General features: G+C 36.8%; 2 protein-coding genes across 2 annotated transcripts; one reads left to right on the forward strand and one right to left on the reverse strand.

Annotated features, from left to right (window-relative positions):
- The first annotated feature begins 8,456 nt into the window (after positions 1 to 8,456).
- On the forward strand, positions 8,457 to 11,159 carry LOC131166111 (laccase-6). The gene is made up of 6 exons (XM_058124407.1): positions 8,457 to 8,573; positions 8,716 to 8,867; positions 9,209 to 9,453; positions 9,583 to 9,711; positions 9,883 to 10,833; positions 10,913 to 11,159. Exons 1-6 carry the CDS (start codon positions 8,457 to 8,459, stop codon positions 11,041 to 11,043), a joined length of 1,725 nt encoding a protein of 574 aa, XP_057980390.1. The 3' UTR covers positions 11,044 to 11,159.
- A 5,902-nt stretch (positions 11,160 to 17,061) lies between these two features.
- On the reverse strand, positions 17,062 to 37,915 carry LOC131166106 (pyridoxine/pyridoxamine 5'-phosphate oxidase 2). The gene is made up of 7 exons (XM_058124398.1): positions 37,691 to 37,915; positions 37,504 to 37,553; positions 37,363 to 37,420; positions 37,025 to 37,057; positions 36,787 to 36,882; positions 17,514 to 17,678; positions 17,062 to 17,429 (listed from the first exon to the last, which is right to left on the reverse strand). Exons 1-7 carry the CDS (start codon positions 37,778 to 37,780, stop codon positions 17,328 to 17,330), a joined length of 594 nt encoding a protein of 197 aa, XP_057980381.1. The 5' UTR covers positions 37,781 to 37,915; the 3' UTR covers positions 17,062 to 17,327.
- Between the last annotated feature and the right edge of the window lie 34,174 nt (positions 37,916 to 72,089).

The raw sequence follows: 72,089 nt of genomic DNA on the forward strand, positions 1-72,089 counted from the left end.
CCTGAAGATTCATGAAGGTGCACTTCTTCATATTTTTATACATCTTCTGCTCTCTTAAAACTTCAAACACTCTCCTTAAGTGGTCTAAATGCTCTTTCTTCGTTTAACTATAAATCAAAATGTCATCAAAGTAGACAACAAGGAAATGCCCAATGAAGGGTCTCAAATCTAGGTCATCACTCTCACGAAAGTGTGTGGTGCATTGGTAATACCAAATGGCATCACTAGCCATTCATACAAGGTGTCCTTAGTCTTAAAGGTTGTTTTCCATTCATCTCCAGACCTGATTCTAATTTGGTGTTATCCACTTTTAAGATCAATTTTCAAAAAGATTTTGGAACCTACCATTTGATCCAACATATAGTCTAACCTGGGTATAGGAAACCTATATTTGACGGTGATTTTGTTAATGGCTCTACTATCAATGCACACTCTCCTGAATAAATCCTTTACTTCTCAACTCTTCAACTTGCCTCTTTAATTCCTCATGTTATTTAGGATTCATCCTATAGTGAGGCAAGTTGGGCAAAAATGATCCTGGGACAAGATCTACAGCATATTGAATACCTCTCATTGGGGGTAATTCATTTGGAGGTTCAGAGATAATATCAGTAAACTCAGCAAGTATAGGTGACACTTCAGGTGGTGTCTCATGTTCTAGAGTAGAGGAGTCATTTTCCTTGGTCACCACTATGTAAACAAACTGTGTCTCCTTACTCTCTTGTTCAAATTGTTTCTTTGCTTAGAACATATAGAGAAGTTCCACTTTTCTCTTTTCTTTTTGAACTTTTCTTCTCCTTGTCATGTTTGTCCTTATTGGGCTCTAGAGGACTCAAGATAACATTCTTTCCATTGCACCTAAAAGTATAGGTGTTGGCTCTACCATTACATGCAACATCAACATCATACATCCAGTGTCTGCCTAAAAGAATGTGAGCAATATCCATGGGAAGGACATCACACCATATCTCATCTTCATAGTCCGCAATCTTAATAGATACTAGACACCTATGGCTTACGGGCATGGTTGCTGCATTCACCCAAGCAACTTTATATGGAAAGGTATGGGGGTTCAACTTTCAATCCCAATTTTTCTGAAGCTGTTTTAGAAATCACATTCATACAACTGCCACCGTCGATGATCATTTTACAACTCTTATTTCCACACTTAATATAAGTATGAAAAATAGAAGTTCGGCGCCAATCCTCTTATTCTCAAGGTGTCACCATGTTACATCGCATTACATTCACAGTAGCATTTTCTTCTTCTTTTATGGATAATTCATCCTCACTAGCTACTTCTTTAGGAATGTAAGGGTGTTCTTCACCTGATTCTTCTTCTTCTTCCCTTTCAATGGCTAGGTTCCTAGTGGGACATTGCTTGGAAAAATGGCCTCTTTTATGACACTTATAGCACATATCACTTCCAGACATTTGTTTGGAGGACCCATTTATAGGAGCCTTCCCTTTGTCCACAAGCTGTTGGGCAGTGGGATTGTTACCTCTTGAGGTAACTTGACCAGTGTTGGTAGGTCTAGTCCTCTCATAAGATGTGGATTTTCTTTGGTTGGTGTCATTGGTGGAAATTCCAAATTTTCTTCCCAATTGAGTTTTACTCATCTGCTCATAATCATGTGCCAAGTTCAATGCGTGCTCAAGGGAGTCAATATGGTGGGGAAACAACTCTTTTCTAAGTTCAGGTTTCAGGCCAATCCTAAACTTAGAGATCTATTGACTAGTGCTCTGTTCTACCCCACATCTAATGGATAGCTCATCAAAGTTGCTTATGTACTCAGTCACATTCAAATTTCCTTGTATAAGGCTATAGAGCTTATCCATGAGACGTTCCCTATAGGAAATGGGAACATACTTTTCTATCAATCTATCCTTCATCACGTTCCAATGTTCTATGGGTCTATGACCTAGGCGAGCTTCTTTTCTTTTGACATTTATCCAATGAAACTTAGCTTGCTTGGTTAGTCTCATTTTTGCAAACCTCACTCGATGTGGATCATGCGTCTTATACCAGTCAAAATAGGAATCCATTTCAGTAACCAATCTTGAAAAATCTTTGGATCCATTTGCCCATCAAAGGTAGGGGCTTCAACTTTGACTCACTTCATAACATCCCTATCTAGATCATGATTGTCCCTACGAAAAGGTCTCTTGGGTTGGTATTCCTCTTCATCATAATCCTCTTCATTCCAATGTGGAATATGAGGGTCATGACGCTGAAATCTCCTGGGAGCATGGGGTCTTGATGGAGGATGAATGGGAGGTCTCTCTAAGGGTGGTGTTCTTTCTCTTGGAGGATGGTTTGTTTCCTTAGAGTGGTGGGAAGCAAGTTCATGTTCAACCTCACGAGGTTGTTCAGGATTTTCTAGGGGTGGGTCAAAAGCTCAATTAGTTCCAACCTTTCTATCCTAGCTAGGGCATGAGTTAAGTCATGGGTTAAGACTTGAACTTGGGCTTGGAGTTCATCTAGAAGGATATCACGGTCTATGTCAGTTCTACGACTTGGATAACGGTTCCCAGCTCTAGTTGCTCTCAAAGCATAACAACACAAGGACAACCACTCACAGCTAAAGAAGAGACTTAAAGGGTTCATCCTAACTAAACCTAGGCTCTAATACCAAAATGATGTAGGACGGGGTGGGGTGGTTTAGTCCTACTTGTTTAAACCTTCCAATCAACACACACATGAGAAACACTTTGAAATGAGATTTTAATCAACCAAACATAAACAAATAGATCATGTTTTATCATGCGGTCCAAGGATTTTTACATGCAATGGAAATGCTCTTCAAACATTCAAAACAATAATTCTAAGCTACCATAATCATATTCCCATCATTAGCAAGCAAACATATGTATAACTAATGAGGAATTCAAGTTTTGGGGGTCCTCGGGTGACTGGGGAGGAGGGATCAGGTGACTGACTGAGATCAAGGTGAAATACCGAGAGCCAGGAGTCAGTCGACTAGGTCAAGGTAGGTCAGGCGACTGACTGAGAAATTTGGGAGATCCTGAGAGCAGTCAGGGAGTCAGGCAACTAGGCTCTGGTGTCCAGTCGACTGGACAACGAAGGGTCGGCTTAAAATGGGATTTTTGTGGGGATTTTGATGAGAATCAATAAGCACCATGGAAGGATCCATTATATGTTTCAGTTGGGCCTATCATCAGAGCGAGATCCAAGAAAATCAAAGAAATACTTTACAAGCTGATTCAAGATATTTGGGCTTATTCAAAAATGGGGCACTCCAAGCTTGGCCCAAACAAGGATGAAGGCTTAATAAATTTAATCCAAGTTTTGGATGAAGTTAATCTTGCTTAGTGGCTGTAATCTCCTTATTAATGGTGTGCTAGTCAATTAGGAGATTTGACTTTTGACCTTTTTGTCTTTACATTTAATTTGTAATTTGTAAGAAAACTTAGCTTGCATGGGATTTTAGTAAGTTGTGAGAGTCATTAAATGTGTCTAGTAAGTTGGTATATTTAATGTTCTTGTCTCCCATGTTTGTATGGGAATTGCTAAGTATTTAATGTTCTTGTCTCCCATGTTTGTGTGGGAATTGTTAAGTGTTTAATGTCATTGTCTCCCATACTAGCTATATATATCTCACCATTGTAAGATTGAAGAAGGGAATAAAAATGTGAGGCTTTGAGGCTTTGTTTCTTCTTGGTTCTTTTGAAGAACTTTTCGAACTTATCGGGATTTCCCGTGGCGTTCATCAATGACTTATCAAACGGTTTTCCACCACCGTTTGTGGCGTCTTCCTTATACCAAGGTTCGTGTTTCGCACCAAACAACGGGTTGAGGTCATATATACCAAAGTTCTTGTTTGTCGTAAACAACGGTCGAGGTCTACCATTCATATCTATCCAAAAATCTGAATTTTAGCTTTCTTGGGCAAGCATTCCAACATTGTTTGCTGCGTCTCAACGCGTGTCGTTTGAGGTTCACATCATTTGGTATCAGAGCTTAGGCTCTAAAATCAGGTTTACTATCTTTTATCTTATGTTTTGTTTCATTGTTCTTGTTTTGTGACGTGTAGCAAGTTGGGAAAAAAAAAAAAAAAAGATACGTCAGAAAAGAAAAAAAAAAAGAAGAAGAAGGAGACAGTCAAAAAGAAAAGAAAGCAAAAATATATATATATATATATTTTTTTCCTACTCCTTTGATTCGTTGTTTCTACAATATTTTCTTGTCTTATTGGTTTAATATTACATGGAATGGATTCGAGGTCGAATCCTTTTGAAGAGTGGGGGAATGATGAGAATCAATAAGCACCATGGAAGGATCCATTATATGTTTCAGTTGAGCCTATCATCAGAGCGAGATCCAAGAAAATCAAAGAAATACTTTACAAGCTGATTCAAGATATTTGGGCTTATTCAAAAATGGGGCACTCCAAGCTTGGCCCAAACAAGGATGAAGGCTTAATAAATTTAATCCATGTTTTGGATGAAGTTAATCTTGCTTAGTGGCTGTAATCTCCTTATTAATGGTGTGCTAGTCAATTAGGAGATTTGACTTTTGACCTTTTTGTCTTTACATTTAATTTGTAATTTGTAAGAAAACTTAGCTTGCATGGGATTTTAGTAAGTTGTGAGAGTCATTAAATGTGTCTAGTAAGTTGGTATATTTAATGTTCTTGTCTCCCATGTTTGTATGGGAATTGCTAAGTATTTAATGTTCTTGTCTCCCATGTTTGTGTGGGAATTGTTAAGTGTTTAATGTCATTGTCTCCCATACTAGCTATATATATCTCACCATTGTAAGATTGAAGAAGGGAATAAAAATGTGAGGCTTTGAGGCTTTGTTTCTTCTTGGTTCTTTTGAAGAACTTTTCGAACTTATCGGGATTTCCCGTGGCGTTCATCAATGACTTATCAAACGGTTTTCCACCACCGTTTGTGGCGTCTTCCTTATACCAAGGTTCGTGTTTCGCACTAAACAATGGGTTGAGGTCATATATACCAAAGTTCTTGTTTATCGTAAACAACGGGTCAAGGTCTACCATTCATATCTATCCAAAAAAAATCTGAATTTTAGCTTTCTTGGGCAAGCATTCCAATATTGGTTGTTGGGTCTCAACGCGTGTCGTTTGAGGTTCGCATCAGATTTGCAAAACTACGGCTTATATAATCTAAAACAAAGAAGGTAAACAAAGTTATGGATAATTTAGGATGAGTTTTACTATGTGGATCCTCTAAATAACTTACCAATGATCACAAATGTGAATCAAACCAAAAAATTTGTTAAGATCACGGTGAACCTAAGTAAAGGTTGATGCTTGTTGTTGTTTCAACGCGGATGATATGGATGGCTCCGAGACGGATAGTTGCAGTGGATGGAATGTGGTAGATAGATGTTGGATAGATTGTTAGTCTCACACCAATTGATCCCCAAGGAGAACGTTGTAGCCTCTCACCACTCAATCGCAAGGAACGGACCAAAGCTCTGATCTTTTAAAGGAAGAACCTTTAATCAATCAATAATAATCTAACTCCCCTTTTTCAGCGTTTACAATAGCAATATATATATATATATATATATATATATATATATATATATATATATATATATGGGAAAGTAAAAGCCTAAGCGATAAATGACCTAAACGTCCCCATATAGGCATGGGAAATAACTTACCTAATGTTCAAAATTAAAACTTATTAATCACTCAATTAAATACCTCTCACAACTCATAATGTAAGTAATTAAATGCAAATAAAGTCAAAAGGGGAGGCCCAAGCTATGGGGGCCTGGAGTAGCCGTGCGGGCTCAACAAATCCGAGTGGGACCCACAAGCGTTGGAGCTTAGATGTGCAACGATCACCATTCGAGCTTGTTTATTCTGAAGTCTTCAAGCATCTTCATAAAGTCTTCAATGCCTAACAAGTATAGTGGACATCCGAGGGTCGTCCACGTGTCAACATGTAAGCGAACGAGAGGGGGAGTGGTTGCCGATCCCCATCACCAGGTGAAGGCTGCCCTGGTAAGAGGTAAATCAATAAGATCCCATTTGGAAATAAAGGCAGAAAAGGAGTTCATAGACTGAGAGATATTAGTGCATCCTAATCTTTCATTTGGGAACCTAATTTCATTGAAGTCCCTACAAATGCACTAAGGGAGGCTCGAATTTTCCTTGATCTGAGATACTTCAGCCCAAAATTTTGATTTCTCCTCTCCATTGTGAGGTCCATAAACAGCTATGAGCAAGAAAGCACATTTTGAAAAACTATAGAAACAAAAAAAAAAAAAAAAAAATCCTCTAAAAAACCCATTGCTCTAAAAAATGTTGGAATTCCAAGTCACAAGAATGCCACTAGAGCCTCCTTTCGAGCTAAAGATTTGGTAGTCGAACACTTGTAACCTTAACGACTACCTTTTCAAATTTGTGCAAGCAATTTGACCGCTTGCAAGGGTCGATCGACTGCCTGCAGTGTAAATATGTTTTTTGTGTGTCAATTTTGGCACTTTTCTCATACAGGATGTATACATATTAAAGGTAAATGAAAACACTACAAAATTATATACATAATATTATGGAAAGATGGTGAAAATGAAAGAGGTGTGAGGAGAAGAAAGGTCATGGGTGGGGAGATCTAGAAAGTCATGGGGATACGAAATTTTGGAAAGAGGGTGTGGGAGACAAAAAGATGATTGAATATAAGGACAAACACAATTTAAGTGGAAACGCAAATGAGGGAAGAGACATTACTATATAAATATGTAAATAATAAAAATAGTTTAATAGTTAAATGCTTTAAGAAATGAAGCATTATCTAACGGTTAGCAACAGGATACATCAGTTGAACCCAACTCACATGTATTACCCAATATTCTTGATCTCCAAGATGGAAGCTTGAATTGTGTCTATATCAAATCATCAATGATTCAAAAATATTAGGATAAATTAATTTTTAAAAAATGCCAATTGAGAATTATACAGACGAATTCGAAGAGTCTTTTTTTTTTTGGGTAACATAGCATGTCCTGGCTTTCTCGGCACAACTAGTTGACACTCTAGCTGACACTCCTGTTGGCTTGGCACACTCTAGTGGCATCACAGGAAACTCAGCCTAGTCCCACACCCACGCAAGAAGAGTCCCACTCTCTGCACAGGTGGTAAATCAGGATTTTGCTCGCTGGGGCAGGAATCGAACCTGAGACTTAAACCAAGAAGTGGCCCATCCCAAGCCGCCCTTGACACCTGAGCCATTGTGTGGGGGCTTCAAAGAGTCTCTATTAATTGTATGGAAATGGGATATATCGAATAAGTTAAAAAAGAGGCTTGAACCACTAAAAAATGAGTTAAGAAAAGTATCTAATTGTTTAAAAATGGGGAAGTTAGAAAGTCAACATAGGATTCAAGCATCCAAAAATGTATATGGATTATGAAATTCGTCACAATGGACTACAAAAAAAAAATGTACTTTTAGAAGTAGTAAATACAATAATTAAAGAACTATATAGAAATAATGATAACTTATAAATTTTTTTCTCCAAACTAGGAAGTATTTTTGTTAAATGTAACATCTGTAGAAGTTTAATTTGTTTGTGTAATATAGTGCATGTGGTGTGTGTGTGTGTGTCTGTGTGTGTGTGTGTGTGTGTGTGAGAGAGAGAGAGAGAGAGAGAGAGAGAGAGAGAGAGAGAGAGAGAGAGTTCCATTTGTAGAGCCCCCAAAAAACACAAAGGTGAGGTTGGCAGGGAAGGCGTGCACCAACCTTGGTAATGATAGAGTGAAAGAGAGTGTCGAGTAAAAGGAGAACAAATTAACAAGCATCTCCCCGTCATTTACTTTTTAGGCCTCTCTGCCCTATTGAGTATATATCAGGTAAAACGTTGGGGCTGTCTTAATCTGATGCATCTTCTAATTAATTATTAATGAACTTTGAATAGGTTCGCAGTTTAATTAGCGTCGCATCCCTCGATCGATTCTCTCTTTCCCTGCCTCAATGGCCGCTGACTGGGTGTGCTGCGGTACTCAAAATCATATACATGGCATGGCATGGTGTACGTTGTAGAGCAGGTGCGCGTACATGCACATGCATTTTCCCAGTCAAAATGACATAATTTCACGGGGATCGAAAATGTTGAAGGATGCTCAAGATCCTAAAAGCAAAAACTTCTTTATGCACATCTTTCTTTTGAGAGATAGTAATGTGTGTAGGGAGACGTGTGGGTAAACCCTTCCCCACATTGGTCACTCTGAATCATGACCTCCCAACACCTTATTATAACGAATCCATGTTAGAGGAATCATGAAAGCTGACAAACATAATATATACTCCTTGGAAAAATACGCTTTCAATTCTTCTGCTTCCGGCCTACTCTCTTCTAAAATTAACAGCAACATGATTTCTTCACTCTTTAAAAAAGCCCCCACACCCCCTCCACCTTCTACTCCAACACCTCTGCGCCTCTCTCTCTCTCTCTCTCTCTCATGGCCAGTTTAGTCCCTTCGTTCATGTTCTGGCTGAGCTTATTATCTCATGCTCACACGCTGTATGTCACGGCCTCTTGGCCACCAGGGAGGCCAACCAGGTTTTATGATTTTAAGGTCTTTATCAATTATACTCCTTCTCTCTCTCTCTCTTTCTCTCTCTCTCTCTCTCTCTCTCTCAAATATGTGTTGTTTCTCCACATATATCAGTAGAGTAACTCTTTTTTTTTTCTAATTATATGGATATATGGTTGCCCAGGTGCAAAGCAAGAGAATCACTAAGTTGTGTAATACCAAGAACATTGTGACAATCAATGGCATGTTTCCAGGACCAGTCCTTTACGCCCAAGAAGATGATACAGTGATTGTCAAAGTTACTAATCAGACTCCATATAATGTCTCAATCCATTGGTAATTAATTAATCATATTAATACCGTCAACTTCTACACGTATGTTGTAGATTGAATTCAATTAATTATCAAGTTGATTAACGCGGCTCCATCATGGGTCTTATGATTAATTTTTATATTTAATTATATAGTGTTATTCTATGCTTAATATATATATATATATATTATTTATTAATTAATTTGTTACGAATTTATCATGACTAATAATATTTATTCCGGGCTAGTGGCCGCCACACGCGCGCAAAGAGAAGACAAGGGCACATGCCCTTCTACCCATCTTTATTTGTCAAGTAACCTGTGCATTTTCCAATTTGTCGACTCTATCAATCGACGCCTTGTAGGCATGGCGTCCGGCAGAGGCTGTCGTGCTGGTTCGACGGGCCGTCGTACATAACACAATGCCCCATTCAAGGAGGGCGGAGCTTCACCTATGAGTTCACACTGGTAGAGCAGAAGGGCACCCTTCTCTGGCATGCCCACCTTTCCTGGCTTAGGGGCACTGTTTATGGCGCCATTGTTGTACGCCCCAAGACCGGAGTTCCTTACCCATTTAACCCCCCACATGAAGAGCATATCATAATCCTAGGTAACTCATTTTTTTATATTCCGAACGAAATTGATTAATTATCTTATTTGAAATACTTAATGAAATAATTAATTTTTCATTGCAAGAACATTGATAATTAACAAGTTTATAATTAATAATAATTTTTAGGGGAATACTGGCTGAAGGACCCTGTACAAATGGAGCGAGATGTTTTAGCAAGCGGTGGTGGCCCTCCATTGGCCGATGCATTTACCATAAATGGTCACCCTGGCCCCAACTACAATTGCTCCAACGACGGCACGTGCATATTCACAAAGTTTCTCTAATTCTTTCTTTCTTCTTCACCTTTGTGTGTGTGGCCATTGACTAAATTCTTAATTAATTTTATTTTTTAAAAAAAATTAAGATCAATTAATTAATATTTAATAATTAGTTATATTAATTAAGTCTTCTTTTCTTTTGGGTCAGATGTATATAAGATTGACGTGGTCCCAGGGAAGACATATCTGCTTAGGATAATCAATGCAGGTTTAAACATGGAAAGCTTCTTTGCCATTGCTAATCACAAGCTAACAATAGTAGAAGCAGATGCTGAATACACCAAACCATTCACTGTGGACCGTTTGATGCTAGGACCAGGCCAGACCATCAACGTCCTCGTCACCGCCGATCAGCCCGTCGCAAAATACTCCATGGCCATGGGAGCCTACGCATCTGCAAAGAACGTATCCTACCAAAACATCTCAGCCATTGCCTATTTCCAGTACTCGGGAGACGCCCGCAACGTCCCGAACACCATACCTTTCCCCGCTATCCTACCGAGTTTTAACGACAATCTGGCGGTTAAGACCGTCATGGACGGCCTCCGAAGCCTGAACCCTGCAAGAGTCCCGAAGAAGATCGATGCCAACTTGTTCTTCACCGTCGGATTGAACGTTCAAAAATGCAATTCCAAAACCCCACAAAGGAATTGCCAGGGCACTAACAACGGGATCATGGCAGCGTCCATCAACAATGTGACCTTCGTTAGACCTAATGTTTCTCTTTTGGAAGCTTATTACAGGAAGATCAATGGTTATTACACAGAGGATTTCCCAGAGGTGCCTCTTAAATTCTATGACTTTGTCAATGGTGCACCCAACAACATCCCGAATGACACCCAGTCCTCGAGTGGGACTAGGGCCATGGTCCTGGACTATGGAACCAGGGTGCAGCTCATCCTGCAAGACACCGGCACAGTGACTACCGAAAACCACCCGATTCACCTCCACGGTTACAGCTTCTATGTCGTGGGATACGGCACGGGGAACTTCGATTCAAAAACTGCGAAGTTCAACTTGGTCGATCCCCCATACATGAACACGATTGGAGTTCCAGTGGGTGGATGGGCTGCGATCCGATTCGTCGCGGACAATCCAGGTACACTTCTTCTTCTTGTTAATTTGGATTGAATATTAGTATAGATGGATTTGAAATGGATGTATGTCTTTGGGTGCAGGGGTTTGGTTTATGCATTGTCATTTGGAAATACATCTATCGTGGGGACTATCTATGGTGTTTGTAGTGAAAAATGGGAAAGGGGAGATGGAGACTCTTCCTGGCCCTCCTGCAGACATGCCACGGTGCTAGATAGCTTGATGGATCCCCTGCAAATTGGAGGGTGACAATGTATAACATAGATGGCTGGTGATCATTCTAATTAATCTCTCAGTCTATACCGAAGTTTGAATGGGATCCTCTTGCTCCACATTTCTCTTTAAAAAACAACTTGATCCAACCCCCGCAACCCCCCCCCCCCCCAACACCCCCCCCAAAAAAAGAAAAAAAAAAAATTTAGGGAACAAATAGTGGATGAAGAAAAGCTCATGCTAATTAATAGTCCAACCTCTTATGGGAGAAATTATATAGGCAACATCTTCCTCCATATGTCATATGTCAGCATAGCTATTTGTTACATGTTAAAGATATGATAAGTTGGTCTTACTTTTCAATATGAATCTATAAAATAGACGCACACAAGCACACACATATGGAGGGAGGGGTTCCCCTCTATAATTTCCTTTCTTATGAGTGACTAAAATAAGAGAGGTCATAATTGGACAAACAAATATCAAAGCCTTCACACTCGAAAATTTCTATATCCTTACTGTAATAACTATTAACTTATTGGAAACAAAAAAATATAATTGAATAACACGAGATGGTAATAGGGATTTGTAAGGGACACTATTCTAGTAATATTAATTGGAACCAGTTAAGATGTCATGTGTAAGCTCAATGTGCTCTAAATATATAGGCTCCGAATTTTCTAATTTGTGCTCTAACTTAGCGATCGAAGAATACTCAATTTTTTTGTCAATATCGCATGATCAATTCTTCTATTAGACATCCACTACTTGTGATCAAGCTTGCACCCATGAAAATTAAATACAAATCTGCTTTCTAATAAATCATTCACTTTATCAATTTAATAGATCTTATCAAATTGATCCAATATTAAGCAAACTCCAATTTTGCAAATCATCAAATTAATCTTTCTAAAGATCCATCACCGTCTTCTTCGGAAACATACTTCTTGAACCCTCAAGCCAATATATCTTATCAAATTGATCCAAAATCGAGTAAACTCAACTTTTGAACATCACCAAATTGATCATTCAAAAAAGGCACTACCGCTTTACTCCGAAATACACTTCTTGAACCCTTATCAGTAGACCCACCTTCAAGGAGATCAAATCAAAAAAAGTTCACTGTATCTGTTCTAAAATATACAATGATTGTACCTATTATTTTATTCAATGCAAAAATAAACGTTTATTTTAATTTTCTTGTCTTAATTTGAAGATATATGAAATTTTAACATCACAAACTCAGCCGACGCTTACTGCTTACACCACATGTCAAGTTATGACAAGTTTTCAATATTATATTTATTTTTGTGCCGCTTTTTCTATCGTATTACAGTACCCACTGCAAAGTATTAACGATAATCCATTGTTAGTGACCAGTTTTCAAATCTGTCAAACAATAATAATGTGTTTTCAAATCATTGCGTTTATTATTATTATTATTTCGATGTCTCTTTCCCTTATGAAACTCTGGTATCTTCCCTCTTTCAGGCAAATTCATTGGGTTTTCTTCTTTCACTATAATTATTACTCCATCTTTTTTTCTCTGAACCTTGCCTTGAGGCCGCCATGCGATTCATCTTTTGAGGGCTCGACTCTTTCGTAAGGAGGGTTTTCTCTGAGTTTTTGAAGAGGACGGATGGGAGGATTTTGGGTGGGGCGGATCCGGACTTGATTGAGTAGTTGTTGTGGATCACTCTATGGAGTATGGAGGCCATTTGTAGGATGTTCAAAAAGAAAATAAAAAAATTACTTAATCTTTTTCACAATCATAAATGTTTTCATTTTTCTATACTGTCCCTTTGTTTTCCATTGTGTTGAGACCATTACTATTGAATCATTTTTCCACAATTTAGTTATCTGTGTCCATTAAATTTTCAATGTTTGTACATCTATTTTAAGCCTTTTCAAATTTCTCTTTTCTTTTATTTGTGAGCAACTTCCTTGGTCACATACATAAAGATCTTTCACTGATATCCATGAGTCACGAGCAAACATATTCATTTTTTCTATTCCATTGATGATTTCTAATCTCCTTCCATGATGATTTATTCATATGACATTTTTAATTTTAAAATCATAAGTTAGTACATCTAATGTTTTTATATTTTTAATTAGTACAATTGAAATTCTGTACTCACGACTCACTAATTTTATATAATTATATTTTTCATCCAAACTAGTTATGCATTACTTTCAGTTGCTATGACTATGAGCCTACCTTTAGTTTAAATCATCAATTTTGTTTCTAAGAGGAGGAAAAAAAAATAGAAGAAACTAAGAAAGAAATTCACTTTTCATTCTATTTTTTTTTATGTCAAGCACTGTTTAAAAAAATAATTCTAATCTATTCAAATATCAAGAAAAAACAAATATTAATAATATGTAAAATCAATTTTGTGTTCATTGACTTGTTATATATATATATATATATATATATATATATATATATATATATATATATATTTTCACTTTACTAAACCTGATAAGTGAATCCTTTATATATTTTACCTCTCTTTTCTCTAATTTGTAAGCGTTCGCACATCCATACACAAAGACCATTCAAATGCATTTCTCTTCATTTTTCAGTAAATTATAAATCAATCAAAAATTTCTACCTTTTCTTTTCTTTTATTTTCTTTTCTTTTTCCAAACCTCTCTAGATATTCAAGTAGGGCTGCCAGGAGGACCCGGTGGTCCTCAGGGAGAATTTAATTTTTTAACTCACTCATATAATACAAACTAATATATATCAATCCATAAGTCTTAAGGTTCAATTCAAACACCAATTGGTTTCGAAGGAATTAAAAAAAAAAAAAAATTGAAAGGCTTTTACAATGCTATATAATTTTGGACAACCCAAACCAATCATTTGTTTCATATGAGCGATGGTGATGGACTGGAGAGAACATAACATATAACTGCTGCCGCATAATGCTGCAGGCCGCCGCCGGCGGTGACGACTGGAGAGAATATAACTCATAGCAGCCACATAATGCTGGCGGGCCGCCGGCGGCAGTGACGGCAGACGGCTAGTTGTGGCGAGGATCATGCATCATCAGGTGGCTAGTGGTGGTGCTGTGCGGGGCAGGAATAAGTTGAAGAGGAGATGAGGGGCCGCATGCCGTCGTTGGCCAACAGGTGACTCTGACTGGCGAGTAACAGTGTTCGGGTTCTGGTACTCAGCTGTGGGTGGCTAGCAGGTGATCAATCATGATTGGTTGGTGATCCAGGCGGCTGTGACCAGCGGGTGGCCGATACGTGGGTGCTTGCTAGGGTGGTTGCCTGCAGTGAGATTAACCTGGGGGCAAAATAGTCACGCTGCGCGGCTATCCCCTGCCACGGACCCATGGTTACAAGAGTCCCCATTTGCGCTGCAATTCATTTTCCAAATCTCTCCTTCTCTAATTTTGCAGCTTACCATTCAAAATTCAAATCTCAAATGAAATGTAATATAAAATTATAATAAGTTCTATCCAAATACTATCAAACATCAATTTTATCTTCGGAAAGCTTAAAATCCAAATTTTTTATCTGGAAGCATGAAATTGAAACATTGAATTTAAATTTATGTTGATTTGAATATGACCTACCATAAAATTGTATCAAATTAAATTCCAAAAGTCATGCTCTTCAAAAACATTTGCCCAAATTAAACTCCACAGCCAGAAATACATGCTCTCGCCCACTGCTTTAAGGAACCAGGTGTTGGGTTGGTGAAATAAAATGCTTGAAAATTCTATCCCTAGTAATAAGGTGTTCTCATGGGAAGTGAGATTCCAAAAATAAGATGAAAATGCTTTGGGGGAATAAAGGTTCCTAAAAATTCCTAAATGAATGCCCAGCTACGTAAAACCCAAATGTGGATATCAAACATTCCCAACTTACATTATGGGGAACTTCCCAAGGATTTCTTTAACCAAACAACCGAGTATCGAAATGACTAACATGGCAGCCCTTTTCTGCTTCTCAGAAAATTAAAAAAAAAAAAAAAGGTTATTTTGGTTCTCACATAATCATTGGCTACACAATTGAGGAAAATAAAAGCATAATGCCCGATATGTATAACATAAAATTACCAGACATCACACGGTTAAAACCATGCTAGATTCTGAATCTGTTGTCAAAGAGCCTAAAAGACTAACCCCCAGGGTGTGGTTTAGGTGATAGTGCGGGTTGCGAAAACGCCTCTCACGAGATCAGGTGTTCAAATCCTCCCAAACTCGTTTTCGCCCCTAAACTCCTGAATTTATCCTCCCTTTGGAGTTGTGGGATCAACTTCAACGGGCGCAAGATTAGTCACGTGAACCGTAAAATGGACGCGTGAATACCCGGTGCGTAATCTCAAAAAAAAAAGAAGCCTAAAAGACTAAAAGAGGATATACCATACTCCCCCCATGCCGCCCTATCAAAGGAATCAAACAGAAAAGGAAGTCCACACTATCATTATTGAGCAGGAACTTGTCTCTCTGATGTTCACGAATTATATAGTCAATATGATAATCTCATGCAGACAATACCATAAAACATTAGGAGACTAAAGTTGGTTGTCTGGATCTCCTCGAAAATGGAATCATGAAGGCTCGTTTTTACATAGCAATTTTGCAATTTGATGATGCAATCTAAGAAATGAGATCTATTATTAAAATTGAAAGTGTAATTTTTAATGAACAAATTTTTCAAGAAAAAAAAGAAATTTATTAATTGAAATGCCATAAAAGAAAGTTGAAGTTACTACGAATCTTGTTTTGAAGACAAATGAGCCCATTTAATTTTCATGAGGCTTTCATGTTCTCTGCTAAGACACAATACAAATAAAGCACGTGCCTGGCCATGATGACAGCACCCATGATCATGGACCTTATGATGACAGTTAAACTAACTAATTAATTAATCAACTAAACACAAAACAATTCAAGCTAAAACATCATTATGAAAAATATAAACATAACAGTAACCATTCATTGGCACAATCAGACACAAACTGCAAAAATTTTCCCAAGAATTTCAACTAAAGTTCATTGAACGGTGGGTGGGTAGCACCTCTGCCCACCTAAGCAGGGGGTCACACGGTATCATAACAAGAAATGGCCTGGGGTAGTATAAAACAGTACAAAAACTGAAAATGAACGAGTGTATGGCACTGGGATTGAGTAGTACCTTAGAAATATGACATACAGCTTCCATCTTAAAAGCTGACAACATTAAACCCAGTCATATACGATTAATTGCCAGCTTGCATGAACTGCATCATTCTATGATATTTTCACAAAGCATGAAGCCTAATATTTTTCCAAATAAAACCAAGGAAACATAATACGTTTAAAACCACAAATGATCAGATTGATCTGAGACCGCATGTCTAGATATTAAAGAGACAAAAATGCATATAAGTAGTGCTACGACAAAACCAATTAAAAATTTGAACCTACCCTTCATAACACAAGTAGTACAACAAACAAGGCCAAACAGTCATTGATCATTATATCATAATTCTATTCCTCAAGTAATAATTAGATAACATTTTGACGGATGTTATTTGGGGGTGAAATATTGATATTCTATCTTTATATAATGGAAAGTTCAGCTAACAGCCCAAGATGTTTAAATTTATAAGATGGAAAAATAGCAGTGTGTCCAACCACTACTGAATCGTTTGTAAGGCTGGTGCAACCAACTATCAGAACAAAGAAAAGTTTAGGTAGATGAGATACAAGAAGGGATGCATATATATGGCTATCCCTTTTTCTTCCCAAAATAGAGAAGCAGTATTTTCAATCCTTCCATGGGAAGGCCTCTTGCTCAAATGAGTATTCCACAATCTCAGTTGGGAAAGAAATAAGTTTCATTTCTATATCTTCCCAAATCCCAATGAGTTTTTTCTCCAAATCCCTAATTCTGTAATGCTCATTGAGGCAAGATGCTTTGCATGGAAGGCATACAAATATCCACTGCATTGTTTCAAGGGTTTCACAACAAATGGAGGTAAGCAAACCTTTTGTTACTTTCAGCACAAGAATGTTCTAACAGTAGTTGTATATTATAACACAGTATTTGTAATAAGACAAAACAGAAATTTTAGGCAGCATTCTTGCATACATGCCACATATATTCCTCCTATTCTACATCATGCATTTATAAGACTTATGGAATACAGAAGTTTCTTTAATAAGAAGAAAAAAGAAAAAAAGCAAGTTTTTCAAAATCAATTATCAAATACTTCAGTTAAATGGTGTCCCAGGAGAGCAGTTGTTTCAATCGTAGACTCGAAATCACAGACAAACATTATGGATTTATTCTCTCTGAAGTCCAACACTTCTCCCCATTGATACTTTGCTTGGATGTGTATGTTAGCCTCTCATTACTCTTTAAATTCAGGTAATCAACCTGGGAACAAGATGAATCCAGAAAAATTAAGGAGGGAAAAGAGAGAAGAAAGAAATGAATTTGATACAAGAAAAGCTATTGGACCTGATCAGGATCAAGAACCAACAAACAAAATGCATAGACGGGGCCTGCAGAAGAATCTAGAGAGAGCCCGTGTGTTTGTTCACTTAGACAGGGAACACCAGGATTAGGCCCCAAGTACTGCATCCTAGATTTCAGAGAACTAGCAAACCAAACTTTTTCTCTTTCCTGCAGTATAATTTTAACAAAATGAAGAAAACAAAAAGAATCTTAAGGTTGGTCACTTTTCACTAACAGTAAAAAATAACTGCCACAGACTGGAAGGTATTGCTATGCATATATATATACAGCTAAATTAAGCAGTTTCAACGATTTTTATGAATTTATTGTATTAGTGCCACAGTTTTACTTCACAGAACCAGAAAAAGACGAGCTTTGCTATATTGATGCTTGGCAACATAATTTAAAGAATCAATGAAAGAAAATTGCCGTAAGGTCGGGAAACTACAATTAAAGCAGCCATGCAGTCGGCTAAAAGGTATCTTGTGCATAAATATATCTACAACTTCCAATATCCGAGATGCATTGATGATGTTTCACTGTTCAAGTATCAAGCTCATCAAACCACTCTAGCTCTTTTCACAATTTGTAAGGAAGGTCCAGTTGAGAACATATAAATGTCCAGTCTGGCAGTTCAGATAACTAGCAAATCAAGCTGGCTCTTCCTACTGTTCAACAATAGGAATTCAAGGAAATGTCAGGCATCTCAAGTCCAGTTAATGCCTAATCATGGTAGGGTCATAATTGTAGCAGGCTACTGGTATCACTATGTATCAATATAAATATATTTCTAGAAAACAAACAAGTTCTTATATTATGAATTTGATCATAATTGCAACAGGTTAGCAGTATGGTTATGCATAAATACACTGGCATTTCCAGAAAATAAACAGCTATCCCCTGTAGCTGACATTTCACCAACAATGTCATCCAATTGTAGTGTGGTTTCCAACAATTTCCACAGCAGTCACTGTAATAAACACATTTATATCCTGCCGATTGGCTCAGCAAAGACAACTCATAGACATGAAAATATGAACACTAATTTTGCTATATTACTGCACAGATTTAATATTTTTCTTTTATAGCAAACTGCACAGATTTGTCACTTAAGCAAAGGAATGGTATAGCTGGGCTATTAAAACACCAGTGACCAATTGATCAGGCAGGTGGTTTGGGAGAAGATTCATTATTTGGCCTCTTTATGGTGCGTTGGCTCTGGATGCTTCAAGGATGCGAGCTTTTCGGAAATTCAGCAGGATAGGAGAAATTTTTTGTTTTGATATTTCCAAGTTTTTTTCTATGTGTTTTTAGTTCCCTTTTTCTGCATTTTTCCAGAATTTTGATTGGAGATGTCTTACTGTCCTCTTTGTAAATTCTTCTTTCTAATGAAATCTCTTCTTTTGCTATATACTTTAAAATAAATAAATAAATAAATAAATAAAATAAAAGAGGACGTCAATTGATCTAAAAGCTGCAGCTATTAGGTAGGACATGAAGCATAAATTTTATTCTCTAGCATGTAAGCATTTGGGCTTAAATCGTGGATAAAACAAAAGCCCTGCATTAACCATGTGTTGAAATTTAACTATAAGATTTGGGTACCTGAGATTCAAACTCTAAACATTTATGTCGATCAAGCTCTAATACCACATATGGCATTACTCAAACCTAAAAGATCAAGATTTTAGGTTGTGCATCAATAACATAAATCAAGCCTGAACACTCTTCCTCTAGTGTGACCCCCTCTTGCATGGGGGTATACAAAATGGAACGTTAAATTTACAGGGTAATGTACTTGTTGCGGATTGAAGTTGAAACACAAGATATCCTGGCAAGCACGGTTCTGAAGCCATGTAAATTCACCCCAAAACCTAAAAGCTTATACTGTCTGGCGAGGGCCCAAGAATAGGTTTAATAAGGTTTTACCATCTAGCAATATATGTTGCATAACAGCAACTGTTCCATAACCAGTGCCTTCATATGATCAAAATTGTGCTGAGGAACTCAAAAGGATTGAGACATCTAACTAAATATCCCTCACATTCTCATATTAAACTTTGTACTCCTGATATTGTAAATGTTAAACTTCAAGTAGAATATCCGTTGCTTCATTAGGTGAATGGGGAACTATTTTGGGAATGCATAAAACTTGCACAAAGCAATCAGGTCCCTATTATTTTGGTTTTAGCTCCTCCTTCAACTGGAAGTGATTTTTTAGCTCTTTGCCTCCTAATCACGTAAAAGGAGAAGACATCCAAAGATACTCTCGCATTGCACAGAACAGCCCCGTGCAGAAGCATACTGTGCAACTGTTTTTCCTTTTTGCTTTTTATTCTTTTTTGGTTAACACGTTATTGAAAGTGCCAGGGTTATAGACAAGACGCACTTTCATCCAAGTTGGAGGGTCAATATTGTAAGAGGCCTTCCCGACTTTAGCCAACATAGGGACTGGTTCTTCATATTTATGAAGTATTCTCCTATCTTGTCCTCATAGTGGCCTAATTTGTTCAAGATTGAGCTTAACAAACATCAAGTCACCCACATTGAAGTGCAACGGTCTACTCCCCTGATTTACCCACTTCTTCATCCACTTTAAAGCTTTCTCTAGGTAGGTTTGGGCAATCTTTGCATTTTGCCTCCATTCTTTGGTGAAGATGTAGGCTTTGGGACTCTTTCCTCTATACAGCTCGTTCACTATGTGAGATAACAATAGTTGTTTGCCTGTAACAAGCTCAAAAATACTTCTGTTGGTGGTTGAACTCTTTTGGGCATTAAAATATAAGCCACATCAAGTAGTCGTACCAAATTCTTCAGATTGGAGTTGAAAAAATGGCGCAATTCTCCATCTATCCGTCTGTCTGTGGATGATAACTCAAAGAGATGTCGAGTTGGGTACCGAAGATTCTGAAAAGTTCTATAAAAAAGTTGTCAGTAAATCACGAGTCTCAATCACTGATGATATCTTAAGGAACATCCCAATACTTCACAATATGCTTGAAGAACAGTCGTGCTATCTCCTCTGCCGAACAGTATTTCAGTGCGGGTATGAAGGTACCGTACTTTGAAAGCTTGTCTAGGACCACAAGTCTAGACCCTACATCTCCCACTCTAGGCAAGTTAGTGATTAAGTCCAATGAGACACTCTTCCATGGTCTAGTTGGTACTTGTAGGGGCTCTAGTAGCCATACAATCTTCTTCCACTCCACTTTGTCTTGTTGGCAAGTGAGACAAATTCGGGTATAATCAACCACATCATCACATGTGTGGTCAATAATACCTCTACTTCAATAATGCCAAAGTGCACTATCATCCTGGATGTCCGGCCCATATGGTATAATGACATTCTCTCAACAGTGTCTTTCTCAGATCCCTAGCTCATGGCACAAAGAATCGGCTACCATGGGAATGGTTTTCAATAATGGTCGCGACCGTTACGTAACACCATTACGTAACGGTTTTTTGAGTTACGAATACCGTTACACACAGCGAAATTGGTGGAAAGAAAAATCACGATCGTAGTGGCTGTTACGAACCGCGACCGTTACATAAAGGCCACTACGGCCGTTACGTAACCGCTACAAGTCTGTTACACCAAAAAATTATTTTATTTTTTACTATTTATTCTCACTTTTTCCTTCTTTTTAATATATCATTCTCAATATACCAAGTGGTAAGAGGGGTAAAAGATTATAATGAGGATAACAATGATACAAAATTTACTATTTCTTTAAATACTCCCAATAGATACATTAATTAACAATTTGAAAATACTAACTTGTTAGGAAAATATTTTATTTTGATAATATTAGTAATGTGATATTTATGTTCTATATTTTTCAACTTCAACCTTCTTTCTCTTCTAGCTATTTTATATTTGTATTATTCATATGTCTTATGTGTCTACTAGATTAATGGAGTGTATAATGTATTTTGTTTTATTAATTAATTTAGCACACATAAGAATTTATCACAAATAAGAACAATGAGAAGTATAAATACGCGCACACGTAATTTTTCTATCAATGGTGGTTTAAAACAAATGCAAACCAAATAACTTAGTTACTCGAACTAAAGGATCCAAAATACACAAAATCTTTCTAAGAAGGGCTACGAGCTTAAAACATGCAAGTACGCTAATATGCACAAGTTTGTGCATGCTTCAAAAAAATTCATGCCCGTTACACCCACTTCCCATTACGTAACATCCGCTACTCCCGCTTCCCGTTACATCCGTTACCGTTACATTACGCTACCTGCTACTGCGATTTAAAACCATGACCATGGGTCATCAACAATCGATCTTCCATCTAGAACTAGCATGTTTTTCCCTCTTTCGTCAACTTCATAAGGTTCTAGGCAACTGGATCTTTAAGTTCTCCTTGTTCCCGCATCACCATGGTAACTATACTCGGCGTCAAGTTACTATTTGTGAGGCCGCCAACTCGGCCTTCCTACTTAATGCATCTACAACTTGGTTCATCTGCCGCCTTGTGCTTAAATAAGAAATCAAATTGTACCAAGAATTCTTGCCATCAACCTTGCTTGGGTGATAACTTTGGCTATATAAAGAAGTAGTTAACACCTGAGTTATCCGTTTTCACCACGAACCTTGACCCAAGTAGATAATGTCGCCATACACGAAGACAATGGATCATTGCTAGCATCTCCTTCTCTTGAGCTTTGTACTTCCATTCCACTTCACTAAGCTTACAGCTCTCGTATGCAACAGGATGTCCGTCCTGTAACAAGGCTCCTCCAAAAGCATAGTCAAATGCATCTATGTGTACCTCGAAGGGTTTCATAATGTTCGGAAGAGTAAGTATTGAGTCTCTCATCATGGCATCCTTCAAGTCATCAAAGGCTCCTTGTCACTTCTTTATCCAGTTCCACCCCTGACCCTTCTTCAGCAGTTTAAAAGAGCAATTCTCCATAAGTGCCCCTCTACGAACTTTTTGTAATAATTGGCAAGACCAAGAAAGGAACGCAGCTTCTTCACTATCATTGGGATCTTTCATTCTTTAAAGGCTCTTACCTTCTCCATACCCATTCTGATATGACCTTGTTCAATCATATGATCGAAGAGTTTTATGCCGCTGAGCAACAAAACACTACTCTTTTTCACATACCCGTTCTCCTTCAGCCTGTCGAACACCTACAGTAGATATTCTTTATGTTCCTCCAGGGTGGAACTGTAGACAACTATATCATCCAAGTATACCACTACAAACTTGTCAAGGTACCCATAAAATACCTAGCTCATCAAGGTACCAAATGTTGCAGGCGCATTCGTCAACCCAAATAACATCACAAAATACTCATATGCCCCATACCTTGTCACACAAGTCGTCTTCGATTCATCCCCATCAGCTATTATCACATGATGGTAACCTGATCTCAAGTCAAGTTTGGTGAAGTACTTTGCATGACTCGACTGATCAAACAGATCAACAATCAATGAAATAGGATACTTGTTGCGCATTGTCACCTTATTAAGCACGCAATAGTCTACATACATCTACATGCTCCCATTATGTTTCCTCTGAAACAACACCGGTTCTATGAACAGAGCTTTGGAAGGACAAATATATCCCACTTCCAACAAATCATCGAGTTGTTTTCTTAGCTCTACTAGCTCTAGAGGTACCATATGATATGGCCCCTTTAAAGGTGGCTTAACTCCTAGGAACAACTCGATCTTATGCTCCACACCATGGTTTTAAATAACGGCCGTTACGTAGCGTAACGGCCGATACGTAACGGAAATCGGAGGCCCCGAAACCGATACGGGCTGATAATGCAGTTCAGAAAAAATTCACGACCGTAACGGCACGTAACGGCCAATACCCCAATGTTACACGTCGTAACGTCCGTTACGAACCGTTACATGGCCGACAGGTCGCAGATTCGCTGAAGGTTTCTGCTGCAGGCAGCAGCGCTGCTTTCCCCCTCTCCCCAGTCCCCAAACCCATCTGCCATTCAAAGGGTAAAATGGAAAGTTACAAACTGACCTTGAAAATTTGTTGGCCGAAGCAATAAGAAGGCTTCGAAGCTTGAGAGTGAGCACACCGAGGCTACCGAGCAGATCTACTCATCTTCGCACTTTGCAGCCTTCCAGGACTCAAGAATTGCAGACTTGCAGTTCTAGCAACTTGGCGAGTCACCGGCGACGGCGACAAGTCTGCAGCAACTCCGCCAGTCGTCGAAGTCAGCACCTTCCTCCGCCAGTCGTCGCAATCGCCACCAGCCAGCCTCTCAATTTCAGCTTCGGAGCTTGGAGTCATCGCTGTTTTGTGCTTCGCAGCCTTCGCTCCTTCAAGGTTCCTCCGAGTTCCCTCAAATCCCTCCCTCCCTCCGAGTTCCCTCGAATCCCTCCCCTCTCTCGGTCTGACTCGACTCCCAGGCCCCAGCGTATGAGACACTCTAACACTAACACTCAACACCCACAGCACTTTTCATTATGTTTTTTTTTTTTTTTTAATTATATTTTGTTGTACCCACAGCACTTTTCATTCTGTTTATTTTTTTAAATTATATTTTGTTGTAAAATAGGTTTGTTAAATTGAATTAAAAAAAAAGTAATTTAATAGAGTAAAAAATTAGAAATCATTAATAATTATGTAAAATAAAATTTTCTTAATTTATAAATATTTTAATTGTATTATATTTTTTGAAAGATAACTATGAAAATTAATTCCATGACATAGCAAGCAATTATTAATAGTATATAATTAATATTTTTTAAGGTTAGTAAATAATTAATATTTACCAATAATAATTGAAGCCTTTTTTATAATAATATTTGAATATCCTATTATCCACTACTGCATTCACCATCTAAACAAAGCATGAAAATAATGTATGTACACAAGACATCCATGTGATGGCATTTTATATTATCTAGGCTTAATTGAGCTCTATTTTTCACCATTCTTAAAGAATTCCAAGGAATACTCTGCACAATTATTATAATATTTAGTCTTAGGATTTGCCAAACTTATAGAAATAAAATTAATTCATGGCACCAATTGGCTAACATACTATTTATGTCAGCAAGACAAAGTGGTCATTTTGATAAAGAAGATATCATATTCACTCCCATCTATTGAAAAAATATTAAATAATATTCATATTATAAAAGAAAAAAAAATTAAATAACATCTGTCACCCATTTTATGTTACATGTGTATCTACTTACCATTTCTTGAGAAGGGTGACCCTGTTTATTAATATTTTTTAAGTTTTAAAACATCATTTTGACGTTAAATTTAAAATTAGGTAAAATAAATGTTTACATCTATTTTTTGTTTTTAGTTATCAAATAAAGTAAAAATTGATAACTTAATAAAAAAAAAATTAACCTAATAGTTAATACATTAATAAATCTGATTTTTACTAATTACTACTAGAATTTGTAGAAAAATTTAATTTTAATCCATATACTGAGAAAATGCTTAAAAAATTAAATAGTCAATTTGTAATGTATGGATCTCTATTTGTGATGCTGTAATGTATATGAAAGTAGAGCAAAAATCTTTTTCACCTTTAAAATTACAATGTTAATTTCTTATAGTTATAAATGAAAATAAAATCAAGCTATAAAAAATAATGAAAATATCTTTTTAAAGATAAAGGAATATATTTTTTTTGTAATAAAATATCTAATATTTTATAATTTTGTTTATTTAAATATAAAAATAATAAACATTACTTATTATTTTTAATCAAATATTATACTTTATTTTTATGTAATAAGTATTTAAAATTAGGACTATTTAGTATTTATTATTTAATATTTACTAAATTACTAATTATATTATTCTTGTTATTGTAGGAAGGTTGTAACTTTGTATTTTCTTTATATTTTGTGTAGAGATCATCAAATTAAGTCTATCAATATGTCACGTGATAAAGGAAATGAAAACTTACCTAGTGAGGATATTGGATGGCATTTTGGTACTGCGGTGGGCGGTAATAGACATGTTATTATGTGTAAGTTATGTGAGAAGATAATCAAAGGGGGCATTACGCGCTTGAAACAACACTTGGCACATAAAAAGGGTCAAGTAGCTGGATGCTCAAATGTGACCACACAAGTAAGAGAACAAATGATGAAACATCTACAACAGTATGCTGAGAAGAAAAGAGATAAACAAAAAAGGCAAGAAGAAGCAGAAGCCCAAATTAGAGGACATTTTGAGAATTTGAGTGATGAAAAAGACTTGGAAGAAGAAAGTATGAGATTTGCTCGACAAGAAAGCATGCGATCACAACAACAATGGGAAGAGAGACAAAGATTTCGAGCAAGAACAACTGGAAGGGATAATATTTATGAAGAGGGAGGTGGCTCTGGCAGTGGTGCTACCAGTGGTTTCAATAGAGTAGGAGCGATCTTATAGTGGTCGAGAAGCTGGAGGTAGTGGACGACAATGGATCAATCCTGATGCCCTTGAAGCTAGACTAAAGGCAATGGATCCTATTTTAGAAAGAAGCAAGAGTGCGAAACAACCAAAAATCAACACAAAGTTACTGAAAGGTTTAAGAAGTAAATTAGGAAAAGCGGTTGGAAAATTCCTAATTTATAATCGGATTCCAGCGAATGTAGCTGACTCTCCATTTATGCAGCCTATGCTTGATATTGCTGCAGAGGTTGGAAAGGGGGTGAAGGGTCCGTTACCCTATGAGATCTGAAATTTATTTAGAGCAAGAGTATCAAAAAATGAAAAATTATATAGCTTCTTTTGCTGGAATTTGGAAGGAGAGAGGTGTAACACTTATGTGTGATGGTTGGTCAGGACTAACTAGAAAACACATTATAAACTTTTTAATTTATTGCGATAGAGGCACCGTGTTTCATAAATCAGTTGATGCCTCTGATGTGCCAAGCAGAACAGCTGAATATTATTTCAGGTAATTTTCTAATTTTAATTGTATATGCAGATAGTATTATGAACTTGCATGTTTTTAATTAAATAGTAGTAATTATTGAATCTATAATTTCATTTCAGATTAATGGACGAGGTGGTTGAAGAAATTGGAGAGGAGAATGTTGTCCAAGTAGTGACTGATAATGAAGCTGCAATGAAGGCATGAGAAAAATTATTAATGCAGAAGAGGCCCAATCTCTATTGGAGAGCATGTGCAGCTCATTGCATAGACCTTATTCTTGAAGATATTGGTAAGAAAAGTAACGTGAAGAAAGTCTTAGAAGATGTAAGAACAATAATCTCATTTATTTACAACCACACATGGACAGTGAATTTCATGAAGAAATTCACAAATAATAGAGAGTTACTTCGCCCTGCCATCACTCGATTTGTCACAAATTTCATTGCTTTGGAGATTATTGTCAGACATAAACAAGCACTAAGGGAAATGTTTACATTTGATGCTTGGAAAAACTCAAGGTTTGGAATGGCAAAATCAGGCCCAGCATATGATTCAAAGAAAATTATCTTAGGCAAAGAGTTTTGGCAAAAGGCCTCTGATATAATTAAAGTGCAAGAACCCTTGGTGAAAGTTCTTAAATTGGTTGATGGTGATGAAAAACCAACCATGGGCTTCATATACGAGGCAATTGATAGGGCGAAGTTGGCCGTTCAAAAAGATTGCCGGTTTTACAAAGACTATTGGAAAATTATTGACAACCGGTGGAGTTTTCAGTTGCACCAAGATTTGCACGCTGCTGGTAAGTGTAAATCAAATACAATTTCTTATTATTTTAACTTTTAAATTATGCATAGTTGCATTAGAAAACTATTGATTAATACGTTTCTAAATTTAATTGTAGGGTATTTTTTGAACCCACAATTTCTTTATGGTGCCCCACCCTCTCCTGAAGTTGTTAGAGAAGTCATGGATGGAGTTAAAAAAGTGATAACTAAGTTGGTACCCGATATAGGTACTCAAATTCGGGCTATTAATCAAGTAAGTATTGGTTCCATTAAATTGAATAATGAATTGTTCTAGTATTCTGTAATACTTTCAAGAATAATTATTAATACATCTAATTAATTAATTATATTTCACAATCATCATTTTTTAGTTGTTGCTATATCGAGATAGGCAGGAGACTTTTGGAACCCCGTTGGCTCAAAGGGCAGTGAAACAAACAAATCCTGGTAAATATGGCTATATAGCTAAATAATGGAGAATTACTCCATTTTCTCTCTTTGTGTTCAAATTTGACTTTTGAAATACGCTATACTAACATAAAACTCTTTTTAATTATTCATGCAGCTGAATGGTGGATTTATTATGGCTTGTGTGCTCCTAAGCTCCAAAGAATAGCAATTAGAGTTCTTAGCCAGACCACATCAGCTTCGAACTGTGAGCGTAATTGGAGCACCTTTAGCCTCATCCATACGAAAGCAAAAAATAGATTAAAGTACATGAGACTACAAAAACTTGTTTTCGTACATTACAACATGAGGTTAAAGTTAAGACGTACAATGAGAAGAAGCCAACGAGAAATTGAAGAGAGTTTCAATCCTATCAATTTGGACTACATTTTTTAAGAAGATGATCCTTTAAGTCAATGGTTAGAGGAGAGAGAGACACCACTACTCGACGGTCAGGACAATTCAAATTGGTTAAATGAAGAGGTTGGTGGTACTACAGAAGGAGGTGATCAACCACCAATAAACGCGCATGATGATTCAAGTTCAAGTCCTGAACGCACACAAAGTGATGACAATCTTGGTTTGAGCCCACCAAGTGATGATGATGGTAATAGTGGTGCTGGAGCTGGGGTTGGGAGGGGTGGCAGTGGTAGTGGTGGAGGCGGCGGTGTAGAATATAATTATGGATATGATACAGGGACATCATTTGGAAGGGATATATATCCTTCTAATCCTTATGAACTACATGACATACCTGAAAATTATGACTTGGGTATTCCTCCAGGGAACCAATCTTCACAACCCAGGAGAAGGAGTGTTCATGGTGACCCTAGCGATTCTACTGAAGATTCATATGGTGTGGTTCGTAGTTTTGGCGACTTTAGTTTAGGTGGTTCATCATCACAATCATATGGATCTCATCCAGCATATCCACATTACGCATCTCGTGACTCACATTTTTATCCCAGTGGATCAGGAATCTCAGGATCTAGTGAGTCTTCTTCTACACACTACCCAGAGCCAGCCCCTGCCCCAACTTATAGACATTATTCACGAGAATTTTCATCACCAGTACATTTTCAAGAGCAACAACAAAATGACGCAAACTTTGGTTCATTCAACTATGTATTTCCACAAGGATAGGGAGATAATTTCCCATCCCAATCTCAAGATACAGATGCAAATTATGAAGACCCTCCACGTCATTCTTTTTGGTGGTGACATGTGTTATGTTATAAATTTGTAATATTGTATTCATGTATTTTCAACTATTTATTGATATTTGATATTAATCACTTTTTAAATTCATGTATGTGTAATGTGTATATTGAGTATTAAGTCTATTGAGTATTGATTCATTTTTAGTAATTTTATGACTTTAATTAATTGATTCTTACATATCTACATCTTTTTACTCATTAAAGTAATGTAAACTATAAAAAAACATGCTTTTTTTTGTAAACAGCGCACTAAAATTAATATAAAAATCATAATGCCTATTAAAAAACATTTGTAGGTTGAATGAAAGCCTTCAAAATTCATTAAAAATCATGTATTAATGGATTTCATGCTTATTTTTTAATTTTGGCATGGTTGTGCATGCGTGAAAAAAATTCACAACCGTTACGCCCGCTTCCCGTTACATAACACCCGCATCTCCCGCGACCTGCGACACCCGCGACCGTTTCGCGACGTTACCCGCGACCGCGATTTCGAACCATGCTCCACACCCCTTCATGAAGGCAAGTTGTGAGGTGGCTTATCTGGCATCACCTCCTTGTGCTAATCCAACACAGCACGGATGGTTATAGGCACTAGCTCTTGGCCTACTTTTTCATTTATCACCAGCATGGCTAGATACATCTGTTCACCCCTCAATCCTTTCTTGAGTTACATGGCAGAAAGAAACTTCTCATCGTTGTCTTTCTTTGCAACGGCTTACACCATGCAAGGGTGATCTCCCATCAGACATAGGGAACCAACAAAAGGCATCGGCACAACTTTAGTCTCCCTCAAAAATTCCATTCCAAGAATGACTTCGAAATCATCTAATGGCACAGTTGTAAAATTTGCATGCCCTGCCCACGGCCTAAGCTTCACAGTGATTTGCTTGACTACTCCCAAAGTAGGCTAGGTTGCAGAGTTAACTGCTTTCATGATTCCTAAATCCTTCTCTAGGGATAAGTCTCCTTACTTCTGCCTATGAAACAAAGTTATGGGTAGCCCCGGTATCCACTATAGCACGAGTGCTTTTCCTATTAACCCTCAAGTCCACAACATTAACCCTTTTGTATGTGTAACTTTCTATTCTTTTGCCTGCCTCTCCAATGCATTCACTAGCCGCATTGCACCCACCCTCGAGGTATCCTCCTCTTCCTCATCATCCTACAGTGCCCCCTTCATGATGGAAGCTTTTAAGGCATTAAGTGATGACTTGTGACTTGTAAGGGCATTCAGCAACTCTATGAGAGCCTCAACAGAAGAAGCATGCAATCTTACCCTTACCATTGGGTGTGTTGGATGCTTAAGACGACGAAGCTTCTTTTGAACTTGACACTTTATTTGTCGGCTACCCCACTTCAGGCTTTGCCCTTCTTGAAAGACTTTCCTTTGTTTTCACCCAAACCAATCTCTTATGACAGAGGAATTATCTCCAATGTAGTCAGTCAAGAGTTTTGCAAGAGCTTGTGCGGTAGACAAGTCTTGAACTCTTTGTCTATGAATTTCTATTCTTGCCCATGGTTTCAATCCCTCAAGAAAATAGAACAACTTATCCTTCTCCAACATGCCACAAATATCAACATCGGAGCAGAAAACTAGTTCACATATTCCCTGATTGACCCACTGTGCTTGAGTTTTCTCAACTTTCTTCTAACATTGTACTCAACATTCTTAGGAAAGAATTAGGCCTTGAGTTCGCAACCATGAGCTTGGTTAGTGGCGCTAAATTGTGGTGGCATACCAAGTACAATGAAATTGAGAATTGAGCCTTGAGTTCTCCCTTCAAGTCTACCCAACAATCAATCCATTCTCAATTTCATTGTACTCGGTATGCCACCACAATTTAGCGTCACCAACCAAGTACATAGTTGCAGCATTCACTTTCACATTTTCTAAGTTTGTCCTCATAGTGCGAAAGTACTACCACATATCAAATAAGAAATCTCCAACTCCTTGGCATCACAGGCACCCCTATACGTCCTGGGTTCTAATACCTTGGTCCTGCTAAACTCCGGAGTGCTAGAGTTTCCTATAGTAAGTGACTTCACAATAAGATCAGCTATATTAGCCAGCAAGGTCTCTATAGTATGGTGAAAGTCCTCTAAGAGTTCCATCATAGAACTTTGTCGATGTTTTTTCAATCCCTCCAATTCATCAACATGTTCAATCAATTGGACCATCTCTACGGCCACATTGTTGGGTGTTGTCTCAGCCTGTGTTTCTAGCACCCCAATTCTCTCGGCATTGATCGACATGTTCTCTTACGAAAGCTTTCCCAATCTTACAACGAAGGCATTTGAATTCACACAACAATTAATTGTGCTTTGATACTAGGCGTCACGAGCCAAGTATTTGAAACTTTTGTGAAGGGTCATGCAGCACTAGCTAAAGCATTCTTGTTTACCTAGCCCAAAAGTTTACCACAATTTAGCAACATAACACTTTCATTGTCTTTGAAAGAAATGTAAGTGAAAGCATTAAGCAATTCATGAAAGCAATGGCAAACAAGCGGTAAATATTGAAGCAACGTAAATATTAAGCAACACTTCTGTTAACAATGTTTGTCTAGCAAAGGAAGCAAGTAGGCTAAATACGTTTACAATAACTAGTAAGTTTTGGAAATTGATGAACACCTCCCATAAAGAGATTTTTATGTAATTCTTACTCTGTAACTAGGAAACATCAATGTGTCTGAGGAGTCATGCTCCCATTTTTAGCCTAGGATATAACTATTTTTGAAAATTAAACCTACATGAGTATATACAGGATGGTAACTAATCCCGGACACATGAGACAAGTAGTCACAAACAAGCATAATGCCCTAAACAAGCTTGGCTTGTGACGATGCTATGCCTAGTTTATTGATACATGTTCGTTCCTTAATTTATCTTTAAATATTATACCATTCATCCACCTTAATATTCACATTTTGGAAGCTTTTACTTTTTGAATATGTTATTTCTTAATTGCCCAACATTCTAATCCATAGAGCATGGCCAGCATTATAGCCATCTTATAGAACTTTCCTTATAATTTTAAATTTATTCTACAATCACACAACACCCCTGATGCACTCCTCCATTTTACCTAACTTGTTTTAACTCTATGTATTACATCCTCTTCAATTTCCCCTTCTGCTTGCATAATAGATCCAAGATATTGAAATCTACTAATGCTATTAATTTTTTGATTATCATGTTTAATCGTCTCTCCAATACTCCCCCCTTGCGTCACTAAAATTACATTTCATATATTTTGTTTTATTCCTACTTATCCTAAAATCTTTAGACTCCAAAACAGTTCTCCGAAGGTCTAATTTAGATTCCATACCACTCCTACGTTCACAATCAAGACAATTTGTAAGCAACATACACCAAGAGATCTCATTCTAGATATTTCTAGTGAGCATGGTTTTAAATAACAGGCACAACCATTACATAACATCATTACGTAATTTTTTGGGCTCTTGGCACCATTACACACCGCAAAATCACTGGGAAGAAAAATCACGCTCATACAGATCAAACACATGATAAGGGAGGGACTGTTTAGATGGTTCGGGCATTTGAAACACTGGCCTAGTAGAAGATCTGTGAGGAGGAGTGAGTTAGTTATTGTTTCTGACATGAAAAGGGGTAGGAGTAGACCTAAAATAACTTAGAATGAGGTAGTGAGGAAGGATTTAATAGCCTTTAATCATATAGAGGAAAACGCTCTCAATATGGTGAATTGGCAAAAAAGAATTCATCTAGCTGACCCCAACTAGTGGGACTAAAGGCTTGTTGCTACTGTTGTTGTTGTTTTTACTTTTTCTTCATACTTTTGTTTTCCCCACTTTCATAAATCATCCTCAATATAAAATGGGGAAAGAGGGGGAAAAAGATTATAATGAGGATCATAATGGCACAAAATTTAATACTTTTTTTAAATATTCATAGGAGATGCTTTAATTAACAATTTGATAATACTGATTTGTTAATAAAATATTTCATTTTGATAATATTAGCAATTTGATATTCATGTTCTATATTTTTGAATTCAACCTTCTTTTCTTTTCTAGTTATTGTATATTTGTCATATTCGTATGTCTTATCAGAATATTTGTATTGAAAGTGACTCGGAATTGGTGGTGGGATGGCTCACATCTGAAATTTGCTTTTCCTGGTACTTATGGGACTTTTGGGAATCATTAGAGGAAGAGCTACAACGCCTTCAGTTCTCTATAAAGCACCAATTTAGAGAAGGTAATCAAGTAGCGGATTACTTTGCTCGTCAAGGCGATGGAGGCAACACGAGGAGATATTTTGTAGGTAATGTGCTGCCAAGTAAAATGAGAGGTCTAATTCGTATGGATAAGATGAGTATTCCAAGCCTTCGTTTTTAAATGTCATCTTTTGATTCTCCTATGTTTTCCTCAGGTTTTTGTTTTGCATGTATTTGTCATCAATTTGCAGGTATTTTGTTTATTGTTTGTGTTTGTTTTGTTTTGATTCATATGATCTTGTTTAGTTTGTTTTAGTTGGTTAATGGTACAGGTTTTGTTAGGCTTGTTTTGGTTTTGTTGCCTGAGATGGTTTAGCTTGTTTATTTGTATCTCTCTTGTGGCATATTTGTAACCACGGTTTTCCTCCCACCATAAGTGAGGGCTATTAATAAAGTTGGGGTTTAAAAAAAAATGTCTTATCTATTTAATAGATTAATTGAGTGTATAACATAATTTATTATATTGACTAATTTATCACACATAAGAATAATGAAAAAGTATAGATACACACACTTACATATAATTTTCTATCAATGGTGATTTAAAACAAATGTAAATTTCTTGACCTTACAAAAAAAAATTAGTTGAACTAAAGTATCCAAAATACGCTAAAACTTTTTCTAAGAAGAGTTAAAAACTTAAAACATGCTAATACACTAAAATGCATAGAGTTGTGTGATGCTTGAAAAAAATTCACGACCATAACACCTACTTCCCATTATGTAATATCCGCTACTCCCGCTTCCTGCTACACTCATTACAATTATGTTACACTACACGCTATCGCAATATAAAACCATGCTAATGAGTTCATCAATCACTAAAGCAAAAAGATAAAGACTCAAAATAGAACCTTGATGAACACCTATTTTGAATGGAAATTCTATAGATTCCTCTCCTACAGTGCTAGTCATTACTCTATTATATATATACTTAATGACCTCAAGATATCTACTACAATCACCTTTTTCTAAAACCTACCAAAGAACTTCCTTAGATACTCTATCATAGGTTTTCCCTAGGTCAATAAAAACTATATGCAAGTCTCTTTCTTCTTTTTCCTAAAATTTTCCATTAATCTTCTTAAAAGATAAATAAATTCTGTTGTTTATCTCCCAAACATAAAATCAAATTGATTCTCTGAAACTTGCGTTTCTAGTCTTATTATTTGTTCAATTACCCTTTTCTTATAATTTCATCCAATGTGTTAAAAGGCGAAGGCGTAAGGCGAGGTGTTTTACCCTCCGCGAGGCGAGGCGCAAGCCTTAAGTCGTTGAGGCCCAAGCATTGTGGGACTGTATTTTTTTTAATAATTAATAAATAAAATCAATTTATATATATTAAAAAAATGAGAAAAATTTTAGAATAATGGAGAAAAAAATAAAAACACAATTTTTAAATATCATATAAGCAATTTTAGCTAACAAACTCAAACAACACATGTTAAAAAATAAACATGAGCCATAACATTACAAAAAGAAGAGAAAGGGCCAAATTAAAGCATCACAATGTCTCGTCATCTAAGATTCTAAGAATCTAAATCTAAATCAACACTGGAACAACACTGGGAGTTTGCTACAAACAACATTGGAGAAAGCGAGAGTTGAATACTCGAATTAGTTCAAGCAGAGACCTCAAACTGAGAAGAGATCAAAGCAAAGATTTTGTAAGGGGTCACAAAGAGAGGCGAGAGGTTGTACAGGGTCGCTAGAGAGAGACGAGAGGTTCGAATGGGTTGTCGGAGAGAGATGAGACGTCGGAAGGGATTGTCAGAGGCAGATCAAAGGTTGGAAGGGATACTCGTTGGAGAGAGAAGAGAAGCTGGAGGAGTCTTCAAAGCTAGAGGCAAGCTTGGAAAGAGACGAGAGCTCCAAAGGGGAGAGACGATACGTCAGAAGGAGTCGTCGACTCATCAGAAAGAGACGAGAAGCTGGAGGAGTCATCGGAGAGATATGGAAGCTCGGAAGAAAGAAGCTTCGTCAAGAGAGGGGGGTTTTGAGGCTTGTCAAAGCCTTATCAAGTTGTTACTTGTTTTTCTTCTTTTTTTATATATTTTAAATAAGGCTACTCCCACAAGGCGTACACCTTTCCATATGCATAAAAGGCGCGACTTTTTGCCTAAGGCGTACACCTTCTCCCTTAAGGCATACGCATTTTAGGATTTACACCTTTCAAGTTACGCCTTAGGGCATTTTATGCTCAAAAACGCCTTTTAAAACATAGGTTTCATCATATGACTCATAATCTTAATTACACAATACTTTTATAACAAACTATTCTCTATAAACTATTCACAAACATTCTCCAATAAACCATTTCCCTAATTTTTTCCAAACATAACTAGAACACATAGTGCATGAACTTTGAACAAAAACAAGACATTAATCACCATCTTATGTTCAATTTGTCAACTCATCTTCCCATTTTCATCTCCTAGCTATAGTAGAGCTAAGAAAACAAAGTGAAAGAGATGAAAAATAGGGCCCCACTCCACGTTTCCTCTCAACACTTGTACAAACCAGAGTTTGGCATAGGTTACTAGAACTATAAAAAATAAAAAATAAAATAAAAAAAAGGAGGGGTGGAGCTGTTACCAGTAACCTAAGCCAAAAAAGGGTACTAGTACTCCACATGTTAATCATTGTTGATCCTCCACTAGGTAGGGGTGCGACATCACCAAGTTAAAGGTGGGTAAGATGCTGCAGAATTCTAGTCAATGAGAGAACGCCTTCGATTCCCTTTGGATCAAATAATTTTGTGAGAAAAACACAATGGAAAAGAAATTTATTCGAATTTAAAATTCACAAATAGCATGCTATTGTGAAAAACGAATGCACAGTGGAATAGATTGATTTTACAAACGAAGTACTCAACGGTGAAATATACAGAACACCAATCACGCGGATTATAATGAAAGCAATAACAAAAATACAAAAAATCACGTGGTTCGGCAATGCCTACATCCACAGGAGCAATCGGCAATGTGATTTTACTATCTTGTATTCAAAGACACGAACTACTTCATAGTTACAACATATACAACATATTTATAAAGTTCCTAGAGGCTTTCCCTCCAAAACTCAACCTATCCAATGTCCCAAAATTGAAAATTCGAACCCGAGCCAAACCGTCAAGACATACCGTTGACGGTTTAATACCGAGAGCATACAGTCAAAGCAATAGCACCAGAACCATCGATTGTTTCTTGTCATCCTGACAAAACTATCGACAGTTTGCTCCTACAAACCACAGCTACTGTTTTCTATCATGTTTTCTCATTGTACATGCATTCCACTCGATATATAAGTCACATATCACAACACATGCCAAATGAGAACTTCATAAAGTGATTTACTATGTAGTTTTTTCTTTTTCATTGTTCTTGATAACCAAACAAAAAAAATGTGGACTCCATATTTTTCTTTTTCTTTTCTCTTCATGATTTCTAAGCTTCAAATACAGCATTAAGGAAGTGGTTATACAAGTATACAACCATCATCACCTTGCAGTTAACTACTAACACTTACATATGTTGATGAATAGGGAACCTAAAAGATTATTCCAACAGATATGATGCTAATTGCAAGATGTAATAAATTCCCATATCATTGAGTAGGTGAGTGTTAAAGACTGAAACAAAGTGTCTGAAGCTGTGAGTGTCCAATCTCACCTCGAGCTTCACAGGATCAGGATTTGAGACATCAATAACATCAACTTTCCCACTAACTCGGAATTGCTCCCACGAGTCAGTGAAATACCAGCAAATCTGAAATATCAAAAACCGAAATTTAAATAAACCCAATGAAACAAAATAAATTGAAAAAAGCTTCAGCATTAAACAAGATGCAGTTCCACATACAAAATAATTATCACAATAAATTTGCGAGTATACCTCAGAGAATAATTACCTCAGCAAAAGGGGAATGCTTCAGCTCTTCAATCTGCATAGGTTAAACCTCAATTCAAATCTATGTCGCGAAGTCACACAAAACACACACACTGTCCAAATATGAACTCTCCATAACAAATTGCCAACAAAAGAACGCAAAAAATGAACAATTTTTGGAATATTCAGTTAACTTGATGTAGTTTAAAAGCTACCTCAGCACGTGAATTTCCAGCTAAATACAAAATTGGGAAAAAAAAAAGGGGGGGGGGGGGGGGGGAGAGAGAGAGAGAGAGAGAGAGAGAGAGGAGACAGTATATTTAAGAATTAAAAAAAAAAAAAATTAGGGATTGAACGAACCTTGCGGCTTCGGCTGTCGGTGTTGATTTGGATCTTATCCGAGTCCTCCACGAATCCTCTGTAAACCCGAGAACAAAAACCATCCCATCACTCCACCATATTGAGAGAGAGAGAGAGAGAGAGAGAGAGAGAGAGAGCAACCTGTAAACAACAGTACGATTTGAAGGCCTCCCATTGGACCCGATCGTTGCCTGAAAATCCAGCACAGCAAAGTGAAGAAAATTAAAAATAAAAAGAGCGTGAATAAAAGAAAAAAAAAAATTAAAACTAGAAAGAGAGAGAGACACAGAGACAGAATGTGTTGAAATTTGAGAACGGCGAATCGCACAAGCTGAAAGAAGGAAGAGTGCTTTGAGTGGGCGTTGGACTCCATTGCACTGAGAAGAAGCTGCTTCCATGGCGCTGTTAATGTGCCCATAACATAAACCTGTTCGCTTTCGTTCTCCCAAATCCCTGTTTCTTTTCGACTTATGAAAGATTACCGACAGAAAGAGTAAGCACAAATGACTCCTAAATTGCGTTCATGGTCACAGCAAAATATATTAGCCCCTATGGTAATAAACTCAAAGGTTTTAATAAAATTTTGAAATTTTTGATATGACATCTTAATATTAAGTTGAGAATGATAGAGGGAGAAAGATAATTAGTAAGTGTTTAAAGATTTTCAAATATTATTTTTTCAAAAGAAGATAACAAAATATATTATTTATTTATTATGAAAAATATGAATGTTGCTCCATCTTCCACCCCTTCTTTCACCCAAATAAATGTTTAACTATTATTATTGCCCTATATAAGGGCACCCTCCCTTTCTCATTTGGAACACACATATTTGTATGATTGTATACATATTTGCATGCTATAGAAAGAAAATGAGAGACAAAGACAAGAGAAAGAAGAGAGATATTTTGTACAAGGTCGGTTCCAATTTATCTTGTAATTCCGCCCAACATAGTGAAGATTTTTATCCCATCCGCCCGTATAGTAGGCATATCCGAACTACGTAAATTTATGTCTTGTCTCTATTTATTCTTCTATTTATTTTCCTGCCTCTTTTTTACAACACGTTATTAGCACGAGATTCTACCTATTTGAGATATTTCTTCAAATTCTATTTAATTTATTTCTTATAATTTTTACTCCACAAAAGTATAATATTTTCTAGAAGATAATATGTCTTTCAAAATGTAAAGAATATCAATTTTCAGAAGAAATGGTAAGATAGTCCTCCTAAAAAGACAATATATTTAAATCTCTTACATATATATTGAATCTCCCGAAGAGATAGACCTCCTGAAGAGGTTATGTATCTAATCTCCAAAAGAGATGGTAAATATTTACCTCCTGAAGATGGTATATTTATAAACTTCTGAAAAGATGTTAAATTCGACCTCCTGAAGAGGTGAAACGTTTATCCTCCAGATGAGGTAGTATATTTAACCTCCAAAAGAAGTGGTAAATTATTATCCAATTTAATATTGTAAATTAGAATCATACTCCTTAAGAGTACAAATTGGGAAAAGTAATATAATGTTCCTAAGAAACATATTTAAGTACCTCAGAAGGGTGGAAATAATATTATATTATTATCTCAGTTTTATTTTAATTTTTATATTTTGTTTTCTAAATTGTTTTATTATTGTTAATTTATTCAGATGTCGAATCTAAGTAAAGTTAAATTTGTTCCTCTTGATATCAAAGGTAACAATTATTTTTCATTGATTCTTGATGTTGATATCCATTTAAATGCAACGAACTTAGGAAACACTATTTTAGATGGAAATACCGCATCCTTGAAGGATCGCACAAAAGTTATCGTCTTCCTTCGTCATCATTTAGATGAAGAATTAAAGACTGAATACCTCACTGTTAAAGACCCAGTTATCCTATGAAAAAATTTAAAGGATAGATTTGATCACTAAAAAACTGTGATTTTACCAAAAACTCGATTTAAATGGTTGCACTTGAGGTTGCAAAACTTTAAAACAGTCAGCGAATATAACTCAGTTCTATATAAGATTAGCTCGAAGTTAAAATTATGTAGTGAAAATATTACTACTGAAGACATGCTTGAAAAAACTTTTATTACTTTTCATCTCACTAATATGCTCATGCAGTAATAATATAAAAAGAGAAAATTTACTAAATTTTATGAACTTATATCATGCCTTCTTGTCGTTGACCAAAATAACAAACTTTTGATAAAAAAACACCAAACTCGTCCAACTCGTTTGACCCTATTCCCTGAAGTGAATATGAATACATCTAGTGGTTGAGGACGAGGTCATAGGCATGGTCATGGGCATAGTCGTGGTTGGCATCAATATGAAGCTACAATCCCCCAAAAGAGGGATGACACCCAGAAGAGGGATGGCCCCCAAAAGTGGGTAAATGATCAAAATCAACGACTCAAGCAGCATGAAACTGAATGTTACAGATGCAGAAGAAAATGTCATTGTTCGCGTACATGTTGTGCGTCCAGACACTTGGTAGATCTATATCAAGCCTCTATAAAAAAAAAGGAAAAGAGTAAAGAAGTTGAAACAAATTTTGCTAATAATGTTGTTCCAATATATCTTAATGTTGGACCATCCAACTCTATTTATCTTGATGTTACTGATTTCCTTGTAAATCAAGATGAAAATAATGATGTAATATTTTAAGATATAAAGTAAGCAATATTCTATTTTGATTTTAATAAATAAATTATCATATTTATTGTTGCGATGATTAATTATAATAATGGATTTTTAAAATATCTATTATAGTCTAAATTGTCTTAAAGTTTTGATCAATTCTAAAATGTCTTCGGAAGAAGTTTGTTCAACTAACAGTGCTACAACATACACAATTCTTTGAGATAGGAAATATTTCCATTACTTGAATATATCTTCAATAAATGTTAAAACAATATTTGGTTCAACAAATTTAATTGAAGGCTCTGGAAGAGCTAATATAAAGTTATCAAATGATACTTTATTACAAATTGATGAAACTTATATTTCAGCAGATCCAGAAGAAATATGTTAAGCTTTAAAGATTCAAGACTCAATGGATATCACATTGAAACTAAAAATGAAGGCAGTAAAGAATTCTTTTATATTATTTCTATTATTTTGGGGAAGAAACAAATTTTAGAAAAACTGTCAACTTTATCTTTTGGATTGTATTATACAAAGATTAAAGTAGTTTAATCATATAATGTCTTGCAGCAGAAGTGTAATGACCCAAAGTTATTTACACTTTGGCATGATCATCTTGGACATCCTGGAGATGTAATGATGTGAAGAATCATTGAGAATTCACATGGTCATCCACTAAAGAACCAAAAGATTCTTTTATCAAATGATTTCATGTGTACTGCTTGCTCTCAAGGGAAATTAATTGTCAAACCATCTGTTTCAAAAAGTGTTGGGGATATTGTTCATATTCATAACAGATCACATGTACCCGAGAAAGTTACGTGATGTGAGGGACAAAGGGAGAGAAGCAAAGTGCAGCCACGGAGGGCAAACTGTCGACGGTTTGGTGTGTAACCATCGATGATGTGTTCCTAAAATGCACTATTTTAGCTCCCCATTTACCTTTGTTTTGTCTTCACTTATCTTGTAATTACCCTTTATTATCATAGTTTAGAGTTATGCAAGGTTTCTTCATGTTTCAAGAAAAATGGGTTAAAACTGAGGAGTTAAACAATACGAGAAGTCAAGGGAGTATTTGAAAAGCACAAAGCTCAAATCAAATGCTCAGCCAAACCCCTAGAGCCTTAATACATCAAAGGAAAGAAGACATGGTTCAACCATGTGGTGCGACTAGCAACACAAGGGGTGATCAGGTCACAAGTTGCATACTCCAAGGTTCAAGACTGATAGTGAATTGTTGCAAGGTTCGACCAAGTGCTCGACCAAGTGATCCCAATGGGCGACTAGGTTGAGATATTGAAGCTAATTGAGCTAGAGATACTGAGAGTCTCAACCAACAGCTAGACCAGGGAGATCATAAAGGGCGACCAAGTCGAGATCTTGAACTTTCCTGAAGACAGAGATCCTGCAAGTCTCGACCATCATCTCAACCAGTAAGACTTAAGAGTGTGACTAGGTCGAGAAGACCTGAATTTGAAATTCTGATTTCCTAGGAGCCTTGACCGAAGCGCGACTAGGTGAGAATAAGGGTGTGGCCTAGTCGACAGACGCGAACTGCTTCGCGAGATTTTTGCAGAACTTTCCTATTTTGAATTTTAAACCTTGTAAACCCTATTGGGTATAAATAATAGCTACATATATGTTCTTAGGGTTCCTCTTTGGCCTCTCTTAGGTTAGTGACATGCCTAGGAAGCCATTGAGAGCCATTTATATTAGGATTTACTTCTTTTCCTTTCAATTCCTGTACTAGTTCGTGCAAGGATTCTTCGAAGGCATGTGACAACCTGTGAGTTCCTTGTGCTGCAATGTAATAGATGGCCTTTGGATTGTATTCCTAGTCGTTAGTGATAGAAATTCGAGTTGCAATTGAGTTATTTTTACATGCTTTCTTTTACTACTTTCCTTTACATGCTTTCTTTACTACTTTCATTTTAATATCATGCAAGTTCACATCTTTTAGTGTGATGATACCCTAGGGTAAAGGATAGCTTAGCTAGGGATTCAATCACCTATATGGATTAGGCTACGGTTCATGTATTGGGTGATCTCGTGAATGTTGTGATAGAGTATACCCTAGTTCCTGATCGTGCTCCAGACGATTGGTACACCTTCGCTACTCTATGCCCTCGAATGGTTCACTTAGTTGTTAGCCTAAGATGGATAGATGACTGGACATAGCTAGCGCGCATGATATTTTAGGTGTGATTTATACTCTGAGATCTGCTTTCTAGGAGTAGAGTTAATATAGATTTACTGCTTTCAGTAGTCGTTAGAAAAACCTTTTCAAAATCTCTCTTTTTTCCTTTTATACACGAAGTATAGTAAATTAGGTTAGAAGTGGTTAACAACAACACACCGGTCCCTAAGGATCGACACCTGACTTAGTCACTGTTCTACCAAATTTTGGCATCGTTGTCGGGGACTGTGTTACGATTGTAAGCCAATTTTTAGTTTAGAGTATTATATTTTGTTTTTATTTGTTTTATTTTATTTTTCTTTTTGTTTTATATTCTAAAGTCTTGATTGTGTGTTGCATGTGTGTATGTTGGGTTTGCACTCTTTGGATCCTGAGTTAGTACTTATAGACCCTGAGATTGAGAGATCTCGTAGGTCTATTAAGAAATCTATCTCTAGTCTCAAGTTAGTCGAGTCATTCGAACCTAAAGTCATGGCTAAACGTAATCCAGTTCCCACCTTTCAAAATCCAGATTCCCAAGCTCCCCGCTAACTTATGGTGGAGAAGCAACCTCTTCGGTCCCTTAGGGACTACCTTACACCCACCAACACATACACTTTGTTGTCTTGTATCCAATTTACGGATGTCGAGGAGGAGCAATTTGAGATTAAGACTTCCATCATCTCAATGCTTCCCAATTTCTATGGGAATTCGAATGAAAATCTTTACAAGCATTTAGATGAATTTCTCGAAATTTTTCCACCATGCACATTGTTGACCCTATTGATCATACCCGGTTTTGATAATGACAAATACTCTTTGTATTTGATGACTTTCAAGTTTGTGTGCAGGATCATACTAACTGGATCATATTAATGGCATGCGGCACACAGTGGCTTGAAGCAAAAGAAGACCGAGAAGATTCATTGTTGTAATTTTATAAGTTTAATATTAAGTCTGTAATAGTAATATAGGAACGATCTGTAATAATTAATGCATAGCATGCATGTAGGAACTAAATCTCAAGACCATAGTTTGACGTTAGGGGACCAACACTGGATTTTTTCAGCAAGCAAAACAACCTTAAATCGACCTCAAAGTCCTTGCACAACAATTAGGAAAGTCCCCAACATCACTTAAGTTATTAGGGGAATTAACTATAGCAAAATTGGATTTAAATTAAAAAAAAAAAAAAACTTGAGAGAGCTTGGGCGACCGAACCTATTGCGTTTAAAATGCCTCGGGTGACCAAACCCTGGACAGGTCAACTTGTTGATTTTTTTTTCGGCAGACCGAACCAATTTGAACGTATCTTCCTCGGTCACTTGAACCCGTGTCAGAGCACTTTTCACTAACCCGGGCACCCCGAACATCCACTTTCAAAAAGGCCTCGAGTGACCGAACTTTGTTTCGAGCACCCGAAACTCAGGACAGAATGCTCCTGACTTTTGTTCAACCAACCGACCTTGACTTCAGGCATCCGAACCATTAAAAATTAATTTTTTAACTGAATCTATTCGGGCACCCGAATCTCTCGGGTTAAATTAATTTTTACTGAAATTAAAAGGGGTAAACTGGGTTAATTTTTCTAAACTTGTTTCAAACTTTTCTAATTATCCCCATTGAGTCCCCAACGGTCAAAAATTTCCCATTGCCTATATATACATGTTCATTTGCAATAATTATCAGAGATTAGCAAATTGATTAAGGTCAAAATTCTCTCAAATTCAAAAATCCTAATTTTAGCCTGTTGACTCTACGAGTCCAATCTGGTTTTGATAATGACAAATCACTCGGTATTTGATCTGTGCATTGAGTTTGTGAATAGGACTTATATTAAGCATGTACGAAAGGATAACGAGCCATGGAAGCATTAAAGTAAAGCATATATATCGTGGCAAGATCCCTGGAACTCAAAGAGTACGAGAATCAAGATGCAAGTGGCAAAGTTCAAGTATATCTTGGGAAAGGGTACTTAGACCTTATGTATTTACATTTTTGTATGATTTAATTTGAGGCTCAACATAATATAGAAAGACTTTAGGATTCATGCATTTCATGTATATCATTAGGGGACTTTCATGGACTTAGAAACACTTTTAAAATCATGGAAAATATATTTTATAAAAAACCCAAGAAGGAGAGCAAAGCAGAATTTTAACTTAGAAAAGAAATATGCAGAATTTGGGGACTTTGGTTGACTGAACTTGAAGTTCAGATGACTGAAGAATTTCCTCAGACGTTTGAAGATTAAGCTCAGTCGTCTGAATAATTTAAGGTGCAAAACAGAAGCAGGGAGAAGCACTTCAGATGACTGAACATTCACCTCGGTCGTCTGAACTCGATACTTCAGTCGTCTGAACCTTGACCTCGGTCATATGACCCTATGTCCGGGCTATTTTTTCAAAGGAATTCAATGACTTCGATCGTATAAACCTACGGGAAAACTTAAAAATATCATTTTTATTAAAAGAACTCGCGAGCTATCTTATTGATCCAACGGTTAAGATCAATTCTAAGGGTAAGACACTATAAATACTGATTATCTAAACCCTAGTAAGTGAGCCAAACACAAAAAGATTAACGAAAAGCGATGAACACATCTTGTTGAAAAGAGAACTGAGAAACTTGAGCTGATTGATATACGATTGCCTGCACTCTAACTTCTACACATCGTCTTTGGGCAAATCAACTCCGAAAGTCAAAGGGATTCATTAGCACTATTTCCTCTTGGTATTGAGGTGTAGTTGATCCATTTAGTTTTTCCAAGTGATTCTCATATCAATATCTGTTATTGAATATTTTTTTGGAGTGTAAAATTGAGTTTCTTCATATTCACATAAAGATTGTTTTTGACAAATTGAATACTTGAGAAAGTTTTTATTTGGCCATTGTTTAAAGAGTAATCACTCAAGTGTGTTCTTAGTTTAAGGCTAATATTTTGAATACATCTAATCTATTTGATTATATATATCCTTAGCAGAGCATAAATATATATATATATATATATATATTTATTGAAGGATAGTTTTCGAAAATCAAATATTAAGTTTGTTGATCTTTAGTATTCTCATCATATAGATATATAGATATATACTTTAAGTCAAATATTACCAAGATCACCTTGAGATTGACATCTTGAGAAAAATATTGTTTTTGACAAAGTGTACTTCAAATCTTTACAATCTTCAAAGCTATTTTTGTATTCAAAGATTGAACCCTAATTTGTCCAAAGTATTGATTCATACAAACATTTTGGGAGATTTGTTAAAAAGAGAATTGTGTGTTAAAGCATATCATACATAAACGATTATATCGTTTCATACATTCTGAGTTTCAGATTATATCATATGGTAAATGTATTAGGAATTTGAATTGTACTCACAAACTTTTGTTTGGAAGCATTTTTGAGTGTTTTTACAGATTTTATTGTATACACGGTTCGGTGTGTGAACCGGTGTTTGAGGAGAGAGTTGTATCTTTTGTAAGCAGTGGGTGATGAGGAAGTTGTACCTCTTGTAAGTAGCATATTGTAAGGGAGGCTCCATTCCAATTTAAGGTGCAAGAATTTTAGTGAAATTCTTGAGTGGTTGCTCAAGGCGAGGATGTAGGCCGAGTTGGCTGAACCTCGTAAAAATTGCGTTTGTCTTCTCTTTTCCTTTTACTCTTTACTTTCAGCACTACATTTCAACTGCTCACATTGCATGTATAGGTTGAATAACATTGCACACTATTAATTGGGAAATAAGAATCCATTGCTAAATATACAAGTAAGGAGTAAGTGGTCAAAGAATTTTTAAAATACCCAATTCACCCCCCTCTTGGGATTACACCTAATTCAATATTTGGTATCAAAGCAGGTATACATAGACTTAATAGTTTATTTGTAAAAAGATTACATGACACATATCGGTGTAATTCCATTCGGTGAGGGACACTGATCCACTAGACGACCCATTTTTCTGTGGTGTAAACTACACCTATTGGAAACATAGGATGAGCATATATCTATTGAACATAGATTGGAAGGTTTGGAAAATAGTGACTAAGGGTAATCACATTCCCATAAAAGTAATTGATAAGGTTAATGTACCTAAAACTGAAGATGAATATACAAAGGAAGACTAGAAATCAATACAAATCAATGCTACTGTCATGAACTTGCTTTTCTGTGCATTAGACATAAATGAATTTAATAGGGTAATGACATGTAACTCGGCTAAAGAAATTTGGGAAAAATTAGAAGTTACATATAAAGGTACCAAGAAAGTCAAGGATAATAGGATTGACATGCTCACCAGTGAATATAAAGCATTTAAAATGACAATTGATGAATCTATACAATCCATGTACACTAGATTCACACACATCATCAATTCCTTGAATGCACTTGGAAAGACTTACCCTACTTATGAGTTGATCAGGAAAATACTAAGGGGATTACCTCCAGTGTGGGAAGCGGAAGCTACGGCAATAGCAGAAGGGAGAAATCTCAAGGAGATGTCGGTGGACGAACTCATTAGATCGCTCATCACCTATGAGCTGGCAATAAACGAGAGGAAGATTGAGCAAAGTAAAGCAAAGAAGGCCACTGCACTTAAGGCATCATTAAGCTATTCAAGTGAAGGAAGTGATTCCAAAATGGATGATGACATGACCTTGCTAACAAGGAAGTTCGGGAAGTTCTTGAAGAAGAACAAGAAGTTCAACAGAAAATTTTGAAACTCTAAATTGGAAAGAGGAGAACTTAGCTTGAAGAAAAAGAAGGAGGATCCACCAATATGCTACAACTGCCGAGAGGTTGGACACATCAAGCCTGAGTGTCCTAAACTAGTGAAAGCCTCAAAGAAAAAGAAGAAGGCGCTGAAAGTCGGTTGGGATACACACAACACTAATTGTTCAGAATCTGAATCCAGCGATAATGAGGTTGTCAATCTGTGTCTAATGGCACATGATGACCTTGAGGTACAATCATCATTTTCATCATCTTCGTATTACTCTAGTGACTCTAAAAATGAAAATGATATCATATCATATGATGAACTGAAACAAGAATATCTATACACTATTAAAATGCTTGAGAAGAAAACAAAGAAAATTTCTGAGTTGAGAAGCAAAGTTAAAGAACTTTCAAATCTAGTTGAACGCCAAAATGAATCCCATGCATCTTTCATAAAAGGTAAAGATTTGAAAATTGAGGAGCTAGAAAAGGATTTGAAAGATAAATATAAAATTATTTGTCAATTTACTAAGGGATAAAACAATTTTGAAAAGCTTCTAGGATCTCAAAGAAATTCCCTAGAAAAGGAAGGGTTTGGCTTTAATGGAATGGAAAATCTAAAGAATAAACATCTTTACATGGGTTATTTTACAAAAGAGTCAAAGTCATATGTTCCAACTAAGAATTATTATAGAAATACTACATGCTTTAAATGTAGAAGGTTAGGTCACATACAATTCGACTGTCCTTTCAAAAATAAAGATGTAAAAATTAAGAAAGTATGGAAGGTCAAAGGTCAATCTAGCACTAACCCCCCTAGACCCAAGAAAATCTGGGTACCAAAGCTAGTTGTTTGATTGTGTCTTGCAGATATGCTTAAGATTAGCATCCTCAAAAGATAGATGGTATATGGATAATGAATGCTCACGTCACATGACTAGGGATAAAGTGAAGTTGACATCCATCAAACCCAAGGATGAAGGGTTTGTTACTTTTGGAGATAATGCTAAGGGAAGGATCACAGATGTAGGTAAAGTCGGTAATGATTCCTCACTCATTATAGATGATGTTTTATTAGTTGAAGGTTTAAAGAACAATTTATTGAGCATAAGTGAACTATGTGATAAAGGTTACAAAGTGTCTTTTGAACATGACAAGTGCATAGTTGAACACAAAACTGATAATAAGATATTGTTCATTACTAAGCGTCATGAGAACGTATATACCACAAGCTTTGATAACTTAACTTCACAGAGTGTGACATGCTTATCTATTATGAATAAAATAAGTTGGATTTGGCATATGAGACTAGGACACGCAAACATGGATTTAATCTCAAAACTTATTAAGAAATGATTAGTTAAGGGACTGCCTAAGACTAAATTTGTGAAAGATAAAATCTGTGATGCATGTCAACTAGGAAAATAAGCAAGAACAAGGTTTAAGAAGAAGAAAATAATCTCCACTACTAGGTGACTCCAAATGCTACACTTAGACTTATTTGGTCCAAACCCAATTCAAAGTTTAGGAGGAAAATCATACGCCTTTGTCGTAGTTGATGACTTTTCAAGGTTCACATGGGTATTATTCTTAGGTCACAAAGATGAAGCATGTGAAAAATTTATAAACCTGTGTAAGAAAATCCAAAATGAAAAGGGGTATACAATCACTAAAATTAGAAGTGATAGGGGTAAAGAATTTAAGAATCAAGGCATGGAAGACTATTGTAATTCATTAGGAATTGCCCATAATTTTTAGCACCTAGAACACCACAACAGAATAGAGTAGTTGAAAGGAAGAATAGGTCTATACAAGAAATGACCAGAGCTATGCTTCACGAACATAAATTACCTAAGTACTTCTGGGCTGAGGCAGTGAATACCGCCTGTTATGTTCTAAATAGAGTATTGATTAGACCATCACTTAAGAAGAAGACTCCGTACGAGTTATGGAATGGCCATAGACTGTTAGAATTGGTGTATTCCTAAGAGGGGGGTGAATTGGAATTTAAAACTTTTTCTCCTAGGTTAATCTATCCAACAGCAATATATACACAACCTAGGGTCAGTCTATTCAATTTCCAAATGCGTAGATAAATATAATGTAGAAATTAAGTCATACGCATCATTCACCCATAACATACATGTGCTGTAAATATAAAGTGTGGAAATGTAAATGAACACACGATATGTTATCGGGGTTCGGCCAACTATGCCTACGTCCCCGCCTCAAGCTCGCAAGCTAGAGGATTCCACTAATAGCTCACTTAAGGGTGGAGCGACACTGTTTACAACCAGGTCAAATTATCATAGGGCTGACCTCAACCTTAACCAGGTCAATTAGCAGGGCTGACCTCAACCTACACGCCTTAACAGGACGACGCACCTAGCTTTCCTAACCGGGTCTAAGCCAATCCGAAACTATTCCAGGGCTAGTCTCCCTATTCAAGCCCGTGTCTGGAATACAACAGGTCTGCTTAATAAAACAAACGGTACAGTGATTGTGCTTTCAAGTAAAGCAGATTTGTACCCAATTACGTTCAGTCACATACATCACAATATGAAATAATATGTAAGCTCAATGTGGTCTAGATGGTTCAACTCTCAAAGTATATTCTATCAGTGTAATGCATACGTGAGAGTGTCAAATAAACAATCTTTGTATCACAAGATATTCAAAAATAGGTTCACACAAAGATGTCATGTCTCCAGTATTTCAATCAAGCAAGTAAGTATTAAACGATGTATATGCTTGGTTTGCAAAAGATATGTAATCTTTGTATTCAACAAATAATATATGAGTGAAAGAATATTGCAACAAAGATCAATATCACATAAACAAATATCTTTTCAAAGTTGTATCAAAATAAATCCCACAAGATATTTGGAAATGTTTTGAAGAGATTTTTGCAATCCAAAAACAAATACAAACTACACAAGATATCGCAATGAATGTGCAATACTTGGAAGTTTAATATAAGTCTTCTTAGGAGAGACTTATTAACAAAGTCCCCTAAGAATACTTGGGTTGGCTCGCAATTAAAATCATCACAAACAACTACCACACTTGAGAGAGCAACCATAGAAAGCAACAACACTTAAATCACACTTACAAAATATATTTGAGTGGAAGATCTGGTAAGAATAAGTGTTGGAGACTCAATAAATGAGTATTATAAACTTTGGGATTTTTAGAGAATTTTTCTTAATCAGATATCCTAATCTCTTGCTAATTTTCTCAAATGATCTCATATATATAGGCATAGGAGAAAATATGACCGTTGGGGACCTATTGGGTATTATTAGAAAAATTTAATGATGTTTAAAGCATTTTAGCCCTGTTTAAAAAATATTAACTGTGGTAAAAAATCAGGGCAACCCGAGAGGTCCGATTGACCAGAAATGGTTTGGTCGACCAGGACTCAAATGGCTCGGTCGACCAGGGGACTTTTGAACTGAATGGTCGGTCGACCGGGGCAAGGCGATTTTCCAAATTTCTGAGATTCGGTTGACCGGGCTTTTTGAACTGCATGGTTTGGTCAACCAGACCGCTGGGAATTCTCCCGAGGACCCTCTAGTCGACCAGGTAGTTTGAGTACAAAAGTGGTCGGTCAACCGGGAGGTCAACTTGTTGACTTCCAGGAGGTTCGATCGATCGGGGTCAAATGAACTACAGGGTCTCGGTCGACCGGGACCTAGGTCAACGGTTGACCCAGGGATGGTTTGGTCGACCAGGCAAAAAATGAACTGATTTGGCCGTCGACCGAAAGTGCACCAAGTGTGCATTTCGGTCCCGTCTTAATACAATAAAGCCCTATTTAAGTGCCTAACAAATATATGTGAATATGTGTGTGTGTCCTAGGGTCACTTTGGTCCAAAATAAAGACATCGAAAAAGTCCGGTGTCGGTCGACCAACCCTAAGGTCTTTCAATGGTCATTTTCTCATTCATGGTTTGTTTGAGCTTACGTAGTAAATCATACATGTGATGTGTGTGAGCTTATTACAAACTAAGTACCTACTTACTATTTCAGACCAATTAAATATATTACAATATGGAATAAAACTTTGGTCTTCGGGTTTTACTTGACTTTGTGCACATCTTTATTTTAACACCCTTAGTTCCTGCACAAAACCTCAAAACCTCATTAGATACAATGAGTATTTGTCATAATCAAAACCGGGCGTGACCAATAAGGTCAACATAGACCAAACGTATCATATCTTCATGTCTTTGGCTGTAAATGTTTTATGCTTAGAGATAATGAACACCTAGGAAAGTTTGATGTGAAATCTGATGAAGGCATCTTCCTAGTGTATGCATTAGATAGTAAAGCCTATAGAGTATATAACAAACGAACATTGACGATCATATAGTCTATTAATGTAGTGTTCGATGAGTCAAATCTCTTCTCCAAAAGAACTGATGAAGATGAAATTGAATTAAATAAGGAATTTGAAGAACTATCAATTGAGAATGATTCAGAAAAGAAAAATGAACTTAAGGAATCATCCATTGAAATTGATCAAACTGAAAATGAGGTTAATGAACCACCTAGAGAATGGAAATATATAAAGAATCATCCCATTGATCAAATAATAGGCGAACCATTACGTGAAGTAGCCACTCGCTCCTCACTTAGGAATATGATTAGTCATTTCGCATTTTTATCTCAAGAAGAACCTAAGAATGTGAGTGAAGCCATAGAGGATGAATCTTGGGTGTTGCTATGCAAAAAGAGTTAAATCAGTTTGAGAGGAATAAAGTATGGACCCTAGTTCCCAGACCTGAGGATAAATCAATCATTGGAACCAAATTGATATATAAGAATAAGAAAGATGAACATGGAAGAGTTGTGAGAAATAAGGCTAGATTAGTAGCTCAGGGATATAATCAAGAATAAGGTATAGATTTTGAAGAAACATTTGCACCTGCAGCTAGAATGGAAGCCATTTGAATGCTTTTAACATATACAACTTTTAAGGATTTCAAGTTAAATCAAATGGACATCAAAAGCGCATTTTTAAATGGCTACATAAATGAAGAAGTGTATGTAGAACAACCCCCAAGTTTTGAAAACCATAAGAATCCAGATCACCTTTACAAACTAACAAAAGCATTGTACGGTTTAAAGCAAGCTCCTAGAGCTAAGTATGAAAGGCTAAGAGGTTTTTTATTAGAAAATGGATTCAAAAGAGGAATGATCGATACAACTCTGTTCATAAAGACTAAGAAAGAAGATATTCTCCTAATGCAAGTATATGTAGACGACATAATATTTGGAGCTACGAATAAAGAATTGTGTGATGAATTTTCCAATAGCATGCAAAATGAATTTGAGATGAGCATGATGGGTAAACTAAATTTCTTCCTAGGACTTCAAATCAAACAAGAAAAACATGGAATATTCATAAATCTATTGAAGTATATTGGAGACCTACTCAAAAAGTTAAATATGGAAGATGGAAAAATACTAGGTACACCTATGAGCACTTCATTGAAATTAGACAAAGAAAAACAAGGTATACCAGTAGATGTCAAACTTTATCATGGAATGATTGGTAGCTTATTATACCTGACTGTCAGTAGAGCTGATATAATGTTTAGCGTATGTTTGTGCTCAAGACTTCAGTCTGCACCAAAAGAGTCACATTTATTAGCCGTTAAATGAATACTTAGATACCTGATAGGAACCGTGGAAATTGGATTATGGTACCCTAAGTACACATCTTGGTCTCTTGGTTTTCCAAGAAACAAAATTCAATAGCTCTTTCCACAGCTGAGGCTGAATACATAGCGGCAGGAAGTTGATGTACTCAAACGCTTTACATGAAGCAGCAACTAAAGGATTTTGAATTAAGTTATGAAACAATCCCTATTAGATGCGATAATATGAGTGCGATAAATATTTCAAAGAATCCCATATTACATTCACGAACTAAGCACATAGAAATACGACATCACTTTCTTCGTGACCATGTACAAAAAGGGGATGTGACACTAGAGTTTGCATGCACGGATGAACAATGGGCAGATATATTCACGAAACCATTTGCGGAGGATAGGTTTATCCAAATTAGGCATGAATTAGGAGGTCTCATGCATAGTCGAGAGGTTGCCTAGAATTATGTTAGATGACATAATTCAAGGGGAGATATGCCCCTTACGATGTAATCACTTGGTATTGCATTAATTAACAATTGGTATCAAAAATTCGACATAACATTTAGTCAACATTTGGTATCCTCATGTAATCTTTGAAATGTATGCATTAGCAAGGGGGATAGTGGATGTCAAAAAGCATGAGAAGGATTTTTTTTATCTAATGGTTGAACACGTTTAAAACCTAAAGATTTCTAAGGGGAGAAGAACATAAGGGTACATCTACTCATGTTTTATTATTTTACACCTTTTTGTTGATGTCAAAAGGGGAGAAAATTGGGAGTAAAAATAATAGACATAAGGAGAAAAAGCATAAATAAGAGAAAATTGAGAAAAATAAGAAAAAATTAAAACTTGGTGTTGGGGAGAAATATCAGGAGCAAAAACTGTTGGCAAAACTAATTGTGCAAAAGGGGGAGAAGTACACTAACAAAAGCTGTTGAAACATCATGAGCATATTGTCATTCATTGAATATTTCATGCATTAATTGAGGGGGAGCCTTGCTTGGCGTAGCCCATTATATATATTTTTTCTAGTGCATTTGTCATCATCAAAAAGAGGGAGATTGTTGACTTTACGAGTCCAATCCGGTTTTGATAATGACAAATCACTCGGTATTTGATCTGTGCATTGAGTTTGTGAACAAGACATATATTAAGCATGCACGGAAGGATAACGAGTCATGGAAGCATTAAAGTAAAGCATATATATTGTGGCAAGATCCATGGAACTCAAAGAGTACGAGAATCAAGATTCAAGAGGCAAAGTTCAAGCACATCTTGGGAATGGGTACTTAGACCTCATGTATTTACATTTTTGTATAATTTAATTTGAGGCTCAACATAACATAGAAAGACTTTAGGATTCATGCATTTCATGTATATCATTAGGGGACTTTCATGGAATTAGAAACACTTTTAAAATCATGGAAAATATGTTTTATAAAAGACCCAAGAAGGAGAGCAAAGCAGAATTTTAACTTAGAAAAGAAATATGTAGAATTTGGGGACTTCAGTTGACTAAACTTGAAGTTCAGATGATTGAAGAATTTCCTCAAATGTCTGAAGATTAAGCTCAGTCGTCTGAAGAATTAAGGTGCAAAACAGAAGTAGGCAGAAGCACTTCAGATGACTGAACATTCACCTCGGTTGTCTGAACTCGACACTTCGGTCGTCTGGACCTTAACCTCGATTGTATGACCCTGTGTCCGGGCTATTTTTTCAAAGGAATTCAATGACTTCAGTCGTCTGGGCCTATGGCTTTCGTCGTTTGAACCTGCGGGAAAACTTAAACATATCATTTTTATTAAAAGAACTCGCGAGCTATCTTATTGATCCAACGGTTGAGATCAATTCTAAGGGTCAGACACTATAAATACTGATTATCTAAACCCTAGTAAGTGAGCCAAACACAAAAAGATCAACGAAAAGCGAAGAAAACATTTTGTTGAAAAGAGAACTGAGAAACTTGAGCTGATTAATACACAATTGCCTGCACTCTAACTTCTACGCATCGTCTTTGGGCAAATCAACTCCGAAAGTCAAAGGGATTCATTAGCACAACTCTATTTCCTCTTGGTATTGAGGTGTAGTTGATCCATTTAGTTTTTCCAAGTGATTCTCATATCAATATCTATTATTGAATATTTTTTTGGAGTGTAAAATTGAGTTTCTTCATATTCACATAAATATTGTTTTTGACAAATTGAATACTTGAGAAAGTTTTTATTTGGCCATTGTTTAAAGAGTAATCACTCAAGTGTGTTCTTAGTTTAAGGCTGATATTTTGAATACATCTAATCTATTTGATTATATATATCCTTAGCAGAGCATAAAATATATATATATATATATATATATATATATTGAAGGATAGTTTTCGAAAATCAAATATTAAGTTTGTTGATCTTTAGTATTCTCATCATATAGATATATAGATATATACTTTAAGTCTAATATTACCAAGATCACCTTGAGATTGACGTCTTGAGAAAAATATAGTTTTTGACAAAATGTACTTAAAATCTTTGCAATGTTTAAAGCTATTTTTGTATTCAAAGATTGAACCCTAATTTATCCAAAATATTGATTCATGCAAATATTTGGGAGATTTGATAAAAAGAGAATTGTGTGTTAAAGCATATCATACATAAATGATTATATCGTTTCATACATTCTGAGTTTCAGATTATATCATATGATAAATGTATTAGGAATTTGAATTGTACTCACAAGCTTTAGTTTGGAAGCATTTTTGAGTGTTTTTACAGATTTTATTGTATACACGGTTCGGTGTGTGAACCGGTGTTTGAGGAGAGAGCTGTATCTTTTGTAAGTAGCGGGTGATGAGGAAGTTGTACCTCTTGTAAGCAGCGGATTGTAAGGGAAGTTACGTCCCAATTTAAGGATCAGAGATTTTAGTGAAATCCTTGAGTGGTTGCTCAAGGCGAGGACGTAGGCCGAGTTGGCTGAACCTCGTAAAAATTGCGTTTGTCGTCTCTCTTCCCTTTACTTTTACTTTCAGCACTACATTTCAACTGCTCATATTGCATGTATAGGTTGAATAACATTGCACACTATTAATTGGGAAATAAGAACTCGTTGCTAAATATACAAGTAGGGAGTAAGTGGTAAAAAGATTCAAAGAATTTTTAAAATACCCAATTCACCCCCCTCTTGGGATTACACCTAATTCAACATAGCCTATACTACTCCCAAACACTCCAGAACTTCATTTTTCTTGATCTTTCAAGTGTTGTGAGTATATTTAGAGTGCTTATGCTTAATCTTCATTAGCTCATACTCTCATTTGTTGTGCTTATTGTTTGATTTTATTATTGAGAGTAAAGCTTAAAGCTCTCCCACTGATTTTATTTGATAAAGCTTGTGTGGGAAGACTTAGAAGGTTGTAGTTCTTACATTGTCATTGCAAGACACCTAAGCCTATATTTTGTGTGCAAAATCATTTTCAAAGTTTGCATTCAAACACTCCTTATGCTTAGTATATTGAGAACATCTTGTTGAATTTGTTTGAATCACCTTGCTAAGCATATTTGAAACCTTGATCTAATTTTGTGATATTCATATACTGTGTTTCAGATCTTGCTTTGATATAGACTCTTGATCTATATTGATTATCTATTCTTATTTTAGTGTTTAGCACACATTAGAGCACCGAGCTTACAATTCCTACATTATTTGTGTGCATTGATTATATTGGGTGAAGTGGTACATTTCAGCTTGTGTAAGAAGCATTTCCGTGTACACAAAATTTTAGACACATTTGTTGTACTCCAAGCACGAGCCTAAAGGGGGAGACTAGCCTTGTGAAGTAGTCCTGGATTGGCTTAGACTCGGTTAAGAAATCTAGGTGCACCATCCTGGTAAGGAGTAGGTTGAGGTTAGCCCCATTAATTGACCTAATTGTAACCAGTGCTGCTCCACCCGTTAAGTGAGTATTAATGGAATCCTTGGGCTTGCGAGCTAGAGGCGGGAACATAGGCAGTATTGGCTGAACCCCAATAACATATCGTGCGTGTTCTTTATATTTTTGCAAATTTATTTTTCGCACTTTTATTTTTAGTTGTATGCTTGATTCATTATATATAGTACATGTGTTGATTGGGTTTATAATTGCATAGACAGACCCTAGGTTGTGTAATACTGCTGATTTGGATAAACCTAGGTAGGACAAAATTTTATATACCCAATTCACCCCCCTCTTGGGAATACACCAAGGCTAACACACATACCAAATATTGGTGATGACGCCTTTTGATGAAGGCTTTTCCCATTCTCTCAGAATGACAAGGTCAAATATTGGTCAAATTCTTTAGAGCCGAACTCGGTGACCACTTGGGCCACCATGCAACATGAGTTCTTAAAAAAGTACTCCCAAATGGGAAGCCTGACCAGTTGAGGAAGGTTATCACCAGTTTCTCACAATTGGATGGGGAGCTATTTTCGAGACATGGAAGCGCTTTAGGGACCTTTTGCGCAAATGCCAACATCACCAAGTCCTTAAGTGACAATTGGTTCAGACCTTTTATGAAAGATTAACTGAGCGAGATAGGTCTATGGTAGATGCATATTATGGAGATAATTTCCTTATTAAGCCCAAGAATAAGGCTTGGGCTCTCTTTGAGAACCTAGCTGAGATTTCTCAGCAGCATGTTGTTGCTGCTCGTAGACCATCCGAACCTTCCTCTTCTAGACCTAAGGGAGTCTATAAGTTAGCCACAGGCTATGACCTTGCGCCCACACTGCACACCATAGTTAAAAAGTTAGATCAGTTCTTGTCTTTAAAACAGCAACCATAGCCTGTGGTGTGTGTAGAGGCGTGTGTCATCTGCTCTGATCCTTCTTACACATGTTACAATTGTCCCCATACACCTCCCCGACTTGATTTTGTGCTCGAGGAAGTTAAGGCTACCCATAATTGGTACAATAGGCCAACCAATAACCCTTATTCGAATATATACAATCCTAGGTGGAACAAGCATCCTAGCTTCTCCTGGAGGCCACAAACTACAGGTTTTCAATCTCAAAGACTTCAACAATCACCCACTGCTCCACCTCCTTTTCTATACCAAAATTCCCAAAATCGTCCCATTTCTACCCCTAGACCTTCATCTTTTTAGCAACCATCTTCTCCTTTACCCACATATGATTCTTTTCAGGAGACAATGTTGAAAGCCCTTAAGGGCATTGAGGCTGACAACCAAGTGGATTGGAAATTACTCTACTCCCACTCCCAGTCTATTGTCAAGATAGAAGCCACCATGGGCCAACTAGCTACATCTTTAAGTCAGGGAAATGAGGGTAAGTTGCTAAAGCAACCTCTAGTGAACCCTAAGAGTCAATACAAGGTAGAATGTGAACCAGGCATTTGTAGTGACCTGAAGAATTATGGTATTTAAATAATAAAAGAATGAGGAAAAGGAAATTGTATTTGGAATTTTTAAATAGGGGTCTCGTCAACGAACACAACATGTTCGTCGATGAACACAGTTGAGGGGATCGTCGACGGGGACACGTGTCTCGTCGACGAGAAGATACTGAGAGGCTATATTCAGTTCTGAATTTCATCAATGAGGAATAGGTGTTCATCGAAAAACTTCCTTCGTAGCCTCGTTGACGAAGTGACGTGTCTCGTCAATGAAGGCTAGTGTATAAATAGCCTAAAATCCATTTTTTCTGCAGAATCTTGTGAAAATTCTTCCTCTCTCTCTCTCTCTCTCTCTCTCTCTCTCTCTCTTGTTCATCCCTTCCCCCTTCTCTTTAAGATTTCGAGTCGAATTCTTGCCAGTTCGACGATTTGGAGGCCACCACGACACTTTTGGAAAAGTTCTCTTCAAGTCTACTGGAGTGGATTGTTGGTGGGGCTATCTTGAACTTCATCCCAAATTCAAGGTAAGGCTTCTTATTTGGTATTTGGCTTACCCACAATTGTTAAAAATGTAGTAGTCGAAGAAATACTGAAGTTTTGTTTAGGGGGATATTGTTTTCAGGGTGTTGAATGGGAACCCTGCGGGTGTAAGACTAAACTTTATACGGGCTTTTCCAGAAATCAGGTAAGGGGATAAACTAAGTTAGTCTTTTCGTGGAAATATATTTATTATTTTATAGCATTTAATTTTAGGAAAATAAGTATATTGTAGTATTATGTTTGGGAAATACTGCAACAAAGATATGATTTAAATATGAATAATACCTATTTTGTGTGGCATGAGTATAATTTACCATGGAGTATTATGTTTACAAAATAAGTATGTTTTACTACTTCTAGGAAAATGTTAAAATGATACAGAGTTTTTATATGATATGTCGACGTACGGGCCGAGGGTTTTCTATGATATGTTGGTGTACGGGACGAGGGTTTTATATGATATGTTGGCGTACGGGTCGAGGATTTTATATGATATGTCGGCGTATGGGCCAAGGGTTTTATATGATATGTAAGACTAGTGTACGGGCCGTGATTTATAAAATACAAAATATCGGCGTAAGGGCTGATGATTTTTTTGATATGTTATGCAAAACTATATGAAAATATTAACATGATAGATATGATTATGTATAACCATGTATCATTATTTGGAAATATGTTATATGTTATTAGAACCCGGTTGCCTTGGTTTAGGCTTTCACGAAGTATGGTACCGTAGCTATATGATCACGAACATGATATGTTGGTGCTATTGCTTGTCGTACAGGGCAGTGGGAGAATGGCAGTCGATATGGTTTATTGTAGTGTTGGCACCCCTGGTGTATAGTCCAGGAGAGGCAAACCCATTGTACTTACAGACTTTTGCTTTTAACTCGACAATGGTCAGCCAGCCATTGTCGGGTCTCGCCTTTGGGCCGCATAACCCAGTCATGTGGGGGAAAGACATGACACCAGCCAGCTAACCATCTAGGATGTTTTCTATGCATTATTATATGAGATGAATTATGTTTATGGAAATTCAGTATGTTCTACCATGTTATGATTATATATGTTTTCCCAGATATGATATAGACAATTTTATCAAGTATGTTTATATACTGTTATATGTATAATACGAAAAATATTCATATTGCCAAACACTGATATTAGCTTATTTCTCTTACTGAGAGGTGTCTCACCCCAAATTATATAAACATTTCAGGAGCCCCATATAGGAGAGCGGATAAAGCTCCACAGCGATAGTATTCAATTGTGCTACCTTGTTTTGAAGGGTAAGTCTTTTGCTAGGGTTAGACGGATTTTTGGGTGGCGACCCTAGGACTCATTTTGAACATTTTTGGGATGTGTATATTTTTATGAAGGTTGTAGTAAAATCTGGTATTGTATTGGTTGAACATTTAGATATGTATATGATTTTACGTTTCCTGCTACTAGGAATCTTCGATATGTTTAGGTTCTCCCCTAGTACCCTTGGGTCCATGTGGACTATGATTTGACAGGACTTTTATATGGATATTATTATTAAATTTTTTTTTGGGTAAATAAGTAGGTCGTTATAGTTTGGTATAAGAGCCTAAGTTGTTAGGTTCTGTAAACTTTAGAGTGCAGCGGAAATGATACCAGAGTATAGGAAAATGAATTAAGGGATTGTTCTACAGTCTAGAGGCAGGGCTTTCGTGTTGATTTCTGTATTTTTCCTGGCGTGACGATTTCAGGAAAACCATAGTAAACTATTGTTGGGTTGTGTTCCTAGAATGTAGGGCTGGATTTAGAAATAAGATGGGAATGCTAAGATAGAGGATTATGTTAGGCAAGTATTTATAAGGATAGGGTTTCTAAATCACGTTTATTGTTTTTCAGGATGGACCAGGATGAGGTAGTGCTCATGCGAGCAGTAGTGATGGAGCATGGCCCTCGAGTGCAGGCGGGACTGATTTGGATGCATTACTACGCAGGGTGGCTCAGCAGGTTATGGCTGAGATCGCTAGGAACTCTAGAGAGCAGCGAGGTCCGTCTGTAGGTTATGGGTGCACGATAGAGAAGTTTACCAAGATGAATCCTCCAACATTTTTAGGAGGAGTTGATCCTACAGCCGCTGAGAATTGAATGTAGGAGATCAAGAAAGTCTTGGTCATATTACAGTGCATGAAGGAACAAAGGGTCCTCTTCGCCGCCTATAAACTGATAGGAGGGGCCGAGAGGTGGTGGACTGCTGTGAGACTTCTGAAGTAGTAAAGGATGACGCTGATAGCTATGACATGGGACCGATTTAAAGAATTATTCTTTGACAAATATTTCCCAGCCACTGTCAAGGAAGCTAAAGTGGAGGAGTTCTTGAATCTGAAGTAGGGACAGCTATTGGTCTAGCAATATGCGGCGTAGTTTATAGAATTATCTTGCTTTGTTCCTTATGTTGTTCTTTATGAGGTAAATATGACGAGACAGTTTAAAAGAGGATTGAGGTGAGGCATATATAAGCAGGTGGAAGTACTAAAGATACAAGAATTTGCTGAGTTAGTCGACAGAGTAGTCTTGGTTAAGGTTAGTGAGCGTATGGACGCAGAAGAATAGGGACAAAAGAAGAGATCTGCGCCTTTAGGCTATCAGCAGGGTCCTAGACAGGGTCAGTGGAGGAGAGGAAACTATGGTAGAGGACAGAGGCAGGAGACTGGAGGTCGTGAGGTTTAGGCGGTGCAGAATTCTCCTATCTGTCAGACTTGTGGAACGAGACACTGGGGAGAGTGTCGAGCAGGGAGAGCTGTCTACTATCACTGCGGTAGATAGAGACATCTGGTGCGAGATTGCCCTACACCACCAAACATTGCTTCTACTCCTAGACTGTACCGGGGAGGCTATCAGGCGCCACGTGGAGACCAGCAGAGGAATATGGTTCCAGCCAGAGTTTTTGCTTTAATGTTGGGTGATGCTGAGACAGCCAGCGACGTGATGACATGTATGGTTAATATGCTTTCCTTCAAAGTTATTGCACTATTTGATTCAGGGGCCACACATTTGTTCATGTCTATGAAGTGTATTAAATTGTGTGGGGGCAGAAACATAGTTGTTAGACACCAAATTGTTAATCACTACACCGACAGGGTTTGTAGTAAGGTGTAGTAAAGTGCTCTGAGATTGTCTAGTTGATATTCAAAGGAAAATTTTGTCTACTGATCTGATAGTGTTAGACATGCACAGGTTTGATGTAGTATTCGACATGGATTGGTTAGTAGCCAATTACGCCAGCATAGATTGTCATTTGAAAGAAGTAATATTCAGACATTCGAGAAGACCAGAAGTCAGGTTTATAGGGCCTAGAGTGCAAACCCCGCCTCAGTTAGTTTCAGCAATTCAGGTAAGGAGACTGCTCCTGAGTGGTTGTCAGGGATTCGTTGCCTTTGTAAAGAAAATGTTAGGGAATGAATTGAAGCTCACAAGTACACCAGTAGTAAAGGATTTTACAGATATTTTTCCAGATAAGTTACTAGGCTTAACACTGGATCGGGAGGTAGATTTTCCTATTGATCTACTTCTAGGTACAGTGCCGATCTCTAAAGCACCTTATCGAATGGCGCCAGCAGAGTTGGCAGAATTAAAGAATCAGTTACAAGATTTGCTTGATAAGGGATTTATATGGCCTAGTGTATCTCCATGGGGAGCTCCAGTTCTATTTGTGAAGAAGAAAGACGGGACCATGAGGATATGTATAGATCATAGGGAAATTAATAAGGTGACAATTAAGAACAAGTATCCTCTACCCCATATAGATGACTTATTTGACCAGCTCCAGGGTACGCGGGTGTATTCTAAGATTGACATCAGATCAGGCTATCATCAAGTGAAAGTGAAAGCAGAAGATGTCTCGAAGACAACTTTCAGGATCAGATATGAGCATTATGAATTCCTCATTATGCCGTTTGGTCTGACGAATGTTCCTATGATATTTATGGATTTGATGAATAAAGTTTTTCACCAATATTTAGATTAGTTTTGTTGTTGTTTTTATTGATGATGTACTGGTCTATTCGAGGAGTTATGAGGAGCATGAGATGCACTTGAAGCAAGTTTTATAGACGCTTAGGGAAAAGAAGTTATACGCCAAGTTTAGAAATGTGAATTCTGGCTTGAGGAAGTTGTGTTTTTGGGGCATGTTATCTCAAGGGATGGAATTTCTGTGGATCCTAGTAAGATTGATGCGGTAGTGAATTAGGCTAAACCGAGGAACGTCCAGGAGATCAGGAGTTTCTTGGGGCTAGTTAGGTATTACCGTCGTTTTGTTGAGGGATTTTCAGCGTTATCAGGGCTTCTAACATGATTGACTAGAAAGAATACCATATTTGAATGGGATGATAGCTGTGAGCAAAGTTTTCAGGAATTAAAGCAAAGGCTTGTACGACACCAGTGTTGATCATCCCGTCAGGGGGTGAGGGTTATGTTATTACAGTGATGCATCCTTGAAAGAACTAAGCTGTGTATTGATGCAACATGGTAGCGTGGTAGCGTATGCTTCCAGGAAGTTAAAAGAATATGAAAAGAACTACCCTACCCATGATCTTGATTTGACTGCAGTAGTACATGCAATGAAGATTTGGAGGCATTACCTGTATAGTGAACGGTGTGAAATCTTCTCTTACCATAAGAGTTTAAAGTACTTTTTCACTCAGAAGGAACTGAATATGAGGCAGAGAAGGTGGTTGGAGCTCATTAAAGATTTTGATTGTACTATCAGTTACCACCCAAGAAAAGCAAATGTGGTAGCTGATGCGTTGAGTAGGAAGTATGTGGAGTTAGCGCTGGAAACTATGGAGATTCAGTTCCGATCATAATGAATATGGAGAGACTCGGCATAGAATTGGTCGAGAGTGGTCCTCAGGTATGTATTTCCAGTTTGGTGGTGCAGCCTACTTTACAGGAAAAAATTAAAGCTGCATAAAAAGATGATCCAGAATTAGTAGAGGTAATGGTCAGCATACTATGGTCAAAGAGAAGAGTTTAGTATCACAGATGATGGGACTTTGTGGTTCCATTCTATATAATGTGTTCCTGCTGATGCTAATATTAGGAAGACCATCTTAGAGGGGGTTCACAGATCTTTGTACACAGTTCATCCCAACAGTATGAAAATGTATAGGGATATGCAAGTCTTATTGGTGGAGTGGTATGAAGAAAGAGATTGCTAAGTATGTAGCACAGTGTTTGACGTGCCAGCAGGTAAAAGCTGAGCACCAGAGGTTGGCAGGATAGTTGCAGCCACTTTTTATCCCACAGTGGAAATGGGATCACATATCTATGGATTTTGTTTCAGGGTTGTCGACGGCATTGCATGGCCAGAATGTCATTTAGGTGATTATAGACTGTTTGACTAAGACCGCCCATTTCCTTCCTATTAAGATCAACTACTCCCTTAACCGTTTGGCAGAGATTTATATTCAATAGATAGTCCTTTCTCATGGAGTGCCAGTATCTATAGTGTCAGATCAGGACCCATATTTCACGTCACAATTTTGGAGGTGCTTGCAGGAAGCTTTAGGGTCTCACTTATCTTTTAGCATGACATTCCATCCTCAGTCAGACGAGTAGACTGAGAGGACAATACAGATATTAGAAGATATGCTTCGAGCATGAGTGATGGACTTTGGGGGTAGTTGGACCCAGTTTATGCCGCTAGTGGAGTTCGCGTACAATAACAGTTATCAGGCCAGCATTGGTATGACACCGTTTGAGGCACTTTACGGTAGGAGATGTTATTCTCCTTTATATTGGGATGAGATAAGTGAGCAGCGAGTTGTGGGACTAGAACTAGTGTAGCAAGCATATAATAAGGTTTGGCTCATTAGAGCTAGAATCAGTGCAACTCAGAGCCGACAGAAGAGTTACGCTAATAACCGCTGCAGGAAATTAGAATTTAATATTGGGGATCATGTGTTTTTAAAAATAGCTCCGTTAAAAGGGGTTATGAGGTTTGGAAGGAAAGGTAAACTTAGCCCTAGGTTTATTAGCCCATTTGAGATTCTAGAGAAAGTGGGGTCGGTTGCCTATAGGTTAGCTTTACCACCTGTATTGTCCAGGATACACGACGTATTCCACGTTTCCATGTTGAGGAAATACATCCCGGACCTTTCTCATGTGATCAGTTATGGTGAATTATAGCTTAATGATTTACTAGTTTATGAGGAGATACCAGTATAGATTCTGGACAGGAAAGAACAAGAATTACGTAATAAGAAGATTCCTCTAGTAAACGTTCTGTGGAGAAATCACGCAATAGAAGAAGCTTCTTGGGAACTCGAGGAGCAGATAAGACAAAAATACCCGCAATTGTTCCATGAAGCTCAGATATAACTAGGAAAAGTGTAAGTGATTGTGTAATATTTCTTTTGTAGGTACATGTAGTAGTTCAGTTAGTAATTAGTCTTTTGGTTTTGGGAGAATTTTTATTTTGTATATGTAATCTCCTAGAACTTTGAATGTAATCACGATATTCCTCCTCCATAAGTGAGGGCAAGTAATAAAATAAGTAGACTATTTTTTTTAAGGGATGATAAGTCATATGGATAGTAAATTTCGAGGACGAAATTTCATAAGGAGGGAAGAATGTAGTGACCTGAAGAATTATGGTATTTAAATAATAAAAGAAGGAGGAAAAGGAAATTGTATTTGGAATTTTTAAATAGGGGTCTCGTCGATGAATACACTTGAGGGGATCGTTGATGGGGACACGTGTATCGTCGATGAGAAGATACCGAGAGGCTATATTTAGTTCTGAATTTTGTCGACAAGGAATAGGTGTTCGTCGATGAACTTCCTTCGTAGCCTCGTCGACGAAGTGACATGTGAAATTGGAATAGCTTTCCTAAGAGGGGGGGGGGTGATTTGGGATTTAAAAATTTTATTCCTCCTTTTTAATACTTTTTGTGTTATAACAATAATCAATGCTCAAATACAATCAAAATTTATTCAGAGTAATCACAATCAAAGTAAAATTATCAACGACTCAATTCTTGTAATAATAGCCCTATATCAATATGAAAATTTGCTGAACTTGTATAAGCCCTGTATCACAATTACACTTCTTCCTAATGTTCAACTTTTAAATAAACTTTCAGATTAATGAGTCAAGGATGATCAACCAATGTAGTCCCTTTTGGTTTACGCAATCAATGCTGATCAATCCAAAACAAATTACCTTCCGGTCTATTTAACAACCGAACACTCGAAATTTATTAATTTTAAAGCAACCACATAGATTGTTACTTTTGCTGAAAAATAAAGAGTAGGGAAGAGAAAGAAGAAAACAGGGTTTTACAAGGTTTGGCTTTAACACAACCTACGTCCTCGCCCTTGGCAATGCCACCAAAGGATTCACTATCACTGTTCCTTTACCAAGCGGAACAATACTAGTTACGACACTTCTTGGGTAAGACTAGAGCCTGCCTTCTCCAAACAATATCCCCTTGTTTGGTCCAACGATTCAGCACTCGAACCATCAATCAATCTATTACAAAGATACAAAACAAGGCATACAAGAACTTGCTCCTCAAAGAGCTGATTAGTACAAATTGAAAAACTATGTATTTCAGTAAATTCAGAGTATGAAAATTCAATATGAAGCTCTAAAGATTTATCACCGTAAGTATCTTTCAATAGATGAAAGAATCAACAATCGATGCACAATCATAGTGAGAAACTCAACAAGACTTCAGAGATTTTCGTAAGTGATGAGAGCAATAGAAAGCCTTCAAAATTTCAGTAAGCTTTGAGAGAGTATGATAGCTGAATTGATTTCTTTGTGTCTAAATTAATGAACCTTGAGGGTATTTATAGATGTAGAAAGACTCCTTGCTTTTTCCCCAAGAGTACTTGGAGTAGGGTCTAAGTTGTAAATTAGTTTGGGCTTTAAATAATTTAAATTTAAAAAATATACCCATTGAGAATTTTGAAAATCGCTGCGAGCCAGACGACTGTGTAGTCACTGGCAGTTGTCTGTCCATGTATATCATACATATTTTTTCAAACAGAAAGGTGGTAGTCGGCTGTCCTCATGGTGGTAATGGTCTGTCACTTAACAAATCAGTTTTTCAAAATGCACAAAATGATGGCAGTCGGCTGGTAGAACATATACAGGCATCTCACTTGACACTAACAGTCATCTGTTAGGCTTTTGACTTCTATTAGTTTAGGTTGTTTAACTTGCCAGTTGTCTTTCCTTATATAAACAGTTGTTTGTTAGTTGGCTGTTTCTCTTTTCAAGTTATTTTTGATTTCTCTCTCTTTTGTTTAATTAACCTTGGAATTTTAACTTGTTTTAACTTTGAAAAACATGTTCCAAGATTTAAAAACTAAGATTTCTTAAGTATGTCTTTGCTTAATTAGCTTCAAAATGAAATTTCATATTTGAATAAACTTTGAAGTACTTACAAAGTTTGTTCTATAAACACTTTTGACACTTCTTTGCTTTGAGTCCTTTTAATGTTGCTCTTTAATCTTTCAAACTTCTATGAACTTTCATTATGGATCTCTGGTATTCATGTGTGACTTTCCTTGTTCCTTGATTCTTGTAAGCTTTCATGTTAGGGTATGTGAAATTTGATCAAATCATCTTTGCTTGAAATAATAACACTTGGAAACATATTAGATAACTTTACTTTGTTATCATCAAAATCAAGAGTTTGTAAGCCTAATTAGGCCAACAACGTGTCTCGTCGACGAAGGCAAGTGTATAAATAGCCTAAACTCAAATTTTTTTGCAAAATCTCGTGAAAATTCTTCCTTTCTCTCTCTCTTGTTCATCCCTTCCCCTTTCTCTTTAAGATTTCAGGCCGAATTCTTACCGGTTCGACGATCTGAGGTCACTATGACACTCTTGGGAAAGTTCTCCTCAAGTCTACTGGAGTGGATCGTTGGTGGGGCTATCTTGAACTTCAACCCAAATTCAAGGTAAGGCTTCTTATTTGGTATTTGGCTTACCCACAGTTGTAGAAAATGTAGTAGTCGAAGAAATACTAAAGTTTTGTTTAGGGGGATATTGTTTTCAGGGTGTTGAACGGGGAACCCTATGAGTGTAAGACTAAACTTTATAGGGGCTTTTCCAGAAATTAGGTAAGGGGATAAACTAAGTCAGTCTTTTCAAGGAAATATATTTATTATTTTAGAACATTTAATTTCATAAAAATAAGTATATTGTAGTATTATATTTGGGAAATACTATTGTGAACAAAGATATGATTTAAATATGAATAATACCTATTTTTTGTAGCATGAGTATAATTTACCATGGAGTATTATGTTTACAAAATAAGTATGTTTTACTACTTTCAGGAAAATGTTAAAATGATACAGAGTTTTTATATGATATGTCGGCGTATGGGCCGAGGGTTTTATATGATATGTAATATCGGCGTACAGGCTGTGATTTATAAAATACAAAATGCCAGCGTAAGGGCTGAGGATTTTTGTGATATGTTATGCTTAACTATATGAAAATATTAACATGACAGATATGATTATGTATAGTCATGTATCATTATTTGGAAATATGTTATAAGTTATCATAACCTGATTGGCTTGGTTTAGGCTTTCACGAAGCATGGTATCATAGTTATATGATCACGATCATTATATGTTAGTGCTACTGATTGTCATACGGGGCAGTGGGAGAATGGTAGTCGATGTGGTTTATTGTAGTGTTGGTGCCCCTGGTGTACGGACTAGGAGAGGCAAACCCATCGTACTTACAAACTTTTGCTTTTGACTCGGTAGTGGTCGACCAGCCATTGTTGGGTTCTGCCTTTGGGCTGCACAACCCAGTCATGTGGGGTTAAGACATGACACCAGCCAGCTAACCATCCAAGATGTTTTCTACGTATTATTATATGAGATGAATTATGTTTATGGAAATTCAGTATGTTCTACCATGTTATGATTATATATATTTTCTCAAATATGATACAGATAGTTTTATCAAGTATGTTTATGTACTATTATATGTATAACATGAAAATACTCATGTTGCCACACACTAATATTAGCTTATTTCTCTTACTGAGAGGTGTCTCACCCCAAATTATATAAACATTTCATGAGCCTCATATAGGAAAGCGGATAAAGCTCCGCAGCGATAGTATTCAGCTGTGCTACCTTGTTTTGAATTGTAAGTCTTTTGTTAAGGTCAGACGGATTTTTGAGTGGCGACCCTAGGACTTATTTTGGACATTTTTGGGATGTGTATATTTTTAAGACGGTTGTAGTAAACTCTGGTATTGTATTGGTTGAACATTTAGATATGTATATGATTTTACATTTCCTACTGCTAGGAATCTTTGATATGTTTAGGTTTTCCCCTGGTACCCTTGGGTCCAGGTGGACTATGATTTGACATGACTTTTATATGGATACTATTATTAAAAAAAAATTGGGTAAATAAGCAGGTCATTACAACGTTGGTCCTTCCTCGTATCATGAGCAGGCCAAGGCGGTGACCACTCTTCGGAGTGGTAGGGTGGTAAACAATAAGGAAGGGGAGAAGTTGAGCAAGGGTAAGGATAAGGAGAAGATGGGGGTAAAGCCCAATGTTGAATTTTGAATCCTCTTCTTCTTTAATTCGGTGAGGAATCCCAAGATTTCCTCGCCCTTTGGTTGAAGAGAAATACCACACTATGCCTCTAATAGGGAATTTTATGTACCTTCGGTGCCTTACCCTAGAGCCCTTCAGGCAAGTTCTAAGCCTAAAACGGAAGAAATTGAAGTGTCAGCATTTGACACCTTTAGGCAAGCAAAGATCAATCTTCCTCTCTTAGATGCCATAAAAAAAGTGCCTACTTATGCTAAGTTTCTCAAGGATTTGTGCATCCAAAAGCATAAATCTAATGTGTACTTAAATAAAAAAGTCAAATTGACTGAGAATATGACTCGATTCTTTTAGGTTCTATTCCTCCCAAACTGAAGGACCCTCGCGCTACCACCATCTCATGTGTAATATGCGATTGCACCATTAATAGGACCCTTTTAGATTTGGGAGTGAGTGTAAACATACTTCCTTACTCAGTCTACAAGAAATTTGGCTTAGAAGAACTGAAGCCCACCCCGGTCACTTTGCGTTTCATTGTCCGATCTGTAAAAAGGCCCCAAAGTGTCATAGAGGATCTCCTAGTAAAGGTCGATAGGTTCTTTTACCCTGTTAATTTCATTGTCCTAGACACAAAACCTACCAATCCATCTCAGAGGCAGATTATGGTCCTTCTGGGTCGACCATTTTTAGCCATGGCTAATGCATGCATCCAGTGTAGGACTGGTGTCATGAACATATCCTTCGGCAACATGCAGCTCCAGCTGAATGTGCTCCGCACCTCCCGACACCCACCTGATGACATTCCTTTAGAGAATGTTGACATGTTTAGTGAGGTTCTTGAGAAGGATGCCCCTACTCTTTTGAGTGATTCCCTTGAGAATAAGCCTCCATTTGATTAGCCTTCTACTTCAGGTTTAGAGGATCTGTGTGCACGTGTCTCTGCTATTAGTGAATTGGCCTCTAACCTAGAAAGAAGGTCTTGGAAAGCTAGGTTTGAAAATCTTCATACTCTCTCTATCGTTCCAACACGTCCTTCCACTGAGGTCCCCCCATCACTTGAGTTGAAGCCTCTACCATCTTCTCTTAAGTATGTCTTATTAGGCCCTCAAGAGACCCTGGTCATTATCATATCATCCAACTTGGATAGTTTGCAAGAGTCTAGGCTCATTCACGTTATGAGGAAACATATAATAGCCATAGGGTGGTCAGTGGCGGACCTTAGGGGAATAGATCCATCCATCTACATGCTTCAGATTGACCTCGAGTTGAATGCTAAGCCTATTCATGAGATGCAACAAAGACTTAATCCCAATATGAAAGATGTGGTTTTGAAGGAAGTGGTTAAACCCTTAGATGTTGGGATCATATTTCATATCTCTAATAGTGAGTCTGTGAGCCCCACGCAAGTGGTCCCCAAGAAATCTAGGATCACAATTATTGAAAATGATAAGGGTGAAGGTATACCCACTCACGTCACTAGCGGGTGGTGGGTGTGCATTGACTATCGAAAACTTAATAACCTCACCTGAAAAGACCACTTCCCATTACCATTCATTGATCAAATATTAGATAAGTTAGTGGGGTAGAATTTCTATTGGTTCTTGGATGGGTATTCTGGGTATAATCAGGTTACAGTCCACCCGGATGATCAGGAGAAGACTACCTTCACCTTTCCATTCGGAACCTTTGCCTATAAGAGGATGCCTTTTGGGCTATGCAATGCACCAGCAACCTTTCAAAGGTGTATGCTAGCTATCTTTACCAACATGGTTGAGAAATTTCTTGAGGTATTTATGGATGATTTTTTCGTGTTTGGATCCTCCTTTGATGCATGTTTGGAAAACCTATCTAAAGTATTTGAAAGATGTGTGGACACGAATTTGGTGCTAAGTTGGGAGAAGAGCCATTTTATGGTTCAAGAGGGCATAGTGTTGGGCCACATTATATCCGTTGCATTTAAAGCCTCAAAAGAAAGCTCTAGTAATAAAAATGAAGAAGAGATGGATGAAGATGAAGTAGCTTCACATCTAAGAAACTTGCCAAAATCCTTAGAAGGAAGAATAAATTCAAAAGAAAAATCCAGAACTCAGAATTAGATGAAGAAGAAAACAATAAAAAGGATTCAAGGAATAAAATCCCTACATGCTATAATTGCAAGAAAGTTGGACACCTAAAACTAGATTGTCCAATACTTAAGAAAGATTCTAAAAGGAAAAAGAAGAAGACAATGAAGGCCACTACATGGGATAATCTAAGTTCTAGTAGTTCATATAATGAATCAAGTGACTAAAAGGTTGCTTGCTATATGGCATGAGACGATGATGAAGAGCAAAGCTCTTTATCCAAATCGGTTAATGAATATAGCAGTGATTCATCTAATGAATCCAATAATGAGAGCATGCCATCTTATGAAGAGTTACAAAATGAATTATTCAAAGTTCATAAAATGTTAGTTAAAGTAACTAAACAATATACCTCATTGAAAAATAAGAATGAAGCTGTCATGAAGGAATTAGAACCTAAAATTCTTGCTGAAAAAGAGAAAGATTTAAAAACCAAGAGATTATAAAGCAAAAATGAAAAGATGATGAAAGAAATAAAAGATCTAAGATTCCAAACTTCTATGGAAATTAAGAAAGACATATATATATATATATATATATATATATTTCTGAATTAAAAAGTAAAATCAATAACTTGCCTCAAGAAATAGTAAAATCACAAGTAAATGTTGATGGCAAGAAAGATATAGAGATAAATGATCTCAAAAGTCAAATTGAAGATAAAGAAAAGATCCTTTACAATTTTACTAGAGGGAAATTTTTTTTTGACAAAATGATTGGATCACAAAGAATGTCCCTAAACAAAGAAGACATAGGATTTAATGGAACTGAGAATAAAAGGAAAAAGAATCTCTACATGGGATACTTTACAAAAGCCTCAAAAAATTATGCTAGCACCTCTTCTAATGCCTATACTCACACTATATGCTACCTATGTAAGAAGAAGGGACAT

This window comes from Malania oleifera, chromosome 10, assembly GCF_029873635.1.
Source record: "Malania oleifera isolate guangnan ecotype guangnan chromosome 10, ASM2987363v1, whole genome shotgun sequence".
Classification (NCBI taxonomy): Eukaryota; Viridiplantae; Streptophyta; class Magnoliopsida; order Santalales; family Ximeniaceae; genus Malania; species Malania oleifera.

What these genes read in the sequence shown, in the direction of transcription:
- LOC131166111 (XM_058124407.1), top strand. Translation starts at nt 8,457, where the DNA reads ATGGCCAGTTTAGTCCCTTCGTTCATGTTCTGGCTGAGCTTATTATCT. An exon ending in CCAGGTTTTATGATTTTAAG is followed by an intron (nt 8,574 to 8,715) that starts GTCTTTATCAAT and finishes ATGGTTGCCCAG; the next exon opens with GTGCAAAGCAAGAGAATCAC. An exon ending in CTACAATTGCTCCAACGACG is followed by an intron (nt 9,712 to 9,882) that starts GCACGTGCATAT and finishes CTTTTGGGTCAG; the next exon opens with ATGTATATAAGATTGACGTG.
- LOC131166106 (XM_058124398.1), bottom strand. Translation starts at nt 37,780, where the DNA reads ATGGGCACATTAACAGCGCCATGGAAGCAGCTTCTTCTCAGTGCAATG. An exon ending in CCGACAGCCGAAGCCGCAAG is followed by an intron (nt 37,058 to 37,362) that starts GTTCGTTCAATC and finishes TAACCTATGCAG; the next exon opens with ATTGAAGAGCTGAAGCATTC. An exon ending in CTGATCCTGTGAAGCTCGAG is followed by an intron (nt 17,679 to 36,786) that starts GTGAGATTGGAC and finishes ATTATACTGCAG; the next exon opens with GAAAGAGAAAAAGTTTGGTT.